Here is a 72,089-nt window from a genome sequence, read left to right as displayed (position 1 = left end):
CAGGACATAGCCAATGAGTCACACACAAAGATAGCTGCAAGGTACCAAAGGGGCGAGCAGAGAGTAGTCAGGTCACAGGCAATGAGTCTTACACAGAGATAATAACGCAGTACAAAATCAACAGGCAAACTCACAACGGGAAACAGAGCCGGGTCAGAACCATATAAACAAGCTATAGCAACAAACAGGCACACGGGGGTCAGCACATTAGGCCAAAGGCAAAAGTATAACTGGCAGGGATTGAAGCTTCCCAGGGGTTTAAGAAGCTCTCCCAGAACCAGAAAGAGGCCACAACCATTAACCCCAGGTGTGCAGGTCAAAACCTGCACAGAGCTCCAGACATTAACCCCCAGGTGTGCAGCTCAAAAACCTGCACTGGGATCATGACAATTTGCCCTTGCGACGACAACTCAACATTTGCTGCTGGTGGTGTGCTAACTGGTGGACTTACAGTGGGGGAAACAATGTAGCGTTGCTGACTACCTTCTTTGGGAGCAGTAGCACATGTGGTACGTGAGTTTTGGTAGTCCGTCCACGCTTGCAAGTGCTTGGTGGTTAAATGTCTTAGCATGCAACTGGTATTCAAATTTCTCAGATTTTTCCCTCGGCTAAAGGTCTTTGCGCACTTCTTACAGATAAGCTTTGCCTGATCATTAGGATTTTGTTCAAAAAAGTGCCACACTGCACTCTTCCTACTATGGAAGACATTTTGAGGCCTTGCACGCTGTGCAATTTTGACCGTCTGGCCAAGCTGTCCTGCAACTCTTTTGGCTTTTGTAACCCGTTTTTGGACTGCTCCGGGCCTGCCAGATAACAGCTGTTGCGATGTCGATGCCCGCTGCGGATGCTCTCCATCACCTCCTCTTCAATGTCATGTGCACCTTCCTCTGTGTCACCGTGTATGGTGGTATAGTATGCGGGAAGGGGCACCTGAGTTTCATCTGGGTCAGATTCTGACTCAGTACACTGCAAGGACAATGTAGTGCTCTGAGTGAATGTACCAGCAGAATCATCTATCAGTGGCTGTGCATCAGTACACTCCATGTCAGATTCATCTTTGCCTGGGTAATTCACGATTTGACTTGATAACCGAGGCATGGTATGTGAAAACAGCTCCATGGAGTAATCTGTAGTGTGGCCTGCCGCATCCTTCAATTTTGGTTGGGGTGAAGGACACAAGGAAAGGTGTGGTTCATGAACATGAGCCTCCAATGATGACTCAGTGCTTTTATTTTTTAAAACTTCAGAAGCGGAGGCGATAGAGCTGGAGGCTAAGTCAGCAATGTAAGCCAAAACTTGTTCTTGAAGCTCCGGCTTTAAAAACGGTTTACCTACTCCCAGAAAAGGGAGCCTTTGAGGCCTTGTGGAGCCAGACGATGACGCAGGCTCAACACCTCCTGCATTAGGTGCTATTTTGCTTTTGCTACTACCAGCAGATCCACCACCAACACCAACACCATCATTACCAGCTGCCAACCCCCGCCCACTTCCATGGACTCTTCCACCACGCTTCCTCATTTTTGGGGAAAATGTACCCAAAAAAACACCAACTATGTGGTACTGTAAAACAAGGTACAAGGTGTATATAGTAGTGGGGAGAATTGGAATCTCTGTAGACTTCAGGACACAGTTGGATTCTGTCAGGCCCTGTTTATTTTACACCGCAATGTGACAGGCAGATTCTGGATGTTGTAAGAAAGGTGGATAGAGGACTGTGGAGAATTGGAATCTCTCTACACTTCAGGACACAGTTGGATTCTGTCAGGCCCTGTGTCTATAACACCGCAATGTGACCGGCAGAAATTGCCTAGTGTATGACAAACTACAAGGTATCTATAGAATTGGGCAGAATTGGAATCTCCCTAGAGTGTAGGTCTGTAAGAACGGACAAACTCCTCAGCTTTTCCTTACAGAGACACACTTAGATAGCTTCAATTTGGCCATGATAACAGCCGTTACACGGTACTGAGATAGGAGCGTGCACGTACACCGCTGTACGGTGTATGTAAAATTGTCAAGCTCTGTGTTTTTGTATACGGACTGACACACGCTGTCTCTCTCTAGTTTTGAATGTAATCAAACAGCAATTATACTAAACTGTTTGAAAAACGGACAAAACTATAAGATGTAGGTCTGTAAGAACGGACAAACTCTTCGGTTTTTCCTTACAGAGTCACACACTTAGATAGCTTCAATTTGGCCGTGATAACAGCTGTTACACGGTACTGTGTGAGGAGCGTACACCGCTGTACGGTGTGTGAAAAAATGAACGCTCACTACATCACCAGGACAAAACAATACAATTTGGATTGCTTTTAAAAAAGCAGTTTGAACACCAGTGTGCACACAGCAATGCAGCTTGCCTTAAAAGGCTGGCTAATCTCCACCAGTGCTGCTGCACAAAAGCAAAAATCTTCACCTTTCACTGCACAGTAACTACAGTGAAAAGCGTTGCAGCAGAAGCAGTTTTTTTTTTTCTTTTTGCCTTCCTAACGCTCTCCCTACAGAATCATCATCAGCAGCAGCTCTTCCTATTCTGAGATCAGCATGAGTAACATCGCGGTCGGCGTCCCCGCCCTTTTATACCCCCTGTAACGCCACACAAAGCAAGCCAATCACTTGCATGCCCTTCTCCAAGATGGTGGTGATCGCTGCCTATGTCATCACGTTGTCCACAGTGTCCATTCTTCCTGATTGGCTGAAAAAGGGCGCTAAAGCATCTTTTGAAATGCAACTTTGGCGCTAAAGTTGCCGACCTCGTGGCCGACCTCACGCTAAGGTCGGGTTTCGTTTCATGAAACCCGACTTTGGCGAAAGTCGGCGACTTTTGAATTTTTTCGACCTGTTTCTCTCAACTCTACTAAATACCCTTATTATTATTATTACCTTTAAGCATTATTTGCAGTTTATTTTTTACTTTTTATTTCAGGATATTTCTGTTTTTTGCATTTTGTTTTCACAGAATTTTATCAGTAGCAGCCACCATCTCCAATCTCAATGTAACAATATGTCACCGAATACAGATTTTACCTCAGAACTGAAAATTTTGATAATAATTGATCAATTCTGGAAGAGAAAGAAGCTGATTTCTCTGATAACATATATTATAAAGTTGCTTATTTTCAGGTGTACTATTGATTTGTGAAATAATAATTCAAATAATGGTTACACTTTAATGATCTAGCAAACTATAATCTGTAAAGATATGTGCGTATAAAGTTTTTGAATGAGTTTTTTTTATTTGTTCTGCTTAAAAAAATGCCTGCATAAATTGCTTCAAAACACTTCAAAGACTCTTACTAATCAATTTTTCATTTAAAACCACTTCCTTTCATAAGTTCAGTGCTTTGAGCATTTTTCTCCAATTCAGGGTTTGAAAAAGGATTGGTAGAAAAAAAAGAAAGTGCCTGTCACATCTTTGAAGCTGCTCCTGATGGAAAAGGCTCCAAACTAGGTACTTGTCACGAGGCGACTGGCCCTGCGTGACGCGACCCGACGATTGGTCGGTCACAAAACCAAAATTACAAACAAGGGGACACCGGGGACACAACGGTGGGCTCTGCAATAGGGAACGGGGGAATGGACACCTCCGGAACTCCCCTAAGATGGAGCCCTGAACTCTCCTCATGTTCCCTATACAGGTTCTTTCAACCTGTCACCGACCAGGACACCTTGGTCCCTCACTTGCCCTGCACCTATCCTTTACTAGGTTACTGGCAAGTGTGGACACTGGTCCCACCGCTGTACTAATAAGACATCAAGGAAAATAACAGACAGGTTAAAAACAAACAACACTTAGCTTGCTCTGCAGTCATGAAATGGACCGCAGAGTAAGGCACCCGAAGACAGCTTCCAGCAGGAAAACCACTGCTCCAGATCAGTTGCAAACACCACTGCTCAAGATAGCTTGTTTCTTCAGAAAGGTTGGCTTCCAAATGACCTGTATTACCAACAGCTAGCTGGTGTACCAGGTGGCCTTATAAAGGGAGGTGGGAGGGGCACCCACCTGAAAAGATAATTAATCACAATGCAGTAACTCCAGCAGCCACGGAGGGGGGGAACCCACCAGCAGACTAGCTAAAGTTGTAGTAACACCAGCGGCCACCGGGGGGGGAACTGACACTAACCCCCGATGGCCAAAAGGGAAAAGGGTTTAAATGTGTGCAGCCCAAACAGACAGATCCAAAAATGGATCGTGACAGTACTGTCCAATCAAAGGGCTGCAAATAAACATTTCTGGAATAAACTCTCCCAAAACGCTTCAAAAACTTTTCAAAACCAGTTTAGGAAACTAAAACTCTTCCAAAAACTCCCCAAAGAAGGAGCATTTCCAGAAACATTTTAGAACACAAACACACCAAAAAACCTCGGTGTGTATGTTACCTGTGGGTCCAAGGATGAAGATATAGGTTGTAAAAAAATGAATTGCTAGGTTACAGCTGGACACTGCAAGTAATAGACAGCAAGTAGATTGTTATTGCAAGGGAAATCCGGTAATTCACATAGTCCAGATTTTGCATAAATTACACTCCTAGGACCACCTCTTCTCGATCTGAATGTTTGGTGCCGATGAAATAATAATGCTAATACTCACATCCGGTGTCAGCACTCTTGCAGCGGTGTCTGCACTCGTGGCCCCGGGGCTCTTGTTCGGATATTATGACATGTGAGCCCTGCCCCCAATCAGTGCTGGCGTCACTGTCTGCTACTTCAGACACATCGAATAGTTAGAGCAAGTCAGAGAGCAGCCGCAGTCCTGCCTTCCTGTTGATGTTCGATATGTTCGAAGGTGGGGACAGTGATACCAGCACTAACTGGGTACAGGGCTCACGTGCCATAACAACAGTACCAGAGCCACAGGAATGCTAGTGCTAACATTGCTGGAATGGTGCCGGTACAGATATTGAGTATAACTGTTTTTATTTTTTCGGTGCCAAACATTGAAATCTGAACCAGGGAAAAGTGAACAATGAAAATATTTCAATTACTTGTTCAGGGGTAGCTGAATTTTTGTCAGAAGAAGAGATAATGACATTATGCAGAGAGTTGTGAGGCAGTCCAAGGATCAATCCAGAAACATTGCAATAGGGGAACAAAGATGAGTCAGAAACAATCCATTAAAAAGAGCATAAAAAATAGACGATGCTACAGTATTTGTATGGAGAATTAATAATGTCAGTTCTCAGCACCTTGGTCAGCTCAGTAGAATAAAAGTGCAAACGGCTTTAACATCATAGTGACCACCAATATGTCTTTTTACTGACCTGAGTTATAAAAGAATAGTATCCCCACACAGGTGACAATCCAGCAGCTGTATACTGTACTCTATAGCTGACAAATTGTTGCATCAGCCACGGTCAGTGTTAGCACTGTCCATATCTGTTTGATCCCTTAGAGGTTGCTGTCAGTAGTGACTATATCATATAAATGGTTAACAGAGTGTGGGGGCTTCCTCTTTATTCCCACTGACACCCTGATATCATGATTGTGTGGTCCTGATGTTTGCCATGGCAATTCATAGCCAAATAACGGTCTTACAGTCTACCGGCTATAGTAACGTTCACAAGTTACCAAGATTTCGGTGGCAAAAATACACTTTTCCATTCCTGTCATGTCACTTTGCATTAATTCCTGAAAAGCATCCAAAGGGTTAATAAACTACCTGACAGCAATTTTCAGTATGTTGGGGAGTGCTGTTTTTTAAATGGTCTCACTTTTGGGGGGTTTCCAATTTATAGGTCCCCCAAAGTCACTTCAATCTTGGATAGGTGCCTGAAAAATAATTTTGTGAATTTCCTTGGAAAAAGGAAAAATGACTGCTGCATTTTAAACCTCCTAAATGGCTAACAAAATAAAATATAATTTTACAAATTGTGCTGATTTAAAGCAGACATGTGGAAAATGTTATTTATTAATGTTTTGCTATGGTATGACTATCTGGATTAAAGGGACAATTATACAAATTTAAAAAATTGCAATTTTACATTTTTGACAAATTTCTGATTTTCTTTATAAATAAACACAAAACGTATTGACCTAAATTTACCATTATCATAAAGTATAATTTGTCACAAAAAACAATCTCCAAATCAATGGGATGTGTTGAAGCATTTCAGAGTTATTATCACATAAAGTGACACTGGTCAGATTTCAAAAATTTGGCCCGGTCACTAAGGGGTAGCAATGAACAAATGCTTGTTCCTGGGCTGGAATCCCATGTACACGTATGGTGCATGGCTAAAGCTTCTGCTCCTCCTTTTTTATTTGTGCAGCAAGAAATTGGATAAATTACATGGTATTTTATATATATCACAAAAATATGTGTATACACATGTAGCTCTATAAAAGAGTTCATCCTTACCCTTATTCCGCTAGTCCATTTTCCCGTTACCTAGAAAATCGTGTAAGGTACTCCTGGGGTGGACCCACTAGACCGTGGCAATGAACCTCCCGAGGGCGAGCTGACCAGGGGGACCACCCCCTATACAGGGAGTGTTTGGGGCAAGCCCGCGGGTAACTATCACCATGGCAGCTGGTACCCAGGGAATGTATCAGCGGACAGACAGGTAGATCCGGATTGGAGACACAGGACAGACGGGCACGGCTTGGCGGCACAGAAGTGACGGGCACGGCTTGGAGACACAGGAGTGACGGGCACGGCTTGGAGACACAGGAGTGACGGGCACGGCTTGGAGACACAGGAGTGACGGGCACGGCTTGGAGGCACAGGAGTGACGGGCACGGCTTGGAGGCACAGAAGTGACGGGCACGGCTTGGAGACCCCAAGCCTAGGAGAGAGAACAAAGGAGGAATGAGTAACGGACGGACAGGACGCCGGAGCGCACATGGAGGGTGGGCCAGAGTCACTAGCAAGGCGCAGTGATAGTCAGGCATCGCCAGCAGGAGGAGGCGGCCTGATATAGGGAAGTGGGAGGCCTTCCGGGTCGTGACCTCCAGTTGGAGGAGGAGGCGCGCGTCCTCAGGAGGAGGAGGAGCGCGTGTGCCCGGCCATAGTTTGGACGCGTGCCCGCCGAGGAAGAGGAGCGGGGGCGCGCACCCGGCGTGATCCAGAGGACCAGACGGAGGCGGTCGCCGGCCGAGGAAGAATGGCCGGGAGAGACCGCGCCGTGGCCCGCAGCAGCCGGCGCCGAGGCGAGGAGGCCACCGGCGAGTGCGGCAGCCGCCGCGTGACAGTACCCCCCTCCTTACGCGCCCCCCTCCGCAGTCCGGAAAAAAATTTAGCCAAGATTCGAGGAGCTTGGATGTTCTCCTGGGGCTCCCAGGACCTCTCCTCAGGGCCAAAGCCCTTCCAATCAACCAAAAAAAAGGTTTTCCCTTTTTGCCTTCTCATGGCCAAAATATCTCTAACCTCAAATACATCGTCTGCGGAGACAGGCGGAGGCGAGTGGGGGGCTTTAGAAAGGAAACGATTGAAGATGACTGGCTTAAGCAAAGACACATGAAAAGCATTAGGGATGCGGAGAGAGGCGGGAAGCCGTAGTTTGTAGGAGACATCATTAATACGGGACAAGACCTCAAAAGGTCCAATATAGCTGGGACCCAGCTTATGGGACGGGATTTTGAGGCGAAAAAACTTGGAGGCTAGCCAAACTTTATCACCTGGGTGATATGGCGGGACATCCAGGCGCCTCTTGTCTGCGTGTCTCTTAACCCTGTTACGTACCAACTCGAGAGCGGTCTTGGTCTCCTGCCAGATCCTGGAGAATTCACCGGTCAGAAGATCAGCCGCCGGTACACCCGAGGCAGGAGGAACCGGTAGAGGTACACCAGGATGTTGACCGTAGACGACAAAGAAAGGGGATTTGCCAGAAGACTCACTGACGTGGTTATTATAGGCGAACTCAGCCCATGCACGGGAGTAGTTCAGACCAGTCGTCTTGGTGGACATTAGAAAAATGCCGGAGGTAATTCACCAAACTCTGATTCGTCCGTTCCGCCTGACCGTTGGACTGTGGGTGGTAAGAAGAGGAGAAGTCGAGGGTGACATCCATCGATCTGCATAGGGCTCTCCAGAAGCGAGAGGTGAACTGGACTCCTCTGTCTGAAACAATATGTTGGGGCAGTCCATGAAGACGGAAGATGTGCTGAACGAAAATCTTCGCCAAGGCTGGAGCCGATGGCAAGCCAGGAAGAGGGATGAAGTGTGCCATCTTAGAAAACCTATCTACCACCACTAAGACGACAGTACAGTTGGCAGACGAGGGTAGGTCTGTAATAAAGTCCATGGCAATGTGTTGCCAAGGAGACGAGGGTACTGGAAGCGGATGTAGAAGACCAGAAGGCAGCTGCCTAGGCACCTTGATCTTGGCACATGAGAGGCAGGAGGCGATGAAATCCCAGACATCCTGGGAAAGAGTCGACCACCAGTAGTAGCGGGACACCAGGAGAAGTGTCTTTTTAAGCCCGAGATGGCCAGCCAGCTTGGAAGCATGTCCCCAGTGGAGGATTCGTCTTCGGTCCTTCTCCGGAACAAAAGTCTTGCCAGGTGGGGTTGAGAGGAGAGAAAGCGGTGCCACCGTGATGAGCCTGGATGGGTCCAAGATATGCGCGGGTTCTTCTTCGACATCTGCGGAAAGAGAGGACCTGGACAAGGCGTCAGCTTTGAGGTTCTTGTCACCTGGACGAAAATGCAGGTCAAAATCGAATCGACCGAAGAACAGAGACCACCTGGCTTGCCGAGGGTTGAGTCTTTGTGCAGACTGAAGGTAAGCTAGATTTTTAAGGTCTGTGAAGATTGTGAAGGGATGTGCGGCGCCTTCCAATAAGTATCTCCACTCCTCTAGAGCTAACTTGATGGCAAGCAGTTCTCGGTCTCCGATGGAATAATTCCGCTCTGGGGTGGAGAATGAAACCGCACGTAACGAGCCTACCAGAGGAAGACTTTTGAGACAAAACCGCTCCAGCTCCAGTTGCGGATGCATCCACTTCGAGGACGAACGGTTTGTTGACCTCAGGGCGATGGAGTACGGGAGCCGTGGCAAATGCTCGTTTCAGAGATAGAAAGGCTCTCTCTGCTTCAGGGGTCCAGACGTGCGGGTTGGCTCCTTTACGGATCAAAGACGAGATAGAGCCAGCCAAAGAGGAAAAATGGGGGATGAACTGCCGATAGTAGTTTGCGAAGCCGAGAAAGCGCTGAATGGCTTTCACCCCTTGGGGACGTGGCCAGTTAAGCACGGCAGAGACCTTCTCAGGATCCATACGCAGGCCAGAGTCGGAGATGATATAGCCTAGAAATGGAAGGGAAGACTGTTCAAAGGCGCACTTCTCCAATTTGGCGTACAGGCGATTCTCCCTCAAACGGAACAGTACTCGGCGGACATCTCTTCTGTGGGTGGACAGATCAGGAGAGAAGACAAGGATATCGTCGAGGTACACGACCACACAGGAGTACAGAAGGTCTCGGAAAATGTCGTTCACAAATTCCTGAAAGACCGCGGGAGCGTTGCACAACCCAAAGGGCATGACGAGATACTCGTAGTGTCCATCCCTGGTGTTGAAGGCGGTCTTCCACTCATCTCCTGAGCGAATACGGATGAGATTGTAGGCTCCACGGAGATCCAATTTAGAAAAGATTCGCGCCCCACGTAGCCGGTCGAACAACTCGGGGATGAGAGGTAGAGGATATCTGTTCTTAACGGTAATCTCGTTGAGACCTCGATAGTCAATACAGGGGCGCAGAGACCCGTCTTTCTTCTTGACAAAAAAGAAACCAGCTCCAGCGGGAGAAGATGACTTCCGGATGAAGCCTCTGGCCAAATTCTCCTTTACATATTCGGTCATGGCCTGGGACTCGAGTGGACTCAACGGATAGATCCGCCCCCGGGGCGGGGTTGAACCAGGAACAAGCTCGATAGGACAATCATATTGCCGGTGCGGTGGAAGGACCTCTGCCTCCTTCTTATCGAAGACATCCGCAAAGGCCCAGTAAGCCGAGGGCAAATCCGCAGGGCCCGAGACAGGAGACGAGCATTTGAGGGGTTGTACTGGATGAAGACATCTAGTCTGGCAGAAGCGGCCCCAGCGAAGAATGTCTCCGGACCGCCAATTCAGGACAGGTTCATGCATCCGCAACCACGGAAGACCCAGGAGCAAGGTGTGGGACAGAGACGGCAGCACGAAGAAGGCTATTCTTTCACGGTGCAGGACCCCGATCTGTAACTCCAGCTCTTCAGTGACCAGTGTAACGGTCTCACGCAAGGGAACGCTGTCGACTGAGGCTAACTGCCGGGGAACCTCCAAGGACCTGACAGGTATCCCTAATCTCTTCACCGCCTCGAGTTGGATAAAATTTCCAGCAGCCCCTGAGTCAATATAGGCTATCTCCGAAAAACGTTTGGAGCCCAGGAGAAACAAAACAGAAAGGGTCAAGGGTAGAGAGGTATCAAAGACACCTAGGGAGGCCTCTCTTACCTGTCCTAGGCGGAGGAGTTTCCTGGCCTCACAGGACAGGAACGCAGGAGATGGGAGGCGCTGCCACAATAGAGACAAAGGCCATGAGCGAGTCTCTCCTGGCGGCGTAGCTCCGCGGGCCTGAGTCAGTCCACTTGCATGGGTTCAGGAGCTGCGGCCGAGGCGGAGGACCGCGAGCGTGGAGGACTGCGTGGCAGAGGAGAAAAACGAGTGGGCCTTCTCTCCCTGGCAACCTCGCGGGAACGCTCCCGGAAACGCAGATCAATTCGTGTTGCCAGCGAGATGAGATCCTCCAAAGACGTAGGTGTATCCCTACCTGCCAACTCGTCCTTGATTCGGACCGACAAGCCACGCCAAAAAGCCCCCACCAGGGCCTCATTGTTCCAACCAAGCTCAGAGGACAACGTACGGAACTGGATGGCGTACTGTCCCACAGAGAGGGTACCCTGGCGAAGGCAAAATAAAGACTCGGTGGCGGAGACCAGGCGACCGGGCTCATCGAAGACCTTACGAAAGGTCTCCAAGAAGGTCGCGAGCTGGGAGACTTTCGGGTCATCACGCTCCCACAAGGGATTTACCCAAGCCAGTGCCTCACCCTCTAAGTGGGAAATCATAAAGGCCACCTTCGCCCGGTCAGAAGGATACTGTAGGGGTGCCAACTCGAAATGCAACTGGCACTGGTTAATGAACCCCCAACAGAGTTTGGGATCTCCGCTATAGCGTGGGGGTTTGGCCAACCGGGGGGAGGAGTGAGGAACTGCCACAGGCGCCGGGACAGCGGCTGCCGTCTGTAGAGCTAGTAAGCGGTTATCTACAGAGGCTATATAATTCAAAATATGGGCCTGGGTGTCGCGCTGCTGAGCCAGTTCCTGCTGTAAGCCGGAGATTTGGGAGGCAATTCCCGGATCGGAGGTCTGCAAAGACGAAAGTCGGGACTCCATTGATTTGAGGAACGACATGATCCTCGCCTGGTTCTCACGAAGGAACAAAAGTTCCTTTTGGGTCGGGGTCGGGGTACCAGCGGGATCCATGGCCTGACTATACTGTAAGGTACTCCTGGGGTGGACCCACTAGACCGTGGCAACGAACCTCCCAAGGGCGAGCTGACCAGGGGGACCACCCCCTATACAGGGAGTGTTTGGGGCAAGCCCGCGGGTAACTATCACCACGGCAGCTGGTACCCAGGGAATGTATCAGCGGACAGACAGGTAGATCCGGAATGGAGACACAGGACAGACGGGCATGGCTTGGAGACACAGGAGTGACGGGCACGGCTTGGAGACACAGGAGTGACGGGCACGGCTTGGAGACACAGGAGTGACGGGCACGGCTTGGAGACACAGGAGTGACGGGCATGGCTTGGAGGCACAGGAGTGATGGGCACGGCTTGGAGGCACAGAAGTGACGGGCACGGCTTGGAGACCCCGAGCCTAGGAGAGAGAACAAAGGAGGAATGAGTAACGGACGGACAGGACGCCGGAGCGCACATGGAGGGCGGGCCAGAGTCACTAGCAAGGCGCAGTGATAGTCAGGCATCACCAGCAGGAGGAGGCGGCCTGATATAGGGAAGTGGGAGGCCTTCCGGGTCGTGACCTCCAGTTGGAGGAGGAGGCGCGCGTCCTCAGGAGGAGGAGGAGGAGCGCGTGTGCCCGGCCATAGTGTGGACGCGCGCCCGCCGAGGAGGAGGAGCGGGGGCGCGCACCCGGCGCGATCCAGAGGACCAGACGGAGGAGGTCGCCGGCCGAGGAAGAATGGCCGGGAGAGACCGCGCCGTGGCCCGCAGCAGCCGGCGCCGAGGCGAGGAGGCCACCGGCGAGCGGGTGAGCTGCGGCCGGGGGGAGGTAAGGGAAGGAGTGCGCGGCAGCCGCCGCGTGACAAATCGCCATTTGAATTAATATGCCAATGGAGCTGCAGTGTTTTCGGAGTGTGGAATATCAGACACAGTCTACTACACCTGAATGTCCGCCTCCAGTAGGTGTATACGCCCAAAAACGATTTGGGGCAGAGCACACGTTTGCTCTGTCGGCAGGATTATACTCTTTGGCCCTGTCGGCACATACAACCGAATCCCGTTATGCAGGGTTATGGACGTAAATCCTGCATGAGCCACTGACAAGGTGCCTAAACGTAATGTGAAAGCACTCTTACAGGCAGGGCTCACTTACCTAGAGAGGTAGGTAATCTATCAGCTTTCATGCAAAACTTCCCATATATTGTAGTAGCTTTTTGTGTGGGCAGTGAGGTCAAGTTGGAGCCTGAATGGACCAAATATGGCAATTTCTATATTACATTCAGTTAGCCAAGCTAAAAAGAAAACCTACAGGTGCTTCTCACAAAATTAGAATATCATCAAAAAGTTAATTTATTTCAGTTCTTCAATCAAAAAAGTGAAATTCATATCTTATATAGAGTCATTACAAACAGAGTGATCTATTTCACGTGTTTATTTCTGTTTATGTTGATGATTATGGCTTACAGCCAATGAAAACCCTAAAGTCATTATCTCAGTAAACTAGAATACTTTATAACACCAGCTTGAAAAATGATTTGAAATTCCAAAATGTTGTCCTACTGAAATGTATGGTCAGTAAATGCACTCAATACTTGGTCAGGGCTCCTTTTGCCTCAATTACTGCATCAATGCGGCGTGGCATGGAGGCGATCAGCCTGTGGCACTTCTGAGGTGTTATGGAAGCCCAGGTTGCTTTGAAAGCAGCCTTCAGCTCGTCTGCATTGTTGAGTCTGGTGTCTCTCATCTTCCTATTGACAATAGACCATAGATCCATAGATTCTCTATGGGGTTAAGGTCAGGCGAGTTTGTTGGCCAATCAAGCACAGTGATACTGTTGTTTTCAAACCAGGTATTGGTACTTGTGGACAGGTGCCAAGTACTGCTGGAGAATGAAATTCCCATCTCCAAAAAGCTTGTCATCAGAGGGAAGCATGAAGTGCTCTAAAATTTCCTGGTAGATGGCTGCACTGACTTTGTAAATATTAGTATAAAAACTGGTGCACAGCACCATTTGGAAGTATTGGGTCAACTTTACCCATAAGCAGAGAGCATGTCCACTCCAAGGAGCCTCACTTGGAAAAGTATTCAATGTCCATAAATCAAAGAAACAGCGCCTCACAAATTGGTGAAAAAAGAAATCGTGTTTATTCTGCCTTCTGTGGCGACGGCTGCACTGACTTTGGTCTTGATAAAACACAGTGGACCTACACCAGCAGATGACATGGCTCCCCAAATCATCACTGACCTCAAGCAGCTTGGATTGTGTGTCGCTCCACTCTTCCTATTGACTCTGGGAACTTTATTTCTAAATGAAATGCAAAATTTACTTTAATCTGAAAACAACACATTGGACCACTGAGTAACAGTCCAGTTCTTTTAATCCTTGGCCCAAGTAAGACGCTTCTGGCATTGTCTATTGGTCATGAGTGGCTTAACACAAGGAATGCGAAACTTGCAGGCCATGTCCAGCAGCAGTCCACTCCTTATGAATCTCTCCCAAATTTTTGAATGGCCTTTTCTTAACAATCCTTTCAAGGCTACAGTTATCCCGGTTGCTTGTGCACCTTTTTCTACCACACTTTTTCCTTCCACTCAACTTTCAATTAATATGCTTGGATACAGCATTTTATGAACAGCCAGCTTCTTTATCAATGACCTTTTGTGGCTTACCATCCTTGTGGAGTGTGTCAATGACTGCCTTCTGAACATCTGTCAAGTCAGCAGTCTTCCCCATGATTGTGGAGCCTATTGAAACAGACTAAGGGACTTTATTAAACACTTAGGAAGCCTTTACAGGTGTTTTTGTTAACTATTCTAATTTACTGAGAAAATGACTTTTGGGTTTTCATTGGCTGTAAGCCATAATCATCAACATTAACAGAAATAATCACTTGAAATAGATCACTCTGTAATGACTCTATATAATATATGAGTTTCACTTTTTGTATTGAAGAACTGAAGTAAATTAACTTTTTGATGATATGCTAATTTAGTGAGAAGCACTTGTATGTAGTCTGTAGCCACTGCAAATAAAATAAGGCCAGCCATGATGTACAAGCGCATAAGCACATGTGATTAACAGACAAGTCCAGGGTTTCTCAAAGCTCCCTTCCCCACTGACATAAGTCCTGGATGGTAGCTATAACCTTTATTTGTTTGTATTACCTTTTCTACATGACACCATATTCTATTATTGATCTTTTTCAGACAGAACATTCATCATTACGTAGCATACTCACTAATGCTAGAGAGACACATGAATAAAATTAGAGATATTTCTGTAAGGACTATTACATTTTCTTGTATTTAAATTTTCATAAGCAAGGGACTCAGAACACAAAGCATTTAAAATGCATTTCTCTTAAAAGGAAAGAACGTGCAGAAAGATTGAAAGCTAAAACATGATGAAAGTAAGAACTGGTGTATAACAATTTCTAAATGATAATGTCTATATCTCAAACAGGATATTAAACAGAAAATAGTTTACAAAGCCCTTCACAAAAACTATATAGATAGGTATTTAAATACAGGGGCAGACATACCATTGGTGCAACCTGTGCAGCCACACAGGGGCCCAAGAGGTAAGGCATCAACTACCACCTCCAAAGCAGCAAGCAACCTCTGTCAAAGACACTTAAAGGGCTGCATTACGATGAGCTACTGGACCTCAAAGGTCCACATACCGCTCTTGCAGATTCCTGACACTTGGATGCCAGGCTTCCAAGATTTATAATCAAGTTAGGCCTGATATAATGATTATATGTTAAAGAGAAATGGAAGGGCAGCACTCCAAAAAAATAATTGTTAAAAAAATTGGATTTTTTATTGTCCCATGTGGCCACATTTTGGTTCCATAAAATTCTACGCTCTGTGAAATGTTTTGCACAAGTCTATAATTAAATCCGCTGTGGTTTTAAATAAGATAGATCTTAGGCGAGTAAGCTAATCTGTAAACATGTGCATACGCAGTAGGCACAGGTTGCGGTCACCATCTTTGTAAAGGGACTGACAGATCTGCAAAATACTATGAGCAGTAGAGTTCATATGACCTGTACACACATTCTAGATTTGTCGCATTTTTTCTGCTCAGATTTGTCACAAATCCTCAAGGGTTTCCCGATGCCAGCAAAATGAATGAGAATACTGAAGTCTCATGCACACGTTGCTTATTTATGACTTGCAGATTTGGTGCAAATTTAACTGCTTCCCGACCACCCATGGTAGATAAACGTCGGCACTTGCTGATCAGGTCCCAATGATGTTAACCCTTTGCTATCTTCTAGATGCCGCGATCGTGGCATTTAGAAGATAGTAGAGGGAGCCCACTGCTTTACTCACCTCTTCGACGCTCCCCGTGATGAGATCTGATCACATCACGGGGGATCCCGCGTTGTCCCGGCAGCCACAGGTCACGTGATAACTTCTGGGTCTGCTAGCTACGGTGGCTTGTTAGGCTCAGCCTGCAGCTGAGTCTAACAAGCAATCTACATGTGTAACACTGCCAGGTCTCTACAATGCAATACATGTGTATTGCATTGTATGAGACCAGTGATCAGAGAAATAAAAATTGAAGTATCACACAGGGACTAAGTAAAAAAGTTAAAGAAAAAGTTTTCAAACTATAAAAAAGCCACAAAATAAATAAAAAAGAAAAAATATTAAACCAATAAATACATATTTGTTTTGTAAAAACGAAAATAATACACATATTTGGTATCACCACGTCCGGAACGAGCCAACCTATAAAACGGTCACACTTGTTAACTCCTTCAGTGCACAATGTAAAAAAACAAAAACAAAAAAAGGAGCAAAAACCTTTGCTTTTTCATCATGCTGCCATAGAATAAAACGCGATCAAAAAGTCAAATCAAAATAAAAATGGTAGCGATGAAAATGTCATCTTGTCCCACAAAAAACAAGCTGCCATACAGCTCCAACAGCGGAAAAATAAAAAAGTTATAGCTCTCAGAATAAAGCGATGCAGAAACAATTATTTTTTCTATAAAATAGATTTTCTTGTGAAAAAGCGGCAAAACATAAAAAAAAAATATAAATGTGGTATCACTGTAATTATACTGATCCAAAGAATAAAGCTGCCTTATTAATTTTACTACACACAAAACGGCATAAAAAAAATTTCCTGAATTCCTGGTGTTTGACCACTGTCTTCCAAAAATCAGAATAGAAGGTGACCAATAAATGTCATGTGCCCAAAAATGGTACCAATAAAAATGTCAGCTCGGCCTGCAAAAACAAGCCCTCACATGACTCTGTCAACCAAAATATGGAAAAATTATAGCTCTCAAAATATAGTGATGCAAAAAGCGTTATTTAGTGTGTGACTGCAACCAAGAATAAAGTCGCCTAATCACTTATACTGCACGAAGAATGGCGTAAAAAATATATAAAACCAATTATTCACATGCAGTTGATTTTTTCATTCTGCCTCCCAAAGATCGCAGTAAGGCTCGGTGCAGATTTATACGGCACACTGGGCTGAGCGCTTACACCGAAGTTTCTGCGTAAATCTCTGAAATACATGATTCAGACAGAACTCCCAGTGGAAGATTCCCTGTAATGAGGCAGATAGAGGCACTGTGGATGCCATAAGACCTGTGATCCAGTGGTGTCCATCTTTTTAGTCATACATAAAAGCGCAGTCAACCAGTTTTGAGCACCTCTGAAAAGAAGGACACTGCTAAACAGAGGCCAGACGGAGTCCAGCATAACTCTGCTGCCTCATTATAGTGAATGGATCCCTCGGGGGTTTCATCTGAATCACGCCACTCAGAGATTTAGATGGAAACCCCAAAGTAAGTGCTCAGTGTAGAGCGCCAGATAAATATGTTCCCAAATGTTATGTAAAATGTTCCCAATAGAGGCTATAAATCAATCCACAAAAAAAGCAAGTCCTCACTCAGGTCCGTCATCTGTTAATGGAAATATAGGGGGTTTACCCATTACTGTTAGTACAAAGGCTCTGGAAAACCATTATGGCTCTTCACCCCCCTAAAAAGAAATTCTGCACTCCCATATTCAAACACCCCTCTCCTTTCTGAGCCCCACAGTGTACCTAAACCACATAAATCATCCACGTTTGGCATTTCTGTAGTGATGAGAGCCCGCCTAATTTACAGGTGCATGTCTCCAGAAGCATGAGCTGGGTTTAACGTACTGGTGACTGCAACGTACTGGTCACTACAGCGCACTGGTCACTACAATGGCAGTTTGCAATTTTCACTCAGCATCCACTGCTGCTTGTTTCTGGAAAATACTTATGGAGTCAAAATCATCACTACACTTGTAGATAAATTTCCAAAATGGGGTCACTTGAGGAGGATTCTGCTTTTCTGGCATTTAGCGGCTCTTTATATGGAGTCTGGAAATTATTCTACTGTATAATAATTTGTTCTCCAAGAGTCAAATAGCGCTCCATCCCTCCAGAGTCTTGCTGAGTGGCTAAGCAGTACTGTACAGCCACATATGGGGTATTGCCAAGTTCAGAAGAAATTGTTTAACACATTTTGGCACCTCATGGTTGAAGATAAGTTGAAAAGAGAGAGAAAAAAAACCCTCTCAAAATTATTTACTTTGCATGCAATACCAAAAAACAAAAGGGGAATACATTAAAAGAATATAAATTCTATTTTTTACAGGAATATGGTACCCAGAGCCTGGAGGAGAATCTCCTCTCCCCCAGACCGTGGGTACCATCGGCAAATGTTCTGCTTACTTTTCGCATGGTGGGCACACCCACGTGTGGAAAGTAAGCAGAATAATGCATTCGTATGTGTGCGGATTTTCCCGCGATTCCGCACAAAGAATGAGCATGCTGTGTATTTTTCCACGATGCAATTCCACCACGGAAAAATCCACAGCATTAGCACAGCATGTGCGGAATGCCATAGGATTGCATGGAATTTTTTTTTGCGGCAAAATCGTGAGTTAAAAATCGCCGCGAAAAAGCAAAAAAAATGCTACATGTGAACACAACCTAAATCCACAGATCTATGTCCTTCTAAAGAACCTAATAACTGTAAGATACAATATTGTTAATTCCAGGAAGACATCCAGGCCTCTCTTGAAACCCTCGAATGAATTTGCCATCACCACCTCCTCAGGCAAGGAATTCCAGATTCTCACTGCCCTAACAGTAAAGAATTCTTGTGGAGAAACAGGGGTCAGTGGGTGCTCTCACCGTTGGCCCAACTGCCTTTAGCAAGACTGCATGGACCAGGGCTCATACCACTGAACGCCCGCTCTATCTCCCCGTGGGCAATACACTACACAGACAACACAAGGGTACAGTAAAACAGTGTGGCAATACTTTATTGAACCACAACACCCAATAGCAAACAGAACAATCCCAGCGATTACCTCAAGATGGCGCACATTACAGGTCTCACCCTTTCGCTGACTAGCCGGGATAATGGTAGATGTTATGTCAGAGCTCCCAGGGTCGATATTCCACCTGTGATACACACACAGAGAAGAGTTACCAACAAGTGTAACGAGATGACAGAGAACAGTCCATAGAGTCCGTACAAGGTCCAAAGCCAGTTGACACAATGTCAGAGCTACCAGGGTCGCTATTCCACCTGTGATACACACAGAGAGAAGTACCGACAAGCGTAGGGAGATGACTGAGAACAGTCCATAGAGTCCGTACAAGATCCAAAGCCAGTTGACACGAGAGTCACCACCTGACTTATCCGACCATCTCCATGGAACCAGATGACTGGCGGGTCCCAAAACTTGTCTTTCTCCAAACATATCCATTGTTCAAAAATGGTCACTGAATCAGATCTGTGTCCTTCCAACTGGAGCCGAAAACCCCTAGGTTGTTTCCTATAGAATCATAGATCTGTGTCCCTCATGATGATGCCACAATGAATTTGCTGCAGTCCTGTCTCTCGTCTGTTAGGTGTTTTGCCGAATGTCTGGCTGGTAGTGCTGTATTACTTCAGTTGGAGTGATGAGATCTCTGAGTCTTTTTGTACCTGAGACATGTAAGCTATTTTAGAATTACTCAGTGTCCTTCAGTCCACCCTCACATTCTGTTCCCTCTTTACTTTCAAAGTAAACAAACTGGTTCCAGAATACAATACACAATTAACATATCAGCACACATCAAAAAACAATGATAAACACACACTATGTGCAAGTCATTATTACAGACTTACACAGTATATTAAATGGTACATTAGTTTGCAAGTTTGTCTTCTTGACCCACCAGAAATAATCATTTAAATCCACAAGCCAATATACAGATAAAAAGTCAATTCTTCTTGGTTTTCAAAAGCATAGTCATCTGGGTAATTAAGAAATACTCTGGTTTCTTTACAATCCTCTTCTATGCTGGTGGAAAAACCTTTTCTCCTCCAGAAGCAGAGGATGCTCCCTTATGACTGTAATATTCCTTGGTATAAACAGATCCTCGGAACGATATTTGTATTGTCCCCTTATATACTTATATATTAGATCGCCCCTCAGTCATCTTTTTTGTAGACTAAATAATCCTAATTTTTCTAATCTCTCTGGGTATTGTAGTTCCCCCATCCCCTTTATTAATTTTGTTGCCCTCCTTTGTACTCGCTCTAGTTCCATTATATCCTTCCTGAACACCGGTGCGCAAAACTGTACACAGTACTCCATGTGCGGTCTAACCCGGGATTTGTACAGAGGCAGTTTAATGCTCTCATCATGTGTATCCAGACCTCTTTTAATGCTCCCCATGATCCTATTTGCCTTGGCAGACACTTCCTGGCACTGGCTGTTCCAGGTCAGTTTTTCATTAACTAAGAACCCAAGTCCTTCTCCATGTCAGATTTACCCAGTGTTTTCCCGTTCAGTGTGTAATGGTGATTCCTTTTTCCCATGTGTATAACCTTACATTTATCATTGTTAAACCATATCTTCCACCTTTCGGCCCAAGTTTCCAACTTATCCAGATCCATCTGTAGCAGAATATCATCTTCTCTTGTATTGACTGCTTTAGATAGTTTTGTATCATCTGAAAATATCGATATTTTAATGTGTAAACCTCCTACTAGATCGTTAATAAACATGTTAAAGAGAATAAGTCCCAACACCGACCCCTGCGGTACAGATAAATATGACATAGACAGGTTAGATAGACAGATATGGGATAGATAGATACATCAAAAGATAGCATATGGATAGATAGATAGATGGATAAATAAATAGATAGATAGATATGGGATAGATAGGTATTAGATAGATAGATAGATAGATAGATAGATAGATATGGGATAGATAGATAGATAGATGATGATAGATAGATATGGGATAGATAGATAGATAGATGATGATAGATAGATAAATAGCTATGAGATAGAGATAGATAGATATGAAATAGATATAGATAGCCAGACATATGATATAATCAGTACATTTGAATATTTTATAGTAGCTTAGCAAAGTCCATTTTAGAATATATAAAGTCTGTGGACTTTTGAAATATATAAATTTCCTGAGGAAAAAAATGATATATGACTTTCATGTAGGCTGCATAAAATGAGACATTTATTTTTCATTAGGCCATCTGTCTTCATCATACTACTGTATATCTACAGATTGCTGTTGAGTCATGATTATAATGATTACAAAGTTGAACCATGAATAGTCACACAGATAGTAATTATCCACATAATGTTCCAGTAGATTTTATAATTAAAGAAATACAAACAGAAAATCAGTTTTATTAAAATTATCCAGATATAATTTTGCATACAAAAGAGATCTGAAATAGAATGTGTGATGCAATGGGGCATTCTGTGGGTTATTTGACTTTATCACAGCTTATTATACGTGTAATCACAAGGTGTCCAAATACTTTTAGGCCGGGTTTAGTTCACAATATTGCCACACATGGACTGCCATGTCTAGAAGATGGATACTGTCGAAATAGTGATCAGACAGACCACAAAGTAACTATGCCAATGGCCCTTTCAGAGGAAGCACATGAATCTCATTTTTTAAAGGCTTCAGATGACAGCTGGCAAAAACTTGACTTGAACCCACTCTTAGACATACAGGGTCAGACTTAGGGTACTGTCACACTTAGCGATGCACCAGCGATCCCGACCAGCGATATGACGCGGTCAGGATCGCTGGTACATCGCTAAGTGGTTGCTAGTGAGCTGCCACACAAGCAGATCTCACCAGCGACATCGCAGGGGTCGGGGGTCGCTACTTACCTGTCAGACGCGGCGATCCTGTGTCCTCCCACCCGCGTCCACGGGTCGCTCGTCGGCGCCACAGGAAGCCCAGCAGGAAGCTGATGACGAGAAACGGTCCAGGACGTTCTCGCGCGATCAGCGATGAGCAGCGGGGGAGCTGGTCGGAGGTAAGTATCACACATAGCGATATCGCTAGCAATATCGCTATAGCGTCACAAAATCGGTGACGTTATAGTGGTATTGCTAGCGATATCGCTTAGTGTGACAGGCCCTTTAGTAAAGACATAGTAAGGCTTACTGGCGAATAATGTGATAATGTTTACTGAGCCTTCCAAATATATATACATTTGTAAAATGGTATTGAACACATCACCAATTTTCTAAGTAATTATATTTCTAAAGGTGCTATTGACAAGAAATTCTTAACAGATGTCAGTAACAACCCATCCAATCCATACAGGCAAATAAATCAAATCACAGATGTCCATAAATTAAGTTATGTGTAATGATGAGAAATAACACAGGGAAAAAGTATTGAACACATGAAAAAAGAGAGGTGCAAATAGCCATGGAAAGTAATTCCATCAGTAGTCGGTAATTAGTAGAGATGAGCGAGCATTAAAGTGCTCAGATGCTCGTTACTCGAACTGAGCAATTTCTAATTCTCGGGTGGTCGTTACGAGTAAGGAGTATAATGGGAGTCAATGGGAAATCTGAGCATTTTTCCAGCAGTCCCTACAAGGAGGTCTGGGGGGCACTGAAAATGTTGAAATAGAAGGAAAAAGTACTGAATGGAAGGAGATCTGTATGGGGAAGACCTCTGGAAGCACCTCTGCCTCCCAGAACACTGCTGAGAACAATAGTGTCACACGTTTACTCCACTTTAAGGACTGACCACAAAACATTCAAAATCGACGAGAAATTGTTAAGAAACATTTTATCTTGTAAAAAGACATGTAAATAAGGCAAAATTTAGAAAGGATTGAGAAAAATATAATTTAAGTAAACCAAAATTTAATTTTTTATTAAAAAACTGGAAATTTCAGTGTAATTTATGAAGGAAGCAAGAAGTGACAAAAATTAGAGACTCAGAGGGGCTTAGATAAACCCTGAATTGGATAAAATAAGGGATATCATACATATTATGTTCAAATTATCATGTAGTGGTACACTTAGAATCATAAAGGCTATGCACTAAGTGCAAATCCTGCAAAAAATTAAAAGCGGGGTCATCCATACAACCTTGTAGGCGCCAACTGTAGTACCTCATTCAAATATTGTGAACAAAGTGTAGTTGTGGTACTCCTACACTCATAAAAGCTATTTGCACAATCTAAAGACTGCCAATAATTGCAAGCAGGGTCATCCATACAACCTTGAAGGCATAAACTGGAGTGCTTCATAAAATTAAGAAATTGTAATTGTGGAACTTCTACACTTATGAAGGCTTTGCACAAAGTGCAAAGCCAGTAACAAAATGTAAAGAGGATTATCCAGTCATCCATAGAACTTAGAAGGCAACAACTGGCGGGCTTCATCTAAATATTGAACATTAAAAACACTTTATGTGCTGCTGTCATCTGGTGGTGTGGTAAAGTGGGTCTAATACAGTCTTTGTTCATTTTTATCAGAGTGAGCCCGTCAGCACTTTCTGTTTACAGGCAAAAGCACCTGTCTGTTATGACCCCCCTAGTGACACTAAAAACCCCCTCAGACAAGACACTAGCGACAGGGCACCACAACACCTCCAAAACATTGAAGGACAGCGTATGCCAGTTGTCCAGCTTTGAGACCCAATAGCTGAAGAATTAGGAAGCTCGCTGGTTTTGTCAGCCAGGTATTGCTTGACCATCTTTAAAAACTTTTTCCTTCTTGTCAAAAATACCTGGTCATCAGGACCAGGACACTGGGCTGGTGTCATGAAATTAGCCCAAACTTTTCACAGTGTAACCCTGCCTTAGCTGTGTGTCTTCCTTGACTTTTTTCCTTGGTTGGGCAAGGAAACTTGCCCCCTGCCGCTAGCGTTGCATGATGGGAATTTTTTCAACATATTTTCCACAATGGCCTTCTGGTATAGCATCATTTTACAAAGACCTCTCTGCCTCAGGAAGAATAGATGCAAAATTTTGCTTGTAACGTGGGTCTAACAGGATGAACAGCCAGAACTCTTTTTCAACGAAGATGAATGTAACACAAGGGTCACCGGAAAGGCAGCGGTCCATACAGCCAACACTTCCCTGTTATGATTGAGTCACCGTAGGAGGCAAAAACAGAAATGCTAGGTAAGTCCAGAAAACCAGAGAAGTTGGCAACTATCAGATTGCAGACCCCTGAACCTATCAACACAACTAGCAGTAGCCGTGGGGGGTTCCTACGATGACCTAGATCCCTCGATCACAGCCGGAGAGATACATAGGACTAAAGAAGGAAAGGGGAAATCTAACTGCCCCAGAGCAGACCCCAAAGCAATAGGCAGCCCCCCACATATAATGACGGTGAAGCAAGATGAAAACACTTACACAGACAGAAAGACAGACTGAGCAAAGACGGGGCCCAAAAACTACCTAGATAGGAACGGATAGGAAGGCTGCTGTCTGCAATCTGCCAAAACCCTATCAGAGACAAAAGCCAACAAGCTGATATAAAAATGGCCCTGAAGCAACTAAGCTTCAAAAACTAAATCAGCACTCAGGTACTTTCAGAAGACAGAGCTAACGGAATACTGCACACTCCAGCAGGGAGTGGCAGAATCCAAAAAGCAAGAAAAACAAAAACAAATCTTAAATGCAAAAGGCAAAACAGAAAACTTAGCTTTAGGAGAGCAGGAATCAGACTCGTGTCCAAGAGTCCACAGAGAAATCACCCGCAGGGCAGAAAGGGCGTAGGCTGCCTTATATCCAGTCAGTGACTCCACTCAGCCAATCGTCTTCATTAGTCCCAGGTGCCTGATAATCAGGCTCACTACCTTCCTTCACTAGAATAGGGAGTTCACCAGGCCACAGTGACGGAGGGGAAAATGAACTCACAACACTTCCCTGTCTCCACCATGATGACTCCTCTCTATCTCCTCCTCATTCCCCTCCTCAGCTCATCCACATAGGAGAGAAGGGACAAAGCTTGTGTCAGTACTAGCCTCTTTTGTGCTATCAGACAGCTCCTTCTTTTCCTCCTCTTCCTCAGACTCTGCCTCCTCATTATTACCCAATCTGCACTGAGCAGATGAGATGAGGCTGGGTTGGGTAGTAACTCCCTGTCTCATGTCTTCCTCCATCTCCAGCTGGTCAGCATGCAAAGAATCATGCTTAATTGTCAGCAACAACTGTTTATGTAAGCACAGAAGCGGAATCATTGATGGCGTCATTGCTGCTCACCATCTTTGTGGAGTCCTCAGAGTCTTGGAGAACCGCATAAATGTAAGACATTTATGCTCACTCTTCAGCTGAATTGTGTGGAGGCTGACCAGAATACCGATGGATGTGTTGGAGCTGGTATTACACAACTGGCATCTGCTGCTCACAAAGCCTTGCCATGTGTAGTTTGGAGTTCTAGAGTGTGGTCAAGTTGCACACCAGTCAGTGAGCTGGCACTTACATGAGTTGCTGCAGCAATCTCAGAGTGGTGGCAGCTGTTGCTGACTTGTGTAAATTGGCGCTGATGCAGTGTATCTTGACCAGAAGCTCTGGCTCTGTGTATAAGCTTACCAAGCTACACAGCTGCCACCAGGTTATGGCCATTATCACACATGACCATGCATGCTTGTGGGTTCAGCAGTGAGAGCCAGTCAGGGCCGTATTTGCCATTAGGCACTGGAGGGACCGTGCCTGGGGCAGGGCTTAGCAGGGGCGGCACCTGTGCAAGGGGTGTCGTTTTGTGTGCCTGGTAGTCGGCCCTCCCCTCGTTCACCCCCCCGCACCCCCGCAATCACTCACCTCCACAATCATACTCACCTCCTTCAGGCTCCAGCTGCCTGTTGCAGCTCCGATGGTCCTCCACGGCTGCGCCGATATCTGTCTTCCTCTGTCAGCATGCAGTCACGTGGTGCTGCTCATTAAGGCGTGAATATGGACGCCACTCGTCTCTCATAGGTGTGGCGCCCATATTCATGAGCTTAATGAGCGGTATCACGTGACCACACACTCACACAAACAGGAAGAACTGGATACTGGCGCTGGCGGCTCCTGGCTAGCAGGAGCAGGAGCAGGGACCAGACCATGCCAGGACAGGTGAGCAGTGCTGGAAGGAGAATGAGGGCCGGGGGAAGACTGAGCAGCTGGGGGATGAGCGCGGGGCGGCAATGATCCAGGGGGAGAATGGGGGCCGGCCGGGGGAGACTGAGCAGCAGGGACTCGAGAGGAATGAGCCGGGGGGAAGAGCACCAGGGGGAGAATGGGGGCAGGGGGGAGACTGAGCAGCCGTGGGGGGGCAATGAGCCAGGTGGAGAATGGGGGCCGGGGGGAGATTGAGCGCAGGGGGGGCACTGATCCAGGGGGAGAATGGGGGCCGGGGGGAGACTGAACAGCGGGGGGATGAGCGCCGGGGGGGCAATGATCCAGGGGAGAATGGGGGCTGGGGGGAGAATGAGCAGCAGTTTGGAGAATGAGCACCGGGAGGTAATGAGCCAGTCGGAAACTGAGCAGCGGGGTGGAGAATGAGCGCTGGGGGGGCAATGAGCCAGGGGGAGAATGGGGGCCGGGGGGAGAATGAGCAGCAGGGTGGAGAATGAGTGCTGGGGGGGCAATGAGCCAGGGGGAGAATGGGGACCGGGGGGAGAATGAGCAGCAGGGTGGAGAATGAGCACTGGGGGGGCAATGAGCCAGGGGGAGAATGGGGGCCGGGGGAAGATTGAGCAGCGGGGTGGGAGAATGAGCGCCGGGGGGAGCAATGAGCCAGGGGGAGACTGAGCAGCGGGGTGGAGAATGAGCATGGGGGGCAATGAGCCAGGGGGAGACTGAGCAGCGGGGTGGAGAATGAGCGCAGGGGGGCAATGAGCCAGCGGGAGACTGAGCAGCGGGGTGGAGAATGAGCATGGGGGGCAATGAGCCAGGGGAGACTGAGCAGTGGGGTGGAGAATGAGTGCAGGGGGGGCAAAGAGCCAGGGGGAGAATGGGGGCAGGGGGGAGACTGAGCGTGGGGGCCAGGGGAATGAGTGCCGGGGGGGCAAAGAGCCAGGGGGAGAATGGGGGCAGGGGGGAGACTGAGCGCGGGGGCAAGGGGAATGAGTGCCGGGGGGGCAATGATCCAGGGGAAGAATGGGGGCCGGGGGAGACTGAGCAGCGGGCTGGGAGAATGAGAGCCGGGGTGGAGAATGAGTGCCGGGGGAGCAATGAGCCAGGGCGATACTGAGCAGTGGGGTGGAGAATGAGCGCTGGAGGGGCAATAAGCCAGGGGGAGAATGGGGGCCAGGGGGAGACTGAGCAGCGGGGTGGGAGAATGAGCGCCGGGGTGGGAGAATGAGTGCCGGGGGGAGCAATGAGCCAGGGGGAGAATGAGCAGCAGGGTGGAGAATGAGCGCCGGGGGGAATAAGCCAGGGGGAGACTGAGCAGCGGGGTGGAGAATGAGCGCTGGGGGGGCAATGAGCCAGGGGGAGAATGGGGCCAGGGGGAGAATGAGCAGCAGGGTGGAGAATGAGCGCTGGGGGGAGCAATGAGCCAGGGGGAGATTGAGCAGCGGGGTGGGAGAATGAGCGTCGGGGGGAGCAATGAGCCAGGGGGAGACTGAGCAGCGGGGTGGAGAATGAGCATGGGGGCAATGAGCCAGGGGGAGACAGAGCAGCGGGGTGGAGAATGAGCGCGGGGGGGCAATGAGCCAGCGGGTGACTGAGCAGCGGGGTGGAGAATGAGCATGGGGGGCAATGAGCCAGGGGAGACTGAGCAGTGGGGTGGAGAATGAGTGCTGGGGGGCAAAGAGCCAGGGGGAGAATGGGGGCAGGGGGGAGACTGAGCGCGGGGGCCGGGGGAATGAGTGCCGGGGGGGGCAATGATCCAGGGGAAGAATGGGGGCCGGGGGAGACTGAGCAGCGGGCTGGGAGAATGAGAGCCGGGGTGGAGAATGAGAGCCGGGGTGGAGAATGAGTGCCGGGGGAGCAATGAGCCAGGGCGATACTGAGCAGTGGGGTGGAGAATGAGCGCTGGAGGGGCAATAAGCCAGGGGGAGAATGGGGGCCAGGGGGAGACTGAGCAGCGGGGTGGGAGAATGAGCGCCGGGGTGGGAGAATGAGTGCCGGGGGGAGCAATGAGCCAGGGGGAGAATGAGCAGCGGGGTGGAGAATGAGCGCCGGGGGGAATAAGCCAGGGGGAGACTGAGCAGCGGGGTGGAGAATGAGCGCTGGGGGGGCAATGAGCCAGGGGGAGAATGGGGGCCAGGAGGAGAATGAGCAGCAGGGTGGAGAATGAGCGCTGGGGGGAGCAATGAGCCAGGGGGAGATTGAGCAGCGGGGTGGAGAATGAGCGCGGGGGGGCAATGAGCCAGCGGGTGACTGAGCAGCGGGGTGGAGAATGAGCATGGGGGGCAATGAGCCAGGGGAGACTGAGCAGTGGGGTGGAGAATGAGTGCTGGGGGGGCAAAGAGCCAGGGGGAGAATGGGGGCAGGGGGGAGACTGAGCGCGGGGGCCGGGGGAATGAGTGCCGGGGGGGCAATGATCCAGGGGAAGCATGGGGGCCGGGGGAGACTGAGCAGCGGGGTGGGAGAATGAGAGCCGGGGTGGAGAATGAGAGCCGGGGTGGAGAATGAGAGCCGGGGTGGAGAATGAGCTCCAGGGTGGAGAATGAGCACCGGGGGAGCACTGAGCCAGGGTGATACTGAGCAGTGGGGTGGAGAATGAGCGCTGGGGGGGCAATAAGCCAGGGGGAGAATGGGGGCCAGGGGGAGACTGAGCAGCAGGGTGGGAGAATGAGCGCCGGGGTGGGAGAATGAGTGTGGGGGGAGCAATGAGCCAGGGCGATACTGAGCAGTGGGGTGGAGAATGAGCGCTGGAGGGGCAATAAGCCAGGGGGAGAATGGGGGCCAGGGGGAGACTGAGCAGCGGGGTGGGAGAATGAGCGCCGGGGTGGGAGAATGAGTGCCGGGGGGAGCAATGAGCCAGGGAGAGAATGAGCAGCAGGGTGGAGAATGAGCGCCGGGGGGAATAAGCCAGGGGGAGACTGAGCAGCGGGGTGGAGAATGAGCGCTGGGGGGGCAATGAGCCAGGGGGAGAATGGGGCCAGGGGGAGAATGAGCAGCAGGGTGGAGAATGAGCGCTGGGGGGAGCAATGAGCCAGGGGGAGATTGAGCAGCGGGGTGGGAGAATGAGCGTCGGGGGGAGCAATGAGCCAGGGGGAGACTGAGCAGCGGGGTGGAGAATGAGCATGGGGGCAATGAGCCAGGGGGAGACAGAGCAGCGGGGTGGAGAATGAGCGCGGGGGGGCAATGAGCCAGCGGGTGACTGAGCAGCGGGGTGGAGAATGAGCATGGGGGGCAATGAGCCAGGGGAGACTGAGCAGTGGGGTGGAGAATGAGTGCTGGGGGGCAAAGAGCCAGGGGGAGAATGGGGGCAGGGGGGAGACTGAGCGCGGGGGCCGGGGGAATGAGTGCCGGGGGGGCAATGATCCAGGGGAAGCATGGGGGCCGGGGGAGACTGAGCAGCGGGGTGGGAGAATGAGAGCCGGGGTGGAGAATGAGCTCCAGGGTGGAGAATGAGCACCGGGGGAGCACTGAGCCAGGGTGATACTGAGCAGTGGGGTGGAGAATGAGCGCTGGGGGGGCAATAAGCCAGGGGGAGAATGGGGGCCAGGGGGAGACTGAGCAGCAGGGTGGGAGAATGAGCGCCGGGGTGGGAGAATGAGTGTGGGGGGAGCAATGAGCCAGGGCGATACTGAGCAGTGGGGTGGAGAATGAGCGCTGGAGGGGCAATAAGCCAGGGGGAGAATGGGGGCCAGGGGGAGACTGAGCAGCGGGGTGGGAGAATGAGCGCCGGGGTGGGAGAATGAGTGCCGGGGGGAGCAATGAGCCAGGGGGAGAATGAGCAGCAGGGTGGAGAATGAGCGCCGGGGGGAATAAGCCAGGGGGAGACTGAGCAGCGGGGTGGAGAATGAGCGCTGGGGGGGCAATGAGCCAGGGGGAGAATGGGGCCAGGGGGAGAATGAGCAGCAGGGTGGAGAATGAGCGCTGGGGGGAGCAATGAGCCAGGGGGAGATTGAGCAGCGGGGTGGGAGAATGAGCGTCGGGGGGAGCAATGAGCCAGGGGGAGACTGAGCAGCGGGGTGGAGAATGAGCATGGGGGCAATGAGCCAGGGGGAGACAGAGCAGCGGGGTGGAGAATGAGCGCGGGGGGGCAATGAGCCAGCGGGTGACTGAGCAGCGGGGTGGAGAATGAGCATGGGGGGCAATGAGCCAGGGGAGACTGAGCAGTGGGGTGGAGAATGAGTGCTGGGGGGCAAAGAGCCAGGGGGAGAATGGGGGCAGGGGGGAGACTGAGCGCGGGGGCCGGGGGAATGAGTGCCGGGGGGGGCAATGATCCAGGGGAAGAATGGGGGCCGGGGGAGACTGAGCAGCGGGCTGGGAGAATGAGAGCCGGGGTGGAGAATGAGAGCCGGGGTGGAGAATGAGTGCCGGGGGAGCAATGAGCCAGGGCGATACTGAGCAGTGGGGTGGAGAATGAGCGCTGGAGGGGCAATAAGCCAGGGGGAGAATGGGGGCCAGGGGGAGACTGAGCAGCGGGGTGGGAGAATGAGCGCCGGGGTGGGAGAATGAGTGCCGGGGGGAGCAATGAGCCAGGGGGAGAATGAGCAGCGGGGTGGAGAATGAGCGCCGGGGGGAATAAGCCAGGGGGAGACTGAGCAGCGGGGTGGAGAATGAGCGCTGGGGGGGCAATGAGCCAGGGGGAGAATGGGGGCCAGGAGGAGAATGAGCAGCAGGGTGGAGAATGAGCGCTGGGGGGAGCAATGAGCCAGGGGGAGATTGAGCAGCGGGGTGGAGAATGAGCGCGGGGGGGCAATGAGCCAGCGGGTGACTGAGCAGCGGGGTGGAGAATGAGCATGGGGGGCAATGAGCCAGGGGAGACTGAGCAGTGGGGTGGAGAATGAGTGCTGGGGGGGCAAAGAGCCAGGGGGAGAATGGGGGCAGGGGGAGACTGAGCGCGGGGGCCGGGGGAATGAGTGCCGGGGGGGCAATGATCCAGGGGAAGCATGGGGGCCGGGGGAGACTGAGCAGCGGGGTGGGAGAATGAGAGCCGGGGTGGAGAATGAGAGCCGGGGTGGAGAATGAGAGCCGGGGTGGAGAATGAGCTCCAGGGTGGAGAATGAGCACCGGGGGAGCACTGAGCCAGGGTGATACTGAGCAGTGGGGTGGAGAATGAGCGCTGGGGGGGCAATAAGCCAGGGGGAGAATGGGGGCCAGGGGGAGACTGAGCAGCAGGGTGGGAGAATGAGCGCCGGGGTGGGAGAATGAGTGTGGGGGGAGCAATGAGCCAGGGGGAGAATGAGCAGTGGGGTGGAGAATGAGCGCCGGGGGGGAATAAACCAGGGGGAGACTGAGCAGCGGGGTGGAGAATGAGCGCTGGGGGGGCAATGAGCCAGGGGGAGAATGGGGGCCAGGGGGAGACTGAGTGCGGGGGCCGGGGGAATGAGCGCCGGGGGGAATAATCCAGGGGGAGAATGGGGGCCGGGGGAGACAGAGCACTGGGGTGGGAGAATGAGCGCAGGAGTGGGATAATGAGTGCCGGGGTGGGAGAATGAGCACCGGGGTGGGAGAATGAGAGCCGGGGGGAGCAATGAGCAAGGGGGAGACTGAGCAGTGGGGTGGAGAATGAGCACGGGGGAATGAGCCAGGGTGAGACTGATCAGCGGGGTGGAGAATGAGCGCGGGGGGGAAATGAGCCAGGTGGAGAATGGGGGCTGGGGGGAATGAGCCAGGTGGAGAATGGGTGCCATGGTGGAATGAGGTGCCGGGGTGGGGGAGCATGAGCCGGGTGGAGAATGAGCGCCGGTGTAACAGGCCAGATTAACCCCCGCACAGAATATACCCGGGGTTAAAATGGCCTAGGCCAGTTTATACCCCTCTGGGCAAGAATACAGCCCAGATGCTGTAGATCGGATTATTCATGCTTTTGAGAACCATCAAAAATGGGGCCCCAGGCAGCACACAGGGGCCCCAGGCAGCACAGGGGGACAGAGACAGCGAACAGGGCCCCTGGCAGCACACGGGGCCCCAGACAGCGCACAGTGGGCAGAGACAGCGCTGTCTCTTATCCCTTTTGTGTGCTGTTTCTGACCCCTGTGCATTGCCAGGGGCCACTGTGTGTTGCCTCTGCCCCCTGTGCGCTGTCTGGGGCCCTGTGCACTGTGTCTGCCCCCCGTGTGCTGTCTGGGGCCCTGTGTGTGGCATGGCTGGGGCCCCATTTTTGATGGTTATCAAAAGCGTGAAAAATCCGATCTACAGCAACTGGGGTATATTCTGACCCGGAGGGGTATAATCTGGCCTAGGTTACTTTAACCCTGGGTATATTCTGGGCGGGGGTTAATCTGGCCTGATACACAGGGGGGGAATGAGCAGCAAGGGGAGGGGGGAATGAGCCGGGTGGAGAATGAGCGGCGGGGAATGAGCCCAGCGGGGGAGATGAGAATGACCCCGGGGGTAGATAAATGAAGAGGTTGAATGAGAAATGACATCACAATTCTTTTTTTTTTTGGTAAATACCGTATATACTCGCGTATAAGCTGAGATTTTCAGGGGGGAGCAGGGGTGTCAGATCATACTGACCCTCCGACGCATCTCTGCAGCCCCCCTGCTTGTACCACGGTCTCCTTTCCTTCCTACAGCGGTTACATGGTACCACTCATTAAAGTCATGAATATGCACATATTTATGACTTTAATGAGCGGTACCACGTGACCACTGAAGGAAGGAAAGGAGACCGTGGGAGAATGGGGCTGCAGAGACCGCGCCAGGGGGAGGTAAGTATGTGCTATATTCACCTGTTCTGGTTCCAATGCTGCTCGCCTCTGTCTGCCCGCCGGGTCCCTCTGTCAGTGACGTTCATGCAGCAGAGGGTGCGATGACCTAGTCAGTGTGCGCCCTCTGCCTGAACAGTCACTGACAGAGGGACCCGGCGGGCAGACAGCGGCGAGCAGTGGTGGAACCGGGACAGGTGAATATCTCAGGTGCCGGGTCCTGAGCCAGCGGTGACACCTGGCCCCCATAGCCCGCCGGTGTCCGCCTGCTTAGCACACTGGCACCTGGCCCTCAGCGACAAGAGGTGAGTATGTGTTTTTTTTAAATTTTTTTAGTACCTGCTATAGCGGCATAATCTATGGGGCATCTTATGTGGGCAGCATATGGGGGCATATTCAATGGAGCATCTTATAGGGGCATAAATCAGTGGAGCATCTTATGGGGGCATATTCAGTGGAGCATCTTATGGGGGCAGCATATGGGGGCATAATCTATGGAGCATCTTATGGGGCAGCATATGGGGCATAATCTATGGAACATCTTATGGGGCCTATTCTATGGAACATTTTATGGAGCAGCATATGGGGCATATTATTTTATAGAACATCTTATGGGGCCATATTAACCTTTGTGCAGCATTATATGGGGCATATTTTGTATGGAGCATCTTATGGGGCCTATCATGAACTCTATGGAGCTTTATATGGGGCTCCTGATTCTATATTCAAAAACATTTAACCTACTGATGTCTCAATTAATTTTACTTTTATTGGTATCTATTTTTATTTTTGAAATTTACCAGTAGCTGCTGCATTTTCCACCCTAGGCTAATACATGAGTCAATAAGTTTTCCCAGTTTTTTGTGGCAAAATTAAGGGGGTCGGCTTATACACGAGCATATACGGTAATCCTCCAATGTCTGCTGGACATGGTATAGGGAGAGTTTATAGTTCAGTTAGTACAGACACCATACTTCTTGCTGTTAACCAGTTAATGTTTTTTTGTCCACCATACTGAAGTGTCAAAAGAGGAAGACAGCGAGACAGGCAGCAACATCACATCAGAGAGCTTGTGACCTCGAAACAGAACATCCTCAGAGCCTGGTATTGTGACATAATATTAAGACTAAGATTTATTCATTGATATTGCGCTATTAACTCCACAGCGCTTTACGTACATCATCAACACTGTCCCTATTAGTAGGTCTTTATAGTGTGTGTAGGCTTCCTACTAAACACGGGGAGAACATATAAACTCTTTGCAGATGTCATCCTTGTTGTGATTTGAACCCCAGACCCTAGTGCTACAAAACTGTTACGCTGACTACTGAGCCACCATACACAGTGCTAACCACAGAGCCACCGTGTACAGTGATAACCACTGAGCCACCATGCTTCCATAATAGCTATGCAAGAATATTTTTGCTGGCAGCATTGTGTATTAGCTCTTTCTATGCACATCATATGCACTAAACATCTGTTTTTATTGATTTATTTGAGGATGTAATATTGATATCCTATCCTTATAATAGGCCATCAATATTGACACCAGCACTGATCAGTTGCCTGAAGGCATTGTAGCGCTTCATGGAATAATGACTCCTATTTTACCATACTTATACACTATGTTCCAATGGTCATTTGTTGATTTTGCAGCATTAAGGCTGGAAACATGGACCGAGAGGCAGGCGAGATACTCACATGAGCATCGCATAACTCACCTGGGACAGCTGCAGGCTCAGCTGCATAGAAACTCATACAGCTGACATGCTCCCTCCTGCCACCATCCCGGGTGAGTCATGTAACACTCGTACAAGTATCTCACATGCATCTCACACCTTGTGTCTCCAGTCTAAGAGGCCACATTTACTGAATTCAAATGCTTTTTCAATCAAAAACATCTTAGGGTGCTTTCACACTGATAAATTTCTGATCCGTGTCTATTCTTTTATTATTCGTTTTATTCTATTCGTTTTGTCACTGATCCATTTGTGTCATTTTTTTTCATGCACCCAGAATCGGAGACTGCTCTGGTTTTGGGCTGCCTTGAAAAACGCCGACACAAACGGACAGACGTGGATACGTAGCTTTCAGAGTCAAATAACATGGATGTCTATGGATACGGATCTGTACAGATCCGTGAAAAAAACAGATCTGTGGAATAGATCTGTTTTGCTGTACTGAGCATGCTCAGAAGCAAGGTACAGCTCCTCCCTGTCCTATCTCTGGTCACTGATGACGGATCCGTTAAATGGTCCGTGGACAGACATTGGCACAAATCAATGCCTGTTCAGGGAGTCCTGGAAATTCAAGGATTCAAACAGATTGGAAAATATGATAGTGTGAAAGCAGCCTTAGCAGGCCAAGTTACCAGTTAGCATATCACCTTTCTTTCATATCACCTTCACAGTTCTTGCATTTATTGAACTTGTGAGTTTTTGGATAGTTTCTGCTTGCATTTCTTTGCAGGATGTCAGAACTGACTCCCAGAGCTGGTGTTTTGATGGTTACTGCCTCCCACTATCTTAGTTTTTTGTGTTAGGCCGGTTACACACGTCCTGATATTTCTGATACCAGAAAAACCAGTACCGTAGATAACAGAGTCTATGTGCGGCACACATGTGGCATCAGTGTGCCGCCCGTGTTCTGCATCAGGACCACAGAGATGGCCGCCAGGGAACAATGATCCCGTACAATGATCACGCTTAATTTTTTGTGAAATATCTGATATTTTCATACCTTGTCCAAGGCATTGCACTATTTAACATTTTTGGGCAGCAGAGTGATCCCTTTTCTTTTCCATATTGCTTGAAACCCATGGCTGCTTAATAATGGGGAAAATCCTTAAGTATTTTTTTAAATTCAATTGGGCTCATGTGGAAAACCAATTATCTTGCGTTTTTTTTTGACTCAGTGGTTTCCTCTCAGGCCGGAGTCACACTGGCGAGGAATACGGGAGAATGAGAGGCGCAAAAAGCACGCATTAGACACGGACAAATGATTTTCTATGGGGTCACTCGCACCAGGCGTATATTTCTCCTCCGTATCCTACGCTCCGTGCCACTCGCAGCATGCTGCGATTGTCAGCGTACTACGCCCGTAGTACGCCAATGCAAGTCTATGGGTGCGCAAAAAATACGGATTACACACGGAATACACGTGTGACTTGCGAGAAATACGCACCCGGTGTCTTTTAGCAAAGCTGGCAATTCAGTGCGCTATACAGTAAACTCACACTGACAGTTTTAATAAAGAAACGAATGAATAGATATATACACATAGAATACATATATATATATATATATATATATATGCATTCTATGTGTCTATATCTATTCTTTGGTTTCTGTTATAAACCCTGTCATAGGGCTCCATTATATGTCCATTTTGCAAGCCTGCGAGAAAATCTCGCCATACGGATTACATACGGATGCTGACATGCGCAAAATACGCGACCACACCTTGATTACGGATGACATACGGAGCACTATTTAGGGGTCTGTCATCCGTATTACGCATGTAAAATACGGAGCATATTTTGCGCAGGTTAGTGTGACTCCAGCCTCAGTGTGCTACTCTTTACTGTAGTGCTGTATCATAGCATCCAACAAATACTTCTTTTTTTATTTTTTTTAGTGAAATTTTATGATTCAAAAATGAGCAATAGCAGGAAAAAGCTGAGCGGGGCCGAGTATCGTAAACGTGCTAAGGAAAAGACTTTGAGAACTGCAAAAGAGATAGAAAAGGCAGTGAAAATTGATGCTTTTTTTGAAGCTTGGAACACCTAGCACAAGTAGCACTGTGCCAGAAATAACAGAAGAAGTTATTGATGTCAGTGAAGATACCAGACAGGAGCAAGGGAGTACCAGTGCTCATCAGGAGACTGATCCTCCTGCAGAAGATGTTTCAAGTGTAAGTGAATCAGCTGTACTTCCAGGGATTAGTCATGATCCCGCAGAATGGCTGCTAAATAATGCTACAAGAGATTATGTGGCCATCAATGGCTTTAATCAAAACATGGATGCTGACTTCTTCAAATCCAGAAAGCAGTTTGGCACCATGTACAGGATGCTGACCAAAAACAGCTAGTGAATGATGAAAAGCAAACACGTCCCAACCTGGTATATTCTGAAAGTACAGGCAAGCTTTTTTGTGCCCCATGTCGACTATTTGGTGGCAAAGCAGCTATTGCAATAGTTGGTTTTAATGACTGGAAAAATAGTGCCTCAAGACTAAATGAACATGAGCGGTCAATGGAGCATAAAGCATGTGTACTTGCTTTTCATACAAGGGGAAGCACATTGGGAAAAATAAATAAACTGCTTACTGAGGAATTGACTTGTGAAATAAATTATTGGAGAAATGTTTTGAAAAGAGTGGTGTCTGTGGTAAGAGCACTTGGTACACATGGACTTGCCTTCAGAGGGAGTAATGACCGCTTTGGTTCCAAACATAGTGGCAACTCTAAAATGCTTCTGGAAGTCATAGCAGAGTATGACCCTTTCCTTGCTGAACATATCACTCATTTTGGGAACCCGGATAAAGGAAAGACATAATAACTATCATTTGCCACATGTGAGGAATTTTTCAATGTGATGGCTGATGAAGTCACAAAAAACATCATCAAAGAGATCAAAACTGAGAAATATTTCTCAGTCAGTGTGGACTCAACTCCTGATATTTCACATGTTGACCAGCTTGCTTTTATAATGCGATATGTAAAGGATGATGGGACATCTATGGAACGTTTTCTACTCTTCATACCAAATCCACGACATCGATCAGAAAGGCTGACAGAAGTGGTGATTTACACACTGAAGCATTTTGACTTGGACATCAGAAATTGCCGAGGGCAGTCATATGACAATGCCAACAACGTCTCTGGTCACTACAGTGGTCTGCAAGCAAGAATTAAGCAAATTATCCCACTTGCTGTCTATATTCCCTGCTCTGCACATTCCCTGAATTTAATTGGTAAATGTGCAGCTGAGAGCTGTAAGGAAGCGTGTTCTTTCTTTGAACTTTTACAGCATTTGTATGTGTTTTTTACAGCCTCCACAAACTGTTGGGATGTTTTACAAAAAGAATTATCTGCTGATCCAGGAACTTTAACTGTAAAAAGATTGTCAGAGACACGCTGGTCTGCTCACGAGGAGGCCTGTCGCAGTTTGAACAAGGACTTTAGCAAATATTAAATGCACTGTCTGCAATTTCAGAAGACAACAGTGAAAAAGCTGCTACACGATGTTCTGCTGATGGCCTAATTAGTCAACTACAATGACCTGAAACTGTATTCATGGCACAGTTTTGGTGTTCCATTTTGGAAAGCTTTCAAGCTGTTAGTCGCAAATTACAACAGATAGATATAGATATTAGTTTAGTAATAGAACTTTATGATTCCCTTGTGCAGTTTGTGAAGCAGATCAGGGAGATGTTTGACACATTTGAGCCGAGTGCCATGGCGAAATCGAGCGTGAAAGAATATGATCTTCGATTCAGGAAAAGGAAGCGCAACACTACTGAAACTCAAGAAGACATAAAAAAAGATTTCCGTGTAAACACTTACTTTTTCATTTGTGACAATCTAATTTCGGAATTGGAACGGAGAAAGGCAGCCTATGAGGAGTTTTTTGAAAAATTTAAATTTCTGTCAAATTTAACCAACCTAGAAGCTTCTGCTATAAGGGAACAAGCTGAAAAACTTGGAGAGGTTTACAAAACAGACATTGAGGCAACTGACTTTGTTGAAGAATACCTACACTTGCGTGGACACCTTTTGACTCTGGAGGAAGAATATAACTCTTCTTTGAGTATCCTTAGGAAAATTCATAAAGACCACCTTCATAACATTTATCCAAATGTGGATATTGCTTTGAGAATGTTTCTGTGCACACAGCAACTAACTGTTAGCAGAACGCTCATTTTCTGCATTAAAGCGAATTAAAAATTATTTGAGGTCTAGCATGAGTGAAGATTGCCTAAATGCTCTTGCAATGTTGGCCATTGAAAGTGATCTTGTAAGGTCGCTGAATTATGATAAAATCATTGACAATTTTGCAGCCCAAAGAGCACACCGTAAGAAGTTTTAAATATCTGCTTCATAGAAAGCAAAGATGTGTGCAAAATGCAGTTACTTTCTTTATTACCACTTGCACTGGTTCTTGCTCTATATTATTGTTAAGTTTGATTATTTATTTTCACCACGCTTTTGAAGATAACCAAGGTTAAAAAGAAAGCTTACAATTGCACTACAGTAGTTCTTGATGTATATTAATATTGTTTAGTGTTAATTGCTATTATATACAGTATAACAATAATGTTATTGTTGGTGCTATTATAATATAGCATTGTTATTTATTATCACCTTACTGTTGCCATCTGCCTTACAGAATGCAAAGATGTGTGCAAAATGCACAGTTACTTTCCTTATTACCAATTGCAAGGGTCTTGCTCTATATTATTATTGTTAATTTTGAGTATTTATTTTCACGTTTTTGAACATAAGCGAGGTTAAAAAGAGCGCTTACAATTGCACTAGTTCTTGTTGCATAATAACATTATTGTTATTTATTGTTAATTGCTATTATATATATAACTATAATATAATGTTGGTGCTATTATAATGAAGCATTATTATTTATTATCACCTTATTGTTGCCTTTTGCACATAAACCAATAAAATCATTAAAAGATTATTTTTTGTATTTATTTAAAGGCAGTCAGTCTGCAGGATTTCACCCCTTCAAACCTTTTATATGTGCATGTAGCTCTTTCAAAGACAAACTCCATAAATACCTTTTTATATGGTCAGTCCCTTTCTCCCTTATTCAGAAATCAGCATTTCAATTGATTTATAAATAATCCCTAATGACTATGGTGGATCTTATCCCTCTATCACTCCAGCTCTATTTCCCGCAGAGTGCCACCTGCTTTACTGACAGCCTCTATGCTGTGTTTCCTTCTGGAAAAAAGAGCTGTAAGTCAATCAGGAAGAGGTGGCAGCGAGCGGGTATAGAGCTGGAGCAACAAATCTACTCCCTCATTTGCATATGTATGCAAACCGATTTCAGATGAATGGACTGAACATGTAAAAATATTACTGGAATTATCTTTGAAAGAGCTACATGGGCATATACATAGATTCGGCCTCATTCATTCCCTATGGGACTTGCAAACATATGCGGCATTTGCGGTGAGACAAAAAAAAAACACTGCTAACAGCGTTTTTTCCATTGCTGCAAGTACCGGGATTTGCGGGATCGCGGCAAAAACGCTAGTGCCGCACGTGTCCGCAAGCCGCATAGGGAATGAATGAGACCAAACGCAGTGTTGCCATAAGTGATCCGTTACATGGTAGATGCGGAAAAACTGCCGGATCTGCCATGAATGGCAAAAATCGCTGATGTGAAAGTAGCCTAAGTCACTGCCAACAGTGTATGCATTAGTCATACTCACCAGTGGGTGGGGGGCAGCACGAAAAGTTCCTAGGGCAGCACAAACCCTAAATACAGCCCTGGAGCCAGTAGCATAGCCACTGGGGGGCAGAGGGGATGGTCACCCCGGGCCTAGCGATCTGAGGGGCCCACCCAGAGCTACGCTACTGTTAACTGTATGGGTATGCACTGTTCCCCGACCGTCATTGCAAATTCAACTGTATCAGCTGGATGTCGATACAATTGAAAGCACTGATGAGACAGGGAGCATCACATCCCTGACACAGACACTGACAGTGGATGCGATGATATCATTACTTGAAGCCCTCTATGCTGACATATGGGTGCTCCTCGGAGCAGCGGGAGAATGAGTAGAGGTATTAAAATATAATATTTTTTTGTGCAGAGCGCATTATGCTATATAGAGTTTGCCTGTGGGGGTGCTTATACTACTGTATGTAGAATCTGAGACTATAGGGGTGCTTTATATTATAGAGGCCTACGGTGGTGCATTATACTATATAGCGTCTGCCTATGGGGGTGCATTATACTCTATAGAGTCTGCCTATCGAGAGTGCATTATACTGTATAAAGGCCTATGGGGAGTGCATTATACTATATAAAGTCTGACTATAGGGGTGCTTTATACTGTAGAGGCCTATGGGGGTGCAGTATACTATATAGAGTCTGCTTATGGGGAGTGCATTATACTCTATGGTGGCCTATAGGGATTCTTTTTACTGTATGGAGGCCTATGGGGAGTGCATTATACTATACTGGCCGATGGGATGCATTATACTATATACAGTCTGACTATGGGGAGTGCATTATATTATATGGAGGCCTATAGGGAGTGCATTTTACTATATAAAGGCCTATGGGGAGTGCATTATAGTATATTGAGGACTATCTGGTGCATCATACTATATGGAGGCTATTTAGGAGGCCATCATACAGTGTGGGGTTTACAGTAAGTGGGCCATCACACAATGTGGAAGATAACGTGGGGTCTTTGTACAGTGTTGGAGCAATCAAACAGGTTGGGGTCTACTAAGGGGTCAGTATACTGTTGGGGGTACATCAGTGAGGGGGCATTATACTATGTATAAGAGAGCATCGTGTTATGTAGAGGGATGCTGTGCAGGGGAAGACTCACGATATTAAGGCTATATGCACACGATGCGGATTTATTTCCGCAGCATTTTTTCCATGTGGAAATGCACCAAAAACGCAAGTGATTACTGAAGCAATGTTGATCAATGGTATTCCTGAAGTGTTGTGCACATGCTGTGGAAATTTCCGTCCTTATTTGCAGCATTTTATTTTCCGCAGCATGTCAATTCTTTTTGTGGATCTGCAGCTTTTCTGTAACGATTAACTTCAACTGAGTCAGTCAAATTTGCAGCAAACCCATAGGTGTAAAAAGGTTTGCGGATTTGCTGCAGATTTGCTACCAAAAACGCTGCAGAAAAGGAAATGTCAGAAGGAGGAAGAGTGTGTGGGCGGAGAAAATGTGTGAGCATAGAATATGTGCATGTCTGTCTGCGGTTGTCTACGTGTGTGTGCGGGTGTCTGGGTGTGTGCGGATGTCTGAGTGTGTGTGCGGCTTTGTGCGGCTGTCTGCGGTTGTCTCTGTGTGTGTACCCATGCGATGAACAGCCCATAGTGATTGTACTTAGGCATCATCTGATGGGACTACTACTCCCATCCGGCTATGTCTGCTGTCACAAATATAACAAGGTGGCACGGGGTGGCACCTTGCACATGGAGAGGTGGGTACAGGCAGGTACTCCCTTCTGTCAGTGGAATTCCCTCAGTCTCCAGCTCCAAGGCTCCAGGAAACACCAGAGTCAAAGTTCTTTTCTAACAGTTGAACTTTACTGAACAGCAAGGCATTCATTACATCAGCAGCACAGTTCACACAGGGCAACGTCTCCTGTCCTTTCGCTACCTTCCGGGTAGACTCTAAGGCCGGGGTAATACTAAACGACGCAAAATACGGTCTGCAGTTTACAGGCATAATACGGATGAATGACCCCTAAATAGTGCTCCGTAGGTCATCCGTAAGCAAGGTGAGGTCGCGTATTTTGCGCATGTCTGCATCCGTATGTACTCCGTATGGCATCCGTATACAATCCGTTTTGTGAGATTTTCTCGCAGCCTTGCAAAATGGACATTTAACAGTTTTGAGGCCTGCAAACTATTTAAATCATTAGCCTGCACCCTATTTATTGGCTCAGGAACAGTTGGCTGCCTCCATTATTATTATTATTATTTATTGTTATAGCGCCATTTATTCCATGGCGCTTTACATGTAAGGAGGGGTATACATAATAAAGTACAATAATCTTAAACAATACAAGTCATAACTGGTAAAGGAGGAGAGAGGACCCTGCCCGCGAGGGCTCACAATCTACAAGGGATGGGTGATAATACAGTAGGTGAGATTAGAGCTGGTCGTGCAGCGGTTTGGTCGATCGGTGGTTACTGCAGGTTATAGGCTTGTCGGAAGAGGTGGGTCTTCAGGCTCTTTTTGAAGGTTTCGATGGTAGGTGAGAGTCTGATATGTTGTGGTAGAGAGTTCCAGAGTAGGGGTGATGCGTGAGAGAAATCTTGTATGCGATTGTGGGAAGAGGAGATAAGAGGGGAGTAGAGAAGGAGATCTTGTGAGGATCTGAGGTTGCGTGCGGGAAAGTACCGGGAGACGAGGTCACAGATGTATGGAGGAGACAGGTTGTGGATGGCTTTGTATGTCATGGTTAGGGTTTTGTAATGGAGTCTCTGGGCAATGGGGAGCCAGTGAAGGGATTGACAGAGGGGAGAAGCTGGGGAATAGCGGGGGGACAGGTGGATTAGTCGGGCAGCAGAGTTTAGAGTAGATTGGAGGGGTGCGAGAGTGTTTGAGGGGAGGCCACAGAGCAGGAGGTTGCAGTAGTCAAGGCGAGAGATTATGAGGGCATGGACTAGGGTTTTTGCAGATTCTTGGGTGAGGAATGAACGGATTCTTGAAATATTTTTGAGCTGAAGTCGGCAGGAAGTGGAAAGGGCTTGGATATGTGGTTTGAAGGAGAGATCAGCGTCAAGGATTACTCCGAGGCAGCGAGCTTGTGGGACTGGGGAGAGTGGGCAGTCATTTACTGTAATTGATAGGTTCGTAGGGGGGGTCACATGAGATGGGGGAAAGATGATGAATTCTGTTTTGTCCATGTTGAGTTTCAGAAATCTAGCGGAGAAGAAGGATGAAATAGTGGACAGACATTGAGGGATTCTGGTTAGTAGGGAGGTGATATCTGGTCCAGAGATGAAGATCTGTGTGTCATCAGCATAGAGATGATACTGAAAGCCATGATATTCTATGAGCTGTCCCAGACCAAAGGTGTAAATGGAGAACAGCAGGGGCCCATGGACTGAACCTTGTGGGACTCCGACAGATAGGGGGCGAGGTGAGGAGGTGGTGTGTGAGTGGGAGACGCTGAATGTCCGGTCTGTTAGGTATGATGAGATCCAGGATAGGGCCAAGTCTGTGATGCCGAGGGATGAGAGAGTCTGTAATAATAGGGAATGATCCACTGTGTCAAAGGCAGCCGACAGGTCCAGGAGGAGGAGGACAGAGTAGTGTCGCTTGCTCTTGGCGGTTAAGAGGTCATTGGTGACCTTAGTAAGGGCAGTTTCAGTGGAGTGGTGTGACCGGAAGCCAGATTGTAAGCGGTCCATTCTGTCCATTTGTGACCTTGCCTTCAATAGGTGTGTTGGTGTTGTATGTGCAACATGGCAGAGGGTCTGAGTTTCAATACAACTGAGCAGGCTCTCTTCAACTGGCTTTTGTCACAGCGCTTTGGGCAACCATACCCAGTGGTAGTGGATCCGCGGAGGAGGAGACGCATGTGGGTCCATCCACTTTTGAGGCAACGACTCACAAGAGGTCATTTTCACCGCCTCTATTCTTCTCTGCGGGAGAATCCAGTGAAATTTTTCCAATACTGTCGCATGAGCATTTCCACATTTGATCGACTCTTGGAGACAGTGTGCCCTGGGATAACCTTTCAGGACACAAGGATGCGCAAAGCTATATCTGCAGAGGAGCGACTTCTACTCACAAAACGGTATGTACTACAAAACCACATTCTCTATGTTCATAATGTGTGGGCTAAATTTTTTTGGGGGCCTTCTTGGACTAAGCTTAATGCCCTCATCTTAGTCCAAATATGGTTCAACTTACACACCAGAATGTTAGGTCTAATGTGTACTGCATATCACTTAGTCATTGTGCAACCAAATATGTGTGTGTTATTCTATCTCAATTACTACCAAGTTTGGTCGGCATGTAAGTGATGTTTTTGGACTTTAGCCATTCTTACATTTTCCATTTCTGTTGTTCTTCAGCTTCCTGTCCACTGGCCTGTCTTATGCCGCCCTCCACCATGAGTTTCTCATTGGAAGATCTACCATTTCTGGCATAGTGAGGTCAACATGTAGTGAAATCTGGACAAGACTCCATCAAGTCGTCATGCCCGAGCCCAGGATGGAAGACTGGTTGAGGATATCAAGGGACTTTGAGGAGGAATGCCAGTTTCCTAATTGTATTGGGGCCCTGGATGGCAAACATATCCGGGTGCGTAAGCCGCCGAACTCTGGCTCCCAATTCTTCAATTATAAACAATACTTTTCTGTTGTATTGTTGGCTCTGGCAGACCCTCAATACAAGTTTATAATTGTTGACATTGGGGCCTATGGAAGGACGGGAGACTCTAGAGTCTTCAATACTTCCATAATGGCTTGGCGGCTATGCACCAACCAGTTGGATCTACCACCCCATGCCAGCTACCAGGCTCCACTGAAGAATCAGTCCCTTATGTCCTTGTGGCAGATGAGGCATTTCAGTTATCGTGCAATGTCATGAGGCCATATCCCCGGCGCAACCTTGACCACAGGCGCAGAATTTTTAACTTGCGCCTATCACGTGCTAGGCGACTGGTGGAGTGTTCCTTTGGCATTCTTTGTGCCAAATGGCGGGTACTCCAGTCTGCCATTCAGTTGAGTGAACAAAATGTGAATGAAGTTGTGAAAGCCTGTGTGGTTCTTCATAACTTCACCAGGATACATGATTGTTCCTCCTCTGCTGGTGTTGTGCGTAGGCCGGACAATGTGCGAAGGGTGAGACCACCTATCAACCCTCAATGTAGACCGCTCTCGGGCCTTAAAGTGCGTGATATTTTCACTAATTACTTTATCTCACCTGAGGGGGAAACTTCTTGGCAAGAGCATGCTGTGTCTATGTTATAATTTTTTTCTTTAAGTGTGTCTAAATAAATATAACTCAACCCCTTCTGATTCTATGACTGTTTATTTGCATTGGTTAGCGTATGTTAGTATGTTGACATGGTTTTTGAGAAATCACACAGAGACGTTAACTGTAGTAGACACATTTTTAGTTTTGCCTTTTTGCTTTTTTTTCTTAAATGCAAACATAATATTGCCATATGAAAAGTTTGGCAATGGGCCAAATTGCCCTTTTTGCATTATAAAACTTTTTTGAAAAGTAAGATTATATAACATAACACAAACAAAATTAGGCAATAACAACATTGCTGCATGAGAATATTTCAATACAAAGGAAAAAAGAGGTGCTCTCCTGCACCAAAATTATTGCTAAAAGATAACACTCACATTTCTTCTGAATGTTTTCCAATCATATTAATATTCCACCATGACAGGCAAGGCTAACTCACGACTTTCAGACAGATATTAGATGTCTGTAGAACAGACAATATTTAACCATGCTATACTGGTCTAGTGAAAGGATGAAAAAACAATACTCACTTGTTAAGACATAGAGAGAGCGTGATATTATGAAGGCTGGTCGCCTTGATTTGTTACTATAGATTGCTTGCAAAAAAGGTGACTACTTCATTAAGGCCAGCATGCCTTTCCTAGGCATTAGCAAGTGAGTAGTGTATTTTCATCCTTCCTCTTTACAGTATAGCGCGTTTAAATATTCTCTTTTGTACAGACATGTAATATCTGTCTGAAAGGCGTGAGGTAGCCTTGCCAGTCATGATGGATTCTTAATATGATTTGAAAACATTGTGAAAAAATTTGAATGTTCAATTTTTAACCAAAGTTTGGTGAGGGAGACCACCTGTTTTTTCCTTTGTATTTGGAGTACCAGTGAAACCGCACTGGACATCTCTGGCCATCACACTTATAAATCCTCATAGGTTGGGGAAGGGGAACGTGGAAGAGCAGCCTGTGGGTGCTGCTGTGGCCAACATCGCCCTGTGTGGGGCCATACTGATGCCCATAATGTGGGAATTGTCCTGCCTCCTGTTGGGGGTACTGGCCAGAGTAATAATGGGGAGGGGCATCTTGTTGGCCGTGGTAGGTACGTGGCTCATACCCACCAAGATAGCCATATCGTCCCCAACCAGGTTGGGACCAGCCTCCAACACTGGGTGGGTACAAGAGGCCATATTGGTGGGGTTGGCTAGAGGCTGACATTTGTGGCTGCTGAATAGAAGGTTGGGTAGTGGGAGGAAGGGGGTGAGGTGTAGGCCCACGTATTTGAGGATCCTGCTTGAGCTTGCATTTGTGGGGGGTGCCTAAGGCGCAAGAGATTTTGTGGTGAAAGCTGGCACCTCTCAATGTATTCAAATAGTTCGTAGGGCGTATTGGGGTATGTGCAGGCATCAAGCAGGATCTGAAAGCATCCTCTAATACGGAGCCTGACCTCACGGGGAAGGGAACGGAGATAATTGGCCAGGCTGCGAGAGTATGCCTCCTCCCCATCATCAATGTTAACTCTGGCTAAGTAATTCAGGACCCCAGTGTCCACATTAGTGCGGGTATCAAGGGCAGGTATTTGCCGTCTTCGGCTTCTTCATCTCCGGGATGTGGCAGCAGGCTGAGGGGAGCCCGGATGTGGCCAGTTGGGCTGCTGCTGATATTGCCCTGATCCTCTGCTGGTGCTGATGCAGCAGCAGCACCAGATGGTCCTGGTGGTGGGCTTTGGGGCGCAGACAATGGAACATCCTGACTTGATTCCTCACCCCTGCTCCTAGTAGGGGGAGAAGATGGGCCAGCCACCTCTTCCTCTGCAGACACAGGATCAATGATGGGGTCTGTTTCCGAGCCAGTGCCTCTGTCCGTAAGGTTGGACTGAGTTCTGTGAAGAAATAGAACAGAGCCAAAAATAAATACCTATTTTTGGCCCTGTAAAGTATCTGTGTAATGTGGTGTGAGGTATCTACTTACGGTCTCAGATCCAGAATTGGGGCGAGGAAGGAGAGGCGGTCGTAATATATATATTTTCTTTTCACGTGCCCAGCATCCCCACTCCTGGACCGCTGCTGGCGTTCCCGGTGGTATTGGTCCCGGATGCTTCGCCAGCGTCTCATCACATCTTCCACTGCAATGTGACAGGAAATATTGTCAAATTCACATATTTGATAGGTCACATTTGCTACCAGTAGTCTAGGCATGGGGCCTTCTGGGGTGTGCTTTCTACCCATGGTGGCATATCTAATTGGGCAGATACACAGGGTCTCTTTAGTTGATGTATCAAATAGCTACACTTCATAGTTTGTTTGTCTAGGAGGATGAGGAGCTTGTGGCCTAACCCAAATTATGGCTGTGTGAATCCACATGTCACATCCAAATCTAACGGCCTCATGAGGTAAAAAGTACAAGCACAGGAAAGGGGGTGCTGATTCTATATTCCTTTTTTGTGGTGCGCTAAGGTTCCTCATTTTTTGGCTTGTACTTACTCATTTTCTGCTACTCCTCACGTGGCCGATCACCAAAGTCATGGAACATCTGGCGACAGATGCGCCTCCATGACGCCTCCTTTCTTGCCCCGTTGGAATAATGAGCATCACGTTGGTCCCATATTTCAGGACGCTCCTGCACCAGGACTATTAACATTTCCACATTAATGTACGTGGACGCCATGATGCTGCTGTACTTCGTGGAGGCGTACTTCCTGGATGTCTGGAGCGCTTTTTGAGCTCATTTGCATGTCTAGGCTTTCTGATGATGGATTGGCCCATTTCCTGTCACCAGCCAAAAGACCTGCGTATTGCTCGCAGGTCACACGTGTGGTCCGTGTGTAATCTGTATTTTTTGCGCACCCATAGACTTGCATGCTGCGATTGGCATGGACCGTAGAATACGGATGCGAAATATACGGCTGTGTGAGGGACCCCATAGAGAATCATTTGTCCGTGTGTAATGCGTGCTTTTAGCGCCTCTCACTCGGCCGTATTCCTCGCCAGTGTGACCCCGGCCTAATATCTCTGTCAGTTCTTTCTCTTTACTCTCGGCATTCAAGGCTGTACCTCTAGCCAGACTCTGTCCTGTCTGCACTTTCCATTCCTCTGCCATCTGGGCAGCATCTTTGGACAGTTTGTGTCCCAACTGTACCTTCAGCATCACCAGCTCCCTGTCAGCCCCTCATCCGGTTCCAATTGGGAAAGGTGCCGGGAACGCCATCTCAGCTGCTCCTACCCTGGTCTTAGATGCCGGATCCTTCTTGGGGATGGTCCTGTTGAGCTGGTGCCTGACTGCACTATTCTCCATCCTGGGGTCCCTTACTGCCGTTCACAGCTTTACCCCAATTGGCCTGTAACTGTCTCATTTTATATGTCCTGCCCTTTGACAGATTGCCCGGGTGTCTGATTCTAAACAGGAAGTGCCTTTCCTATATCTCCCTGCTCTGTACTGCTCTGCTTTGTGCCCCTCCCATCTACTTAACTCCTTGCTGCCTGTGCCCAAACTAATACCATTATCTATCCTAGTCTCTATCTCTAATGTGCCCCCTTCAGTTCTAATCCCGCTATTACTCTATGCTAACTTACATACCTAATTCTAAACATACACACAATACATGGCAAATACATGACATCACAGTACATAAACATTACATTACACATTAATAGCAATGAGGTGTCACATGTAATTGTGCAAACAGTGTTCAGGAGAGAGAAGGTGCTGTACATGAGGGTCTCGGCCACCTCCTTACACATATAGCAGAGACAGCATGAGCCGATGATGGGAGCGTAGTCTCATCATCCGGTGCCTGAGTTCAATTGTAAAAAAAATCAAAACATTGATATAATCACATACAATATATATACTCACCAAATACCTAATCCCCAATGCCCACGTCTCCTGCAAGCAATCAAAAATAATAAACCAACATATACTCCCTATCCAACATAGTCCATTTAATACTGAGTATCCCACAGCGATCTCACCCGACTGCCGGTGATACACTGACAGGAGGTAATCGCTCCTGCACTGCCATGAGAGTTCACCGGAGTTCATCAGCTCCAGTGCTCTCACTTACGACACTACCGCTGTGTGAGAACTTTCCCATGCAGCAGTGACGTAAGTGAGAGCACCAGAGCTGGTGAACTCTGGTGAACTCTCACAGCAGCGCAGTGATGCGCTGTGGGAGCGATTACCTCCTGTCAGTGTATCGCTGGCGGCCGGGTAGAGCAGTCACATCTCCTGATGTGACTGTTCTACACGTGAGATCACCGTGGAACACTCGGTAAATGGACTAAGGTGGACAGGAAGTATTATATGTTGGTTTATTATTTTATATTTGTTGCAGGAGGCGAGGAAGTCGGGGATCAGGCATTCAGTAAGTATGGTAAATTAAGATTCAATAAAGGAGTCTTTGTGATTATTTCAAATAAAGGACTTTATTCTTGCTGTATCTTTATTTACCATATAACTATAGGATTAGTAATGGATAGGTGTCTTATAGATGCCTTTCCTTTACTAAGCCATGGGCTTGATGTCACCTGACAATACAAAGGTGACATCAAACCGACAAATATGAACCCCACTTGCCACCGCTACAGGGCAAGTGGGAAGAGTGAGGCTATGTGCCAGAATTGGTGCATCTATAAGGTGAACCACTTTTGGGCCGGCTGAGAACTAATGTTTTTAGGTTGGGGGGTGCCAATATCCATGGCCCCTTCCCAGGCTATTAATATCAGCCCGCAGCTGTCTGCCTAGCCTTTGCTGGTTGGATTTTATAGGGGGACCCCTGTAAACTAGCCAGTAAAGGCTAAGCAGACATCTGTGAGCTCATATTAATAGCCTGGGAACCTTTATGGCTATAGGCAACTTCCCAGAATATTAACATCAGCCCTCAGCCATCGGCTTTCCCTCTGCTGGTTATGAAAATTATGCGGGAGCCCACGCAATTTTTTTAAATTTAAAAAAAAACAGATATTGCGTTTCACGCAGATTTCATGTGTCTTTTTTTAACTCTTTATGTACAGTTTTATTAATGAGGGTATCTAGCTGACACCTGTTTATTACTAAACCTCGGCCTTGGTTTTACATATTCTTATATTTGTGTGTTTAGCTCTATGGATTTATAGAAACGCATACAAAACCACATGAAAATTCGCAACAAAACCGCATAAAAACCGCACAGATTTTCCACTGCGTTTTCTGCCAAGAGATGCAGAAACTGCGCAGAAATTTCTGCAAATAAATCCGCAACGTGTGCGCATGGCCTAAATGTTAAGTGATCACTTATTGTTATAGAGGAGCTCAGGTTATTGTGACTGTCAAAGGGGCACACAGAGGGCAATATTACTTTCTAGGGGGCAAAATGTGGGCACTGTTTTCTAGAGAACTTGCACACGGCATTACTATATTCTAGAGGGTTTTTTTACCATCTAGAGTGCACACAGTAGGTGCAGTAATAGGGACACATACAGAAGAAGCGGTTCAGCATTGGAGTGTCAGCAGGATGAGCAGTTTGTGTAGGTTGGGGATGGATGGGGACAGTGCAGGAAATGTGAACAAATGTGTCTTTGTTGTAATCTCTGTAGACAATTTGTGGCTGGAGAAGTTGTCATGTTGGTCTGAGCCAGATGGAAAAGACTGGAAAAGTGAAGCACTCCACCAGAAAGAACATCATCTGTAAGTCACTATGTGTAACTGTACTATAATCTGTATTATAGTACAAACTATGTATAAATATAATTATGTATAAACTGTATTACATGTTCTGCAGGACTGGTATCTATCACTAAATGGTCACCAAATGGCAGCAATATCAGTGTTGGTCTTTGTACAGAGATTTTTTTTAGTAACAGCTCTGTCTGTTGTGAGTTCATTTTCCCCTTCGCCACTGAGGTCTGGTGAACTCCCTATTCTGGTAAAGGAAGGTAATGAGCCTGATTATCAGGTACCTGAGACTAATGATGATGACTGGCTGAGTGGAGTCACGGACTGGATATAAGGCTGCCGACGCCCTTCTGCCCTGCGGGTGATTTCTCTGTGGACTTCTAGGAAACCAGTCTGATTCCTGCTCCTCTAAAGCTAAGTTTTCTGCTTTGCCTTTTAGCTTTTGTGTTTTGTTTTTGTTTGCCTTGCTTTTCTGGATTCTGCCATTCCCTGCTGGGGTGAGCTGATTCTCCTTTTGCCTGTTGCTCTGTCTTCAGAATATTCCTGAGTACTGACATAGTCTTTTTGAAGCCTAGCATCTTCAGGGCCTTTTTCACTGTCAGTCTGTTGGCTCTTATTTTCATAGGGTTTTTCACGGATTGCAGACAGCAGCCTTCCTGTCCTTTCCTATCTAGTTAGCTTGGGCCCCGTCTTTGCTCAGTCTATCTTTCTGTCTGTGTTGTGTTCTTTCTTCTTGCTTCACCGTCATTATATGTGGGGGGCTGCCTTTTGCTTTGGGGTCTGCTCTGGGGCAGTTTAGATTTCCCTTTCTGTCTTTAGGCTATCTAATTTTCCGGCTGTGATCGAGGGGTCTAGGGCATCGTAGGAACCCCCCACGGCTACTGCTAGTTGTGTTGATAGGTTCAGGGGTCTGCAATCCGATAGCTGCCAACCTCTCTGGTTTTCTGGACTTAGCTAGCATTTCTGTTTTGCCTCCTACGGTGACTCAATCATAACATCTGTCATCTGTTGAGGTTCTCCAACTTCTGCTATTAGGGTACGTCACCATAGTTGTAATCAGATTTACCTAATTAGGGGCCCACTCAGAAGCCTAGTTACGCCTCTGGCGAGAGCCACAGATCTGCCTGGTCTGTTATTCCTTTCAATAATTCTGCCACGGTGTGAGGTTTTTCTCTTAGACAAATTAGCTTCAGCAATGCCTGTTGCCGCTTCACTGAGGAAGTGCTGCAGAGCTTTCAGCTTCCAACTGATGCAGACAATGTGCTCTGAGTTAGCACATCGGAGATGGAGGATGAGGAGGAGCAGGAAGGGGTGCAGGTACTGCTGTAGGAGGTGGAGAAAACCCTGATAGAAGTAGGGCCAGCAATCCTCAGAGTGGGTAGCACATGTGGAGTGCAAGGGTGGGACTCGGACCCGGCCTCCACAGTGTTCACCCAGTGTGCCGTCAGGGAAATGTAGCGTCTCTGGCCACAAGTGCTTGTCCACATGTCAATCATTAAATGGACAATCCCAGTAACCACGTGGGTATAAGGGCATAAGTAATGTTCTTGGACACGTGCTGGTACAAGGTGGGGATGCCACAACAGGAGAAATAGTGGCAGCTGGGGACCATAGTACCGAGAGATCAAATTTGTACACCTGTAGCAGGACAATTTTTATTTTTTATTTCAAACCAACAAAATTTCACACAAATCAAGTTCTACAGTACATGTACAACAGTTTTTGAACAACTAAACTTCTACACCTGTAGCAGGTCAATTTTGTTTTTTTATTTCTAAGCAATAAAATTTCACTTGAAGCAGGTTCTATGGTATAAATGACAATAATTAATTTTTGAACAAAAATATTTTGTGAACTCTAACAGGCCAAGCGTTTTTTTTTTAAATTTTAACCCACTGTAAAGTAACAATAACAGCATTGTACAATATGGATGACTATTTGAATCCTTAAAAAAATTTGAAAGTGTAGTTGATGTACTCCTGCACTCATAAACACTTTGCAGGAAGTGCAAAGTAATGTAATATAGTAATTCTCTTTAGATGTTCGCTTCTTTCTCTACTTCCTTGGGAGGCTGGGGGGACTGCCTCTACCACCTTCCTGGAACCCGATCCCCAGGTACCTGGGCTGTAAATGACCTAGGGGTGGTAGCCCCATCTCAAGCTGCCTTGAGGAACTTTTCCCAGACCTGTTCATTTCTCAAGATGTTTTCATCCTTCTCCCTTCCTTTTCGGATAACACCTACCAACACCGTAACTTTAATGTTGCAAAACATACTGATCGGTAAGTCTGACATCAATAGGGTGTAAAGTTTTTAGGGACATTAAAAGAGAAGATTGACCATTGTGGGTTTTTCTGTCATTAAACAAGGGGTACCAACAGTTTTGACCACGTGTGTATATGAAAGACTTGACTAGCAATTCATGGATGCTGTGGCATGCTATAACCAGTGTTAAAATATAGGGACATTAGGGACATTAAAAGAGAAGATTGACCATTGTGCGTTTTTCTATCATTAAACGAGGGGTACCAACAATTTTGACCACGTGTGTATATGTAAGACTTGACTAGCAATTCATGGATGCTGTGGCATGCTATAACCAGTGTTAAAATATATTAGATTCCTCATGTAGATGGAATATTACCTGATAGGCTGTATATTATCCCTTGGATGTGCCCATCACAATGCACGTTTGGCGTCTGCCTTCGTCAGAGCCCCCCAGGTAATATACCAACTACATGCGGAATCTAATATATTGTAACACTGGTTACAGCATGCCACAGCAGCCAAGAATTGCTAGTCAAGTCTTCCATATATTATTTGCATTGTCTTTGTGCTCTGCGCTAATTCAGACAGAGCAACATTATTGTTTACTCCTTTTTGCAGACTTTGCACAACGATTCCACTGCACATGCACTTTATCTCTTCCTCTCCATTTTATCCTTCATTCCTTACCTGTATACAGCTCTATATGGTATTACAGCAGATATTAATCTTAGTATACTGAGATTGAGATAATAATTTTGCAACCTTTTTCACTATTTTTTTTACTGTTTATTGTATGCTACTTGAATTTTGCTTCTATCATTATCTGTATACCTTTTTATTCTATTTTGTCCCTCGCACTGTGTCCATTTTTTCTTGGTCATTTGTTCCCTACCCTACCGCACCTGTCTATGTTTGCAATATCAATAAAGCTATTATTTGTGTCACACATTTTGGACTTTTAAGTCATTTTTTTCTTCTTGCTCTTATTATTTATTCACCGATATGTCCTATACTTGGTCCTAAGTACACATGTAGTGGTGACGGTATATACGGTATATATTGTTCTGTCCCCACTTAATGGCGATTAAAGGTATGCAGACATGTAAGTGAGAGAAGTTTCCTACCTTTGTGTATCCAATAAGCGAGGCAGACATGACCCTTAGCAGCTTCTCAGATAAGCATACACGCGTTGTGATGAAGAACAATGTTGGTTTATTCCGTAGATAACGATCCAAACATTACATTGAGTCTCTTGCATGGAGCTTGTCTCTGGAGTCGCTACTTGCGGGTCAAAAGACTTTGCTTCCTCAGCTCATGAGGGAGAACAGTTCTCTCAGGTAAGATGTCTGCCGATGACTGAGCAAACAGGAAGAGAAGAGGCTGAAGAGAAGCCCCTCCCCATAGGCTGAACAAGGAAAGACTGAGGAACTAAATGGTCTGGCCAGCAGATGGCAGCAGAGACAAGCGAAAAAACATAAATACATTTCTTTAACTAGAAACATGCATGGAACAGCACACTCCCCGTCTGGAATTCACTATGGGGATTCCACTATTGTCCATAATAATAATAAACCTAAAAGAAAGGGCATGTTAAATGCAACAATTAAAGTTCAAAAAATCAGAAAAACGGCCAAACTTCGGGTGCAGAACGCTCATCCCGTAGTGGCGCTCTCGATAGGCAGTAAGAGGACGAGTTCATGGATTGGCCTCGCAAAGATCTTCGTCTCACCCTTCCTAAAGACCCTCAGCTCCACCTTCCGCACGTTGCCGTCCTGGCTAGGCAGTGTCCTGGTAACAAGTCCCAGAGGCCAGTCAGTCCTTTCAGTGGTCTGGTCTTTCATGAGGACCAGATCTCCTTCCTTGATATTCGGCTTGGGATGTCGCCACTTCCTTCTCCCTTGAAGAATGGTAAGGTATTCCTTCCTCCATCGGTTCCAGAAGTAGTCGGCCAAATATTGGACTCGTTTCCAGTGTCTTTGGTAGGTGTTGGCATGAGTGAAGTCTCCGCTGGGAATTACCGCGTTGTCGATCTTCTGGGTAAGAAGGATGTTGGGAGTCAACATGGTTGGTACCTCTGGATCCATTGACACCGGCACAAGGGGTCTCGAGTTGATGATGGCTGAGACTTCGGCTAAAAGAGTCACTAGAGTCTCGTGCGTGAGTCTCGAGGAGTTGACGTCCTTTAGCATGGAGTTCAGGATGTTGCGTGAGATTCCGATCATCCTCTCCCAGGAGCCTCCCATGTGAGAACTGTGAGGAGAATTGAAGATCCAGGTGCAACCCTTGTCTGCCAGCTGGTCTTGGATTGGCTTGGTGTCGATGTTCAGCTCTCTACATGCACCGACGAAGTTGCTGCCGCGGTCGGACCTCAGCTGCTTTACTGGTCCTCTGATGGCGAGGAATCTTCTCAAGGCGTTAATCTGGCAGGAGGTATCCATGGACTCTAACACCTCGATGTGAACGGCTCGGATGCTCAAGCAGGTGAATAGCACAGCCCACCGCTTACTGTCCGCACGGCTGCTACGAGTTCTGCGTGTGGATACCATCCATGGTCCGAAAACGTCTAGGCCCACATAGGTGAAAGGTGGTTCCATGGAAAGTCTATCTGTAGGTAGGTCGGCCATTTGTTGGCACAGTTGCTTTCCTCTCACTTTGCGACAGTGCACACAATCGTGAAGTATTTGTGCTACACGTCTCTTCATCCCGACAATCCAGAGGCCTGCAGACCGTAGAGTGCCCTCTGTAATTTGCCTGCCTTGGTGTTCAGCCCTTTCATGATGATGACGGATCAGTAAGACTGTAACGTGGTGTTTGTTGGGAATGATGAGAGGATTTTGCTCTGCGACACCGAAACGAGCCTGGCTTAAACGACCGCCAACCCTCAGTAAGCCGAAGCTGTCCATTACTGGGTTTAAATTGGCGAGGGGGCTTCTTAATGGAATCTGCTGTTTGTTATTTAAGCACTTCCATTCGGTGGCGAATTCGCTCTGTTGGAGGTGGCGTATAATGAGGGACTCACTACGGGAGATGTCCTCAGCAGAAAGAGGTCTGTGGCATACATGCCAGCGATGACAGTCCTTGTCTTTAAAGTCTGCACGATAACATCTGGCGATGTGCACTAACCTGGCAACAGTCCTGACGAGTCTTAACCAGCTGGAGAAACGTTCAAAACGTTGGCAGCCGAGGTTGGATGTTTTCTCAGCACTGGTGGTCAGGGTATGGACTTCAGTTCGGACATCTGGATCGTTGTCTGGATCTAGGATGCTGAAGTCTTCCTGGACACCTTCTTCTGACTGTCTCAGCAGGAACTCTGGACCTGTAAGCCAAGAAGAGTTAACGAAAGAAGATATAGACATGGGTCTGGTTGCAAGATCTGCTGGATTCAGCTCCGATGGTACGTAACGCCATTGTTCCGGTTTGGAGGATCTCCTGATCCTTTCGATGCGGTTACTGACATACACGTAGAATCGTCTCGATGTATTGTAGATGTAACCCAAAACGACCTTGCTGTCGGTGTAGAATTGGACCTCATCTATTTCGATACACAGTTCTTGTAGTATGAAGTCAGCAATTTCCACTGCCAAGACGGCTCCACAGAGTTCGAGTCTGGGGATGGTGTGGTCGGGCTTCGGGGCTAGCTTCGCCTTGCCGAACACCAATCCGACGTAGCTTTGCCCGCTGGCGTCCATCACCTTCAGGTATGCAACCGCCGCTATGGCTTCTGTGGAGGCGTCTGAAAAGACGTGGAGTTCTTTCCTTCCGCTAGAGGCAAGGGAGATTTTGGTGTAGCATCTCGGGATGTGAATATTGTTCAATCCGCACAACGACTGTTTCCAAGTTTCCCATTTTTTCTCTTTGTCGGAGGGGAGCGGGGTATCCCAATCCTTGACAGTTTCAGATAGTTGTCTCAACAAGGATTTGCCTTGTATGGTGATGGGCGCCATGAACCCCAGCGGGTCAAATAAGCTGTTCACTATGGAGAGGACACCACGTTTTGTGAACGGTTTGTCCGAGCAATTCACTTGAAACCCGAAGGAGTCGGCTGCGAGATCCCATCTGATGCCTAGGCTCCTCTGCACGGGTGGGCTGTCTAGCCCCAAGTCAATGTCCTTGAATCCAGGGGCGTGATCACCCGAATCAAAGGCTCTCATTACGGTCGGGCTGTTTGAAGCGATTTTATGAAGCCTGAGCCTTGCCTGGGCCAGCATACCTTGGGTCCTCTTGAGCAAATCAATGGCTGCTTCTTCAGTGGGCAGTGATTTGAGCCCGTCGTCTACATAGAAGTCTCTTTCAACGAAGTCTCTTGCGTCTGTGCCATACTCAGACTCTCCCTCTGATGCGGTCCTTCGGAGACCGTAGGTTGCTACTGCGGGTGAAGGGCTGTTCCCGAAGACATGGACTCTCATTCGGTATTCCACCATCTCTTTGTTGGTGTCGTTGTCCTTGAACCACAGGAATCTGAGGAAGTTCCGGTGGTCCTCCCTGACTAGGAAACAGTGGAACATCTGTTCGATATCGGCAGTGATGGCGACGAGTTCTTTCCTGAACCTCAGCAACACTCCTACTAAGTTGTTCGTCAGGTTGGGACCTGTGAGGAGGACATCGTTGAGTGATACGCCTCCATGTTTGGCGCTGGAGTCAAAGACAACCCTGATTTGGTTCGGTTTCCGTGGGTGGTAGACACCAAATGAAGGCAGATACCAGCACTCTTCGTTCTTCTTCACGGGAGGAGCGGGTTCCGCGTGGTTGTTGCGAAATATTCTGTCCATAAAGGCGACAATATGCTCCCTCATTTCAGGTTTGTGGTTCGTTGAACGTTGAAGAGAGTTGAATCTGTTCTGAGCTTGGTCTCGGTTGTTTGGCAGTCTTACCCTGGTGGATCGGAAGGGTAATGGAGAGACCCAGTGGTCGGTTTTGTCCTTAGAGAACTCACGGTCCATTATGTCGATGAATTCTCTGTCCTCCACTGACAAGGCTACTTTATCGTCGTCCTTGGTGATGTGAAAGACTGATCTTCCCAAGTTGTCGGTACGCAGAGAAGAAGCGATGTCAGGCAGCTGTATTGAGTCTGGGGGCTTCTCTTTCACTTCATAGTGATGAGGACATGGCCTTAGGCAGGTTGTGCGTCCGTCTCCATGGACGTAGGTCCTGAAGGAGTCGATTTCTGATCGATCAACGCACACGTTTCCTATGACTACCCATCCGAGGTCCAGTCTCTGGGCGTATGGTGCGTAGTCAGGTCCGTTGCACTGTTGTCGCACCTTGTGTACCCTCAGGTTGTCTCTGCCGAGCAGGAGTAGAATCTCCGCGTTGTTGTCCATAGGTGGGATGACGCTTGCGAGGTGCTTCAGGTGCGGCTGATGAAGTACAGCTTCTGGGGTAGGAATTTCACTCCTAAGGCTGGGTATTTGGTCACATTCGACTAGCATTGGCAGAGGTATTTCAGTCTTCCCGTTGATAGGAGAAGCGATGAATCCCTGGGCTTTTCTGCCGCTAGTCTCTATGCGGCCTGAGCAGGTGTTCAAGGTGTAGGGCTCTGATGGTCCACTAATTCAGAAGGCTTCAAAGAATTTGGCTCCTGCCAGGGACCGGTTGCTTTGGTCGTCTATGATGGCATACACCTCCATTGCCTTTTCTGGATGTCATTCGGGGTAAACCTTGATGAGGCATATTCGGGCGCAACATTTCTCCATGCGGCCCTCTCCACATACTTCTGAGCATGAGCAGGAGACAGTTGTGGCGTTGTCGGTCTGATTCTGTGGCTACCCGCCATGACTTGGAGCGGGAGCGGTGGTGACTGCAGCCGGTGTGTCTCTAGCTATTCGGGTTGAGTGCATGGCTGAAACATGCTTTTCGCTGTGGCACTCCCCACACTTGACTGTGGATTTGCAGTCCTTGGCCATGTGCTCAAGTGATGCGCAGCATTTGAAGCAAACCCCGAGCTCTGTGAGGATCTTCTTGCGCTCCTGTAGGGTTTTGGATCTAAACCCTTTGCACTTGGTCAACGAGTGTGGCTTCTTGTGGATGGGACATTCACGATTAAAGGATTTATCTCATGTTGAGACGATGTTCTGTTCGTCTGTGGGCGTTGCAGGTGACGGTAGCTCGGTCTTCCTAACGCTCACAGCTCTCTTAGTGTCTCTGCGTTTGTATGTGGTGTTTTCATACCTTGGCGCAGGAGTTGGTGCGGCTGTCGAAGCGTTGGACTCTAGGAAGTCGAGGCTGGGGTCATTCCTCATCTGGGCCTGTTCATCGATGAACCTGCAGAAGTGGATGAATGGAGGGAAGGTAACGTCGTTCACTCTTTTGTATCTTGATACTGACATTGCCCACCTTTCCTGCAGGCTGTATGGCAGCTTCACCACGATCGGGTTTACTCCATGGGCTGAATCCAGATAGCACAGCCCAGACAGACGAGGGTCTCTTTTGGCGAGCTCCAGCTCCATTAGCAGGTCACTTAGGTCTTGCAGCTTGTGGACGTCTTTAAGGTTGATCTTTTGGAAATCCTGCAGTCTCTTGAATAGGGCTTTCTCTATTGCCTCTGCGCTGCCAAAGGTGCGTTCCAGCCTTTGCCATGCGGCAGCGAGACCTGCTTCTGCTTGTCCCACGTGGACCGCTCTGAGGCTCCTGATGCGGGTTGAAGAGCTTGGACCTAACCACTTTATCAGGAGGTCAAGTTCCTGTTCTTCAGTTAGGTTGAGATTGGCGATGGCTGCCTTAAAGGTTGCTTTCCAGGCCCTGTATCTCTCTGCACGATCATCAAACTTCGTAAGACTGGTGTTGATTAGCTCTCTGCTCACCATGAACCTGGCGAACTCGGACATATCCAACTTCTCACCACTCGTTGCCACGACGACTCGTGATGCCCCTGGGGCGTATGGGCCGCCTGGTGTGAATGGATGAGCTGTTCCCGGATAGAACGATGTTGCTGCAGGGTTGAGCTGTGGTTTAGCCCTTGAAGAATCTGACGAATACCGCTTGAGCTGTGAAGGTGGGTCAGGAAACACTTGGTTGCCATCTTGTGGTGGTGACTGTGTTTGAGAAGGTATCTCTGGGTGACTGTCATTAATTAGCTCGGGTGCCTTCGAGGGTACTGGCACCTCTGGAAGTACGTTGGAGGTTTTGGTGTTGTCGACTTGGACGGTACTGTAGACCGGGGTTGCTGCAGGTAGCTGGTTTAGTACATAGCCTTTCGTGCGATTGACTGGATCGTCTGATTCCAGTGGTGGCGAGTTAGCTGCATCAGGACCTTGGATCAACGCCTGCTCAAGTAGTCTCACTTTAGCTAGTGCGACCTCCTCTTCCATCTGTGACCGAAGAATCTTCAGCTGAGCCTCCGCTTCTGCTTCTGCTCTCTTGGCTTCCACTTCTGCCCTTTTTGCTTCCATGTCTGCTTCTGCCCTTTTTGCCTCTGCCTTAGCTTCTCTCTCAGTGAAAGAACGTCTCACTCTGGATTCCTCTGCCTTTATGCGGGCCTCTAGTATCCTGTCGCTCATGGTTGAACTTCTTGAGGACGATGCCTTGGATGACCGAGAGGAACGTTTAGATGAGGTCGATCGGTGTGACCTGGTTTCTTGCAGGTGAGAGATACGGTGTTCAGCCTTGTTTATGGCCTGTTGGACCTTGGCGTCTCTCTCCTTGTCCGTCTCTAGCGCCTCACTGAGGTCTGGAGGAGCTTCATCAGAATTAAAATCTTTTAGAAGAGCGATGTACTTTGCTGATAGTCTCTTGTACCTTTCACGGGCGGTGTTCAGCCGCTCCATGACGGATTGCAAGCTTGCGGCGTTGCCTGATGAGGATTCGAGTCTTGACATATAAGAGGTGACGCATTCCCACTGTTCTTCCAGGTGATCACATAGCTCATCTTTCATATTGTGATAGTTTTCAAGCACCTTTATAGTTGGTTTGGCAGAACGTTTTGGTCGGGTGACTTGGTCTGCTTGAGATGTGGGGTCTGCCTCCTGGGCTTCATCGTGGATGGTATCAGGTTGTATTTGCACTGTTTCAGCAGTAGGGACCTGTCCGAGGTCTTTTTCGGCCATTTTGAATAAAGGTGTACTGTCTCTTTAAAAAATTCAACTTTTGAATCGGGGTCCGAAAATCGCTGTGTGGCTCTGCGGGAGGTCCCGGATGAGATTCCCAGAGTGGCTTTGGCGAAACTTGGGGGTTCGCGGATCGCTGATGCGCGGTAATGAGGTATGGAGTACTGCAGGCCTTTAGGAGCGATGTGGCCAGAAGGAAACAGCAGGTGCATAGACAGTCCTCATTAACAGTACGAGCAGAGTTATTGCAAGATGTGGCAGGTGGTGGAGCTACTTCTAGGCTTGTCCAGACGTGCACTGCAGCAGGCAGACTGGTGTGCGAGGCTTGTTGCTGGGCAGATTACACATAGGGAGACGGGGCAGATGGAGATCTGTAGCTGGGGTGCTGGGCTATAAGGAGGTTTTCTAGCTGCTTATGAGCTTTAAAAGTAGTCTTCTGACTTGTATGGGCCGGCAAGCTAGTCTTTTGACTGTTCTGTCCCCACTTAATGGCGATTAAAGGTATGCAGACATGTAAGTGAGAGAAGTTTCCTACCTTTGTGTATCCAATAAGCGAGGCAGACATGACCCTTAGCAGCTTCTCAGATAAGCATACACGCGTTGTGATGAAGAACAATGTTGGTTTATTCCGTAGATAACGATCCAAACATTACATTGAGTCTCTTGCATGGAGCTTGTCTCTGGAGTCGCTACTTGCGGGTCAAAAGACTTTGCTTCCTCAGCTCATGAGGGAGAACAGTTCTCTCAGGTAAGATGTCTGCAGATGACTGAGCAAACAGGAAGAGAAGAGGCTGAAGAGAAGCCCCTCCCCATAGGCTGAACAAGGAAAGACTGAGGAACTAAATGGTCTGGCCAGCAGATGGCAGCAGAGACAAGCGAAAAAACATAAATACATTTCTTTAACTAGAAACATGCATGGAACAGCACATATATTGTTTCAAATTCTATGTATAATTGATATTACATTTAATAATATTTCCTACTGTACATGTGGACATTGCCTTTGAAGCAATTTTTTCAATTATTCTGGTTACAAGTAAACTGAGCTGCAGTACTCAATGTCAAGCAGCAGCCGCAAAAGCAAACAAGATTTTATGGTGTATAAAAAGAGAGATACAATCTTGTGATCCCAACATATTATTACCCTTTTATAAATCACTGGTGAGGCTACATCTAGAATACTGGATCCAGTTTTCGGCTCCACATTTTAAAAAGGATATTCAGAAATTAGATTCTGTTCAAAGGCGGGCAGCTAGATTATTACAAGGGATGGAAGGCTTCTTAAATGAGGAGAGGCTGGAAAAGTTGGGCTTGTTGAGCTTAGGAAAAAGACGCCTCAGAGGAGATCTCATTTACATATAGACATATATTTGTGGCCAATTCAAAGGACTGGCACATGACTTATTCCTTCCAAGGACCATACTATGGACCAGAGGGCACTCATTTCGGGTTTGGGAAAGGTGATACTGGCAGCTAGAGATGAGAGACTTTGCCTTTTTTAGGGTCGAGTCGGGTTTCATGAAACTCGACTTTCTCAAAAGTCAAGTCGATCGAAATCGGCCGACTATAGGGAAAAGTCGTGAAACATGAAACCCAATGCAAGTCAATGGGGAGAAAAGTCGGCAGTGAGTGGAGGACAGCAAACACACCTGGCATGAATTTTAACCCTAGAGGCGGCAAAATCTCTCTCTTCTACCTCTCTCTTCTCGCTCTCCCTCTCTCTCTCTCCCACTCCCACTACGCTCCCGCTATGCTCTGCTCCGCCTCTCTCATTGGCTGAAAAAAGTCACGCGCAAGCATTCAGCGAAACTCGACTTTGGAGCTTGGGTCGCCGACCGCATGGCCGACTTGACACTGTGGTCGGGTTTCGAATTCATGAAACCCGACTTTAGCGAAAGTCGGCTACTTTTGAATCTGACCGACCTTTTTCGCTCAACTCTACCGGCAGCTAAATGGGAAAGGGTTCTTTACAGTTAGAGCAGTCAGACTGTGGAATACCCTACTACAAAAGGTAGCAATGGCAGATACTTTAACAGCATTTTAAAAAAAGGGCTGGATGATTTCCTAAGTACACATAACATTGTGGGTTATAGATAATTTAGTGACAAAATGCATAATTGGTCTTTTTCAACCTATATAGCTACAGTTGTGGCCAAAACTATAGACACTCCTGCAATTCTGTCAGATAATACTCAGTTTCTTCCTGAAAATGATTGCAAACACAAATTCTTTGGTATTATTACCTTCATTTAATTTGTCTTAAATGAAAAAACACAAAAGAGAATGAAGCAAAAAGCAAAACATTGATCATTTCACACAAAACTCCAAAAATGGGCCAGACAGAAGTATTGGCACCCTCAGCCTAATACTTGGTTGCACAACCTTTAGCCAAAATAACTGCGACCAACCGCTTCCGGTAACCATCAATGAGTTTCTTACAATGCTCTGCTGGAATTTTAGACCATTCTTCTTTGGCAAACTGCTGCAGGTCCCTGATATTAGAAGGGTGCCTTCTCCAAACTGCCATTTTTAGATCTCTCCACAGGTGTTCTATGGGATTCAGGTCTGGACTCATTGCTGGCCACCTTAGAAGTCTCCAGTGCTTTCTTTCAAACCATTTTCTAGTGCTTTTTGAAGTGTGTTTTGGGTCATTGTCCTGCTGGAAGACCAATGACCTCTGAGGGAGACCCAGCTTTCTCACACTGTGCCCTACATTATGCTGAAAAATTTGTTGGTAGTCTTCAGACTTCATAATGCCATGCACACGGTCAAGCAGTCCAGTGCCAGAGGCAGCAAAGCAACCCCAAAACATCAGGGAAGCTCCGCCATGTTTGACTGTAGGGACCGTGTTCTTTTCTTTGAATGCCTCTTTTTTTCTCATGTAAACTCTATGTTGATGCCTTTGCTCAAAAAGCTCTACTTTTGTCTCATCTGACCAGAGAACATTCTTCCAAAATGTTTTAGGCTTTTTCAGGTAAGTTTTGGCAAACTCCAGCCTGGCTTTTTTATGTCTCGGGGTAAGAAGTGGGGTCTTCCTGGGTCTCCTACCATACAGTCCCTTTTCATTCAGACACCGATGGATAGTACGGGTTGACACTGTTGTACCCTTGGACTGCAGGGCAGCTTGAACTTGTTTGGATGTTAGTCGAGGTTCTTTATCCAACAGCCGCACAATCTTGCGTTGAAATCTCTTGTCAATTTTTCTTTTCCGTCCACATCTAGGGAGGTTAGCCACAGTGCCATGGGCTTTAAACTTCTTGATGACACTGCGCACGGTAGACACAGGAACATTCTGGTCTTTGGAGATGGACTTGTAGCCTTAAGATTGCTCATGCTTCCTTACAATTTGGTTTCTCAAGTCCTCAGACAGTTCTTTGGTCTTCTTTCTTTTCTCCATGCTCAATGTGGTACACACAAGGACACAGGACAGAGGTTGAGTCAACTTTAACCCCTTCACCCCCAAGGGTGGTTTGCACGTTCATGACTGGGCCAATTTTTACAATTCTGACCACTGTCCCTTTATGAGGTCATAACTCTGGAACGCTTCTATGGATCCCGGTGATTCTGACATTGTTTTCTCGTGACATATTGTACTTCATGATAGTGGTAAAATTTCATTCAAATAACTTGCGTTTATTTGTAAAAAAATGGAAATTAGGCAAAAATTTTGAAAATTTCGCAATTTTCCAACTTTGAATTTTTATGCCCTTAAATCACAGAGATACGGCACACAAAAAACTTGATAAGTAACATTTCCCACATGTTTATTTTACATCAGCACAATTTTGGAACCAAAATTTTTTTTGTTAGGAAGTTATAAGGGTTAAAAATTGACCAGCGATTTCTCATTTTTGCAACACCATTTTATTTTTATGGACCACATCACATATGAAGCCACTTTGAGGGGTCTATGTGATAGAAAATACCCAAAAGTGACACCATTCTAAAAACTGCACCCCTTAAGGTGCTCAAAACCACATTCAAGAAGTTTATTAACCCTTTAGGTGCGTCACAGGAATTTTTTGAATATTTAAAAAAAAATGAATATCTAACTTTTTTTCACAAAAAAATACATCAGGTTCAATTTTTTTATTTTACCAAGGGTAACAGGACAAATTGGACTGCAAAAGTTATTGTGCAATTTGTCCTGAGTATGCTGATACCTGATATGTTGGGGGGAACCACTGTTTCGGCACATGGCAGAGCTCAGAAGGGAAGGAGCGCCGTTTGACTTTTTCAATGCAAAATTGGCTGGAATTCAGATCGGACGCCATGTCACGTTTGGAGAACCCCTGATGTACCTAAACAGTGGAAACCCCCCACAAGTGACCCCATTTTGGAAACTAGACCCCCCAGGAACTTATCTAGATATGTGGTGAGAACTTGGAACCCACAAGGGCTTCACAGAAGTTTATAACGTACAGCGGTACAATTAAAAAATCATATTTTTTCCACAAAAATGATCTTTTCACCACCAATTTTTATTTTCCCAAGGGTAACAGGACCCTAAAAGTTATTGTGCCATTTGTCCTGAGTACGCTGATACCCCACATGTGGGGGTAAACCACTATTTGGGTGCATGGCAGAGCTCGGAAGGGAAGCAGCACCATTTGACGTTTTTGGCTGGAATTGAGATCTGACACCATGTCGCGTTTGGAAAGCCCCTGATGTACCAAAACAGTGGAAAACTCCCACAAATGACACCATTTTGGAAACTAGACCCCCCAAGGAACTTATCTAGATGTGTGGTGAAAACTTTGAACCCCCAAGGGCTTCATAGAAGTTTATAACATACAGCCGTACAATTAAAAAATCATATTTTTTCCACAAAAATGATCTTTTCACCCTCAATTCTTATTTTTCCAAGGGTAACAGGGCCCTAAAAGGTATTGTGCCACTTGTCCTGAGTACGCTGATACCCCACATGTGGGGGTAAACCACTATTTGGGCGCATGGCAGAGCTCGGAAGGGAAGCAGCGCCATTTGACGTTTTTGGCTGGAATTGAGATCTGACACCATGTCGCGTTTGGAAAGCCCCTGATGTACCAAAACAGTGGAAACCCCCCACAAATGACACCAATTTGGAAACTAAACCCCAACGGAACTTATCTAGATGTGTGGTGAGCACTTTGACCCCTCCAGTGCTTCACAGAAGTTTATAGTGCCCGGGCATGAAAATAAAAAAATCGTATTTTTTCCACAAACATGATCAATTAGTCCCCAATTTTTTTATTTTCCCAAGGGTAACAGGAGAAATTGGACCCCAAAAGTTGTTGTCCAATTTGTCCTGAGTACGCTGACACCCCATTTGTGGGAGAAAACTACTGTATGGGCACATGTCGGGGCTTGGAAGGGAAGAAGTGACGTTTTGGAATGCAGACTTTGATGGAATGGTCTGCGGGTGTCATGTGCGTTTGGAGAGCCCCTAATCTACCTAAACTATTGAAACTCCCCACAAGTGACCCCATTTTGGACACTAGACCCCCCACGGAACTTATCTAGATGTTTGGTGAGCACTTTGAACCCCCAAGTGCTTCACAGAAGTTTATAACGCCCGGGCGTGAAAATAAAAAAAATCATTTTTTTCCACAAAAATGATATTTTTGCCCCAAATTTTTTATTTTTCTAAAGGTAAGAGGAGAAATTGGACCCCAAAAGTTGTTTTGCAATTTGTCCTGAGTAGGCTAATACCCTACATGTGGGGGTAAAACACTGCGAATGGCAGAGCTTGGAAGGGAAGGAGCACCATTTGACTTTTTCAACTCAGAATTGGCTGGAATTGAGATCAGACGCCATGTTGCATTTGGAGAGCACCTGATGTGCCCAAACAGTGGAAACCCCCAATTCTAACTCCAACCCTAACGCCAACACACCCCTAACCCTAATTTCAGCCCTAACCCTAACCCTAGCCCTAACCCTAGCCCTAGCCCTAACCCTAATGGGAAAATGGAAATAAATACATTTTCTTTTAATTTTATTATTTTTCCCTTACTAAGGGGGTGATAACGGGGGGTTTGATTTATTATTTATGGCGGTATTTATTTTTGGCGGCTGTCGCACGCTAAAAGACGCTTTTTATTGTAAAAATAGTTTTTAAATCACCACATATTGAGAGCTATAATTTTTCCGTATTTTGACTCACTGAGTCATATGAGGTCTTATTTTTTGCGGGACGAGTTGACGTTTTTATTGGTACCATTTTCGGGCACGTGACATTTTTTGATCGCTTTTTATTCCGATTTTTGGGACGCAGAATGAACAAAAACCAGCATTTCATGAATATCTTTTGGGGGGGTGCGTTTACACCGTTCCGCGTGCGGTAAAATTGATAAAGGGGTTTTATTCTTCAGGTCAGTACGGTTACAGTGATACTTAATTTAGGGGTTTTTTTATGTTTTGTCGGTTTTATGCAATGAAAACTATTTTATATAAAAAATAATTATTTTTGTATCGCTTTATTCTGCAAGCTATAACTTTTTTATTTTTTTGCTGACGATGCTGTGTCACGGCTCGTTTTTTGCGGGACAAGATGACGTTTTCAGCGGTACTATGGCTATTTATATGGGTCTTTTAGATCGCGCGTTATTGCACTTTTTGTTTGGCAGTATGATAATAAATCATTATTTTTTGCTTCGTTTTTTATTTTTATTTTTTAAGGGGTTCGCTAAAGGGGTTAACTAACGGGATAGTTTTATAGGGCAGGTCGTTACGGACGCGGCGATACCTAATATGTGTATTTTTATTGTTTTGGTTTTTTTTATTTAAAAAAAATGGATTTATTGGGGGAATATTTTTTTTTTTTCTAATTTATTTGGCGATTTTTCTTAAATTATTTTAACACTTTTTTTTTTTTAACTTTATTACATAGTCCCAGGTGGGACATCACTGCAGCAATCTGTCACAGGCAGTTCTGCAGACTTCCTCATGCCTGCGCTTTGCAGGCACTGAGGAAGTCAGCTTCCTACAGGCCCCCGAAGGCCCCCGTCGCCATCTTGGATTCGGGGGCCTGTAGGGAAAGAGACCCCCGCAGCAGCGCTGCACATTGCACTGCCGTGGGGGCTCAGGGAAGCACGGTGCCGATGCTTCCCTTTAACCCCCGGTACACTGCGATCATGTTTGATTGCGGTGTGCAAGGGGTTACCGTGTCGGGGGCGGTCCGTGACCGCCCCTGACACATAGTGCCGGGTGTCAGCTGACACCCGGCCGCGATCAACGGCGCTCACCATGTGGGCGCCGCTGATCGCGGTAGACATACTATCCCGTCCATGGTCATAGGGGCCCGGGTCCCATGGACGTCTGATGTCAGGAAGGGGTTAATCCATGTCAACTGACTGCAAGTGTGATTTAGTTATTGCCAACACCTGTTAGGTGCCACAGGTAAGTTACAGGTGCTGTTAATTACACAAATTAGAGAAGCATCACATGATTTTTCGAACAGTGCCAATACTTTTGTCCACCCTCTTGTTTTATGTTTGGTGTGGAATTATATCCAGTTTGGCTTTAGGACAATTCTTTTTGTGTTTTTTCACTTAAGACAAATTAAGTGAAGATAATAATAACAAAGAATTTGTTTTTGCATTCATTTTCAGGAAGAAACTGAGTATTATCTGACAGAATTGCAGGGGTGTCAATACTTTTGGCCACAACAGTATGTAACTATGATGCAATTGGTTACAGAAGAATTTCTAAACTACTGGAGGTTCCAGTGAGCACTGTTGAGGTCAAAATTGTTACCGAAAGATGGTGAGCATTTCATGTCAATAGCACATTTAGAAATGTATTTACTTAGAAAATTAGGGATGTGTTCAATACTTATTTCACCCGCTGTATATATAAAAATGTATTGTGTATTTCTATAGATATTAATAAGAAAAATTGAATTCACCCTGAAGTCTACAGAAAGTATTTCCTATATTTCTGTAGTAAATCAATCACACAATTATAATTACATAAAGTAATAAAAAGAAAATAAAGGATAAACTAGATACTGTATGTTAATGTTATGCTTGTGATTTTGTTCAACAGAAATAATTAGCTAAATTTCTTCTAAATATGTCACCATATTAAGCGTGGATCTTATTAAGTTCTTTGGTTGCTATGGATACTAAAGCCCTGTATGGTATTCATCCCTCTAGGTTTTTGGCAGCTAGACTATGTATATATTTTATTTTTTATTTTTTTGCACAATGAAGGAGGGAAAGAATAATTCCATAAATTTTACCGAGTAAATTTAGTCCATTCCTGGTGACCACCTCCAAAGTCTTGTACTGGATTTGCAAACAGCGGTGTTTTATCACTATAAGGCCGGGTTCCCATTAGCGAATCACATCTGATGTGAGACCATCGAATGTTATACGCTAATGACCCTCAGCTCCTGCTCTGCTGCAAGCGCTCTGATCTTCTCGCATCAGAGAATTGGAGCACAGTTGAGGAGGAGATTGAGAAAGTAATTTCTCCATCTCATCTGCTGCCGGCGTCCGAGGGAATCGCACTGCACTCAGGTGATAGCCAAGTGCAGTGCGATGTTTCTCATGCCCCCACAGACTTATATCAATGCGTGTGATCCGATTCATGGATGCAGTCGCAGCATGCTGAGATTGTTTTGCATGCTGAATCGGCATGAGAAAATAATTATAGATGTGAGCTGCCATATAGATAACATTCTCCTGAGCACAATCCGATTTTTTTATTGGATTGCACTAGTCCAATTCCATTGCGAGTGTGAGCGAGCCCTTATAACCATTTTAATCAAGAAATGTGACCTATACAGAACAAGAAACAACACACACAAAGAGTGACCTAGACCCTGATTACACAGCTACTACTTTCTGTACTATCAGGCTTTTCCTTTTCTTTTTTTAGAGAAGAATAACATTTCCAGAAATACAGCAATGAAATCTAGAAGGGCTCCGGTAAGATATGTGTCCGATTACCACATCACTGATATTGTATTCAAAGGGATATCAGAATGAAACACCGCAGCAGAGTTGTTTGCAGTTCACACAGCATTGCCTAGACTGGATACATGTATATCCACTTCTCAACTGAGAACAGGACTGTTTATGTACTGAATATAACATTAGATTTACCATCACAGACTGTTATGGCATTGTGACTGAATATGTCATTGACTAGGTCACCCATGTCCTTAACTTGGCTATTCTGAAACAACCATGATCCCTACTACGTATATGGCTTTTCTGTCATATACCACATTTTGATAGAAAAACATTTTTTAGACTAGGGCTATGAGACATAATACTGTGTATAGGGGTCCATGGGTAACCATACTGTCCATATGCAGAATAATACTGTGTTTATGGTGCTATGTGAAATCATACTGTGTATAGGGTGTTATGGGGAAACATACTGTGTAGTGTATCTGGGGCAGCATTATGTGTATTGACTGCTTGGGGCATCATACCATGTAAAGGGGGCTCTTTGGCATCATACTGTTTATAACGGGCTATTGAGCCATCATTCTGTGTGTATGGAACTTCATACTGAGTATAAGTGGCTATGGCAAATCATACTGTGTGTAAAGGGGCTATGGGGCATCATACCAAGTATACAGAAGCTCTGGGGGTTATCATACTATATACACATGTGGTCAAAATTGTTGGTACCCATCGTTTAATGACAGAAAAACCCACAATGGTCACAGAAATAACTTGAATCTAACAAAAGTAATAATAAAAAAAATCTATTAAAATGAACACATGAAAGTCAGACATTGCTTTTCAACCATGCTCCCACAGAATTAAAAAAAAATAAGACTCACGAAATAGGCGTGGACAGAAATGATGGCACCCTTAACTTAATATTTTGTTGCACAACCTTTTGAGGCAATCACTGCAATCAAATGATTCCTGTTACTGTCAATGAGGCTTCTGCACCTCTCGACAGGTGTTTTGTCCCACTCCTCAAGAGCAAACTGCTCCAGTTGTCTCGTGTTTGAAGGTTGCCTTTTCCAGATGGCATGTATCAGCTCTTTCCAAAGACGCTCCATAGGATTTAGGTTAGGGCTCATAGAAGGCCACTTCATAATAGTCCAATGTTTCCTCTTAGCCATTCTTGGGTGTTTTTAACTGTGTGTTTTGGGTCATTATCCTGTTGCAAGACCCATGACCTGCGACACAGACCAAGCTTTCTGACACTGGGCAGCACATTTCTTTCTAGAATCCCTTGATAGTCTTGAGATTTCATTGTACCCTGCACAGATTCTAGATACCGTGTGCCAGATGCAGCAAAGCAGCCCCAGAACACAACAGAGCCTCCTCCATGTTTCAGAGTAGGGCCAGTGTTCTTTTCTTGATATGCTTCATTTTTCCATGTGTGAACATAGAGCTGATGTGCCTTGCCAAAAAGTTCCAATTTTGTCTCATTTGTCCATTGGACATTCTCCCAGAAGCTTTGTGGCTTGTCAACATGTAGTTTGGCAAATTTCAGTCTGGCTTTTTTTATTTTTTTTCAACAATGGTGTCCTCCTGGTCGCCTCCCATGAAGTCCACTTTGGCTCATACAACGACTGATGGTGCGATCTGACACTAATGTTCCTTGAGCTTGAAGTTCACCTTTAATCTGTTTAGAAGTTTTTCTGGGCTCTTTTGTTACCATTTGTATTATCTCTTTGATTTGTCATCAATTTTCCTCCTGCGGCCACGTCCAGGGAGGTTGTCTACAGTTCCATGGAGCTTAAATTTCTGAATAATATGTGCAACTGTAGTCACAGCAACATCAAGCTGCTTGGAGATGGTCTTATAACTTTTACCTTTAACATTTGTCTATAATTTTTTTTCTAATCTCCTGTGTAGAGTTGAGCGACTTTTGGTTTTTTAGGGTCG

This window comes from Dendrobates tinctorius, unplaced genomic scaffold, assembly GCF_039654945.1.
Source record: "Dendrobates tinctorius isolate UK_male_01 unplaced genomic scaffold, ASM3965494v1 ptg000035l, whole genome shotgun sequence".
Classification (NCBI taxonomy): domain Eukaryota; kingdom Metazoa; phylum Chordata; class Amphibia; order Anura; family Dendrobatidae; genus Dendrobates; species Dendrobates tinctorius.
Note: the sequence above shows the minus strand (reverse complement) of the source record.